Here is a 72,089-nt window from a genome sequence, read left to right as displayed (position 1 = left end):
AAGAAGAAATACAATCTGATGGTAGATTAAAAAGCCAAACACAAATCCACCTGAGCTTATGCTTTAATGGAAATGGTTTGTTCCGGGAACAAATGTGACAGGTTGCTCAAGTAATTTGTTCAACAGAAGTTTCTGGAATGAATTTTAAAGAACACAAAATTGTACAGTGTTTTCTTCAACCCACAGCATTCTGGTATCCTTCATTACTAGAGAAAAGCAAGTCAAAACAGATACAGAATTCATTAAAGACCCTTATCTTTGTCTTCTAGGATTTATAATCTAGGATGGATAACCTAAAGAATCTTTTAAGAACAATTGCCATTCCTTCTCTTTCTTCAACCTGATTTCTATCCTTTTTTGTTTGTTTGTTTGTTTTTCAATGTTGAGTAAAATATTGGACACTGAAATGGAAAAAGCCTCAATATGACAGCAGTCTTACCGGGGTCATCTTTCCTGATTTGTCCCCTTTTTGCCCAAAAATATTGAATAAAAAAAAATCATATGGGCCTCATAGGGTTTGTGTTTCAAATTTAACACTATCTCAAATGGATCTCTGACTTGAGAAATTGACCAAGGAAAATATCAAGAAGTACTGAACATTTATTGTGTAAACTACATAGAAACCAAATGAACAATAGCTAAGATATATCCTGGCTTGCTATGTGGTAAACACCGTGCTACTGGATTTTCATTTAGCATCTTTAATCCTCCCAACAGCCCAATAAGATAAGTACTATTATTATCCCCATCTTACAGATGAGCAAATTGAGCCTTAGAGAACACAGATAACTTACCCAAGTTGTAAGAGTGTGGTACTGGCACTGAGTACGGAGAGGTCAGGGATGATGCTAATCACCGTATGGCACATAAGACATGCCCCACAATAAAGAATTCTTCCTTCCAAATTGTCAATTATGCCAAGGTTAAAAGACCCTCTTCTAGATACCTAATTTTAGTACCCTAGGAAGGATGGGGAATTGTGAGAACAGAAGTCTTCCTAACAGATTTTTAGTCATTAACCAAAAAGAGGAGAATTCAGATTCAAGATACCCAGTGTTTTCTCAGGACTGCTCCCGAGTATTTTGTGGGGCCTATTTCTTGCGTCTGGGTATATATTACTGGATCTTGATTTCTCTCAAGCAGTTGCTCAAAGTATAGGCTTTAGGGGCACCTGGGCGGCTCAGTCAGCATCTGACAGCTCAGGTCATGATCTCACAGTTTGTGGGATTGAGCCCCATATCGGGCCCTGTGGTGACAGTGCAGAGCCTGCTTGGGATTCTCTCTCTCTCTCCCTCTGTCTGTGCCCTTCCCTTGCTCGTGCGCATGCACACTCTATTTCTCTGTCTCTTTCCCAAAATAAATAAGTAAACATTAAAAAAAAGTACAGACTTTAAATATAAAGCCTGTTATCAGTGATTCCTATGACAAGCTTGGCTTTCTTCTAATACATCCTGCCAATGCTACAAAGGTCTCTCTAACCTGAGTGTATCATGTCTCTGGTCTTTCTAGGGGCTACTTTCTGTGCCATCGGATGGTCGGTAGCTATGACATCTACTGAAGATACATTTTACCCATCTTGAACTTGGGCAATTCCATCTTGCTTGCTAAATAAGATCATTAAACACCCTCCACCCTGGACAACACTGTCAAATCCTTCTGTGCCACTTTTAAGTGGACCAGCCTTATATGCCATGGTTAACCCACTACTCCCCCCGTTATACTCTCCCGGTAGAGCTGTTGAAAGACAGAGCAAATCATTATTGTCAGCTTGGAAAATCATCTCAGTATGGCTTAGAACAGACATGGGGATGCGATCAAAGTCAGCATACATGTTTTGGTACTTCTACTGGAATGGAAACTCCTTGAGAGTAAGAACTAAAGTTTTTGAAGGTCATGTGCAGAGTGAAACATAATGAAGTTCAGGGAGTATTTAATATTAATGGTGTTTCCATCAAAAATTATCAGATATTCCTTTCTGATGATTTTTATAACAGTTTGGGGCATTTAGATAAAAGAAATATGCTGACAACTTGGAGGGAGTTCAGAATGAAACAATAAAAATGAGTGAATGGTTAGAGGGAAGAGGGAATCAGTTATGTGCTGGCTAAACAAGAATGAAAGAAGGAAAGGCCTATGATAAATGAACAGTGTATGTATCAAGCAGCAAATTGCCTTGTTGTTGATAGGCTGTTGAGGAAGACAGCTACCACCTCTGGAGCCATATATTTTGGGATTAACTGGGCTTTGCATTACCCTCCCTGATTCCCCTGAATTGAACAGAATTCCCTCGCCCAGTCCTAATTTAATTGTTCCACAAGGAGTCATTTACTGCAGTTGGTAGGAGTCAAGACATTACCCAAGATTTTGTGAGAATACATTTCTTTCCTATTTTCCAAAGACTTGTCATCATTCTAAAACTAATAAAAATAAAATATACCTAATCAGAATACCAGTTCTCCCATTCTTAATAAGAATTCTATGAAATCATGGGGCGCCTGGCTGGCTCAGTCAGTGGAACATGCAACTCAATCTCAGGTTTGTGAGTTCGAGCTCCACATCAGCTGTAGGGGTGTCGAGATCATTAAAAAAAAAAAAAGAGTTCTATGAAATCTTGAAAGTGTTGGGGAGCAGGTGATAGAAATATGAAGAAGGTGGTAAAGAAGAGATAGGGTGCCAGTAACTAACTTGGAGAACAAATACGTAAGGCCTTGAAATAAATTCTGCCCTAGAGCTGAGGATCCTCATCCCTGTGCTGATCTTACCACATGTAAAATACTGTGGAATCTTGATCTTCATTTTATAAGGGAGCCATTGACAACAGAGAGTGAAAAGAGTTTGAAGATAAAAATAAAGGAAACGTGGATGATTAGCAAAACAAGTTTAACAGGGAATACAGCCATCATTAAATGTCTGAAGTATGGCCAGATAAATGGAAGTTAGACTGTTTCTAGTATCACAGAATAAAACCAAATGGGTAGGAGTTTCTTCAAAAAACCAATGGGTAGGCGTTTCAGCAAGATAAATCTCTGATCAACATAAGGGAGAAATGAAAATAATGAAGTGTACCATAATGGAAGGGCTGTGTATAGAGAGAGGCATAGTTACTTTGAAGGATCAAACAAAGACTGAATGATTATGTTAGATTCATAGATGAGATTCATGCATGTGTAGAAGAGATGGAACTGAAATACTGTTAATTCTTTTCTGATGATACACATTACTGTTTTTTAAGTAATTTTTTTCTATTTTTTAAAATTATAGTTGACATATGATATTATATTAGCTTCAGGGATTGGTGGTGTTATTCTTTAATTTGTTGAACACATTTGTGTTTTAATTGAATCCGAGTGAATGATTGAAAGATGTCCAATTGTTGAGGGCCATAAATCATCTTAATCAATTTCTATTCTTAAATATGTATTAAATTTTACCTCCTCTCCCCATTTATACCTTATATCTCCACTATCTCTATCTTAATTCAGACCTCATGAATTCTCCCCTGGATTATTCCAATAGTTTCTGAATTGTTGTTTTCTCCACACTCTCATCTTTTAACTCATCTTCTCCAGTGCTCCCAGTGTAAGGGTTGCCCCTGGAGACCTTCAGTTAAGACATGTTGATGGCTCCTACCTGCCCATGAATAAAGGTCAAACTTCTGAAGACAGCACTGGAGATCCCTGACTCATGGGCCCAGCCTCTCACACCTGCCTCTCTGCTGCTGTCCTTCCCTTGGAGATCTTCCCTCCAGTAGGAATGAGTCTACTGTAATCTCGAAAGGGGAAATGCTGTCCCACATTTTTAAGACTTCACGAATAATGTTTCAATTGCTTTGAATGCCCTTCCCAATCTTTGTCCACTTTGCCCAACCTTATTTTGTAATAATCAAATAGATGGCCTTTATTAATAAGTCTATTGTAAAATCGGTGTTTTTTATCTCTTTAACCATTTATTCTCAGGGCTACCGAGCCAAAATGGAAGAGAAAAAAGAAAGCAGTTTCTTACTTGACCTGTGTTTCACACAACCTATTTCTCAATTGGTTCTACTTGATTTCCTTAATTCTTGCATATAAAGTCTAGTACCTATTTTTACAACTATTTTGAACATTTTATTAAAATGCACTGTTCCCCATGGTAATTATCATATCTTTTCACATTTAAAAAATATGGTAATATAGTATTCTTTCTTGTGGAAAACTATTGCCAACTCATAAATATTAATCTTATTTTCCTTTCGCCATGTCCTATGCTTCCAACCGCCCTGATCAAATGCAGGGTACACTTTCGAACGTCAAGCCGGTGAAAATGACTCTGCCTCTAAAATACTAAAAGCAGACGATTTTGCATATCCTAAATGAGCAGCACACAATTTTACTTATAAGGTGTCCAGTTACATAACATTCATTATCCTTGATATGTAATTTGTAGATTTCAAGTTCATTTTAAATATAAATCTTCGCATAATGCATATTTAAACATGGATTTGGCATCCTTTATGTCAGTCTACATACAGGTGTGCTACCTTTGCTGAACTACAATAAAAGAAATTCCATAAAGATGAATTTAGTTTGATAACCGGAACCCCCAATAGTACATCATGATAATCAAAGCTTTAAATGCAATAATGTTTAGGAATTGAGCTGGCACCAGGGAGACGAAGTCTTCAAGTCAATATTTGAAAATTAGAGCTGTTGTGTTAGATGAAGTGCTCAACTGGAGGGCTGCCAACTGCTGAAAGCCCACATGCAGGAGCTGTGACTGAGAAAATATAGAGTTTCCAAACGAAGCCAGGGAGGGGATATTGAGGAGAGTTCCTCTTGTCCTACCTCTGGGCTCAGTCCTTTTCCTGCTCTCTTTGATCCCTTGATCCTTTAGTCCAGAGTTCCTGTTTCCCTGAGTGAACTTGTTGTGGACTGTTAGCAGCTTGGGTCTTTGGGTCTTTGGACCCAAGGGAGAACAGAAAAATGTGATTATTTTTTAGATGATGGTGGGGACTTCATTTTAGTGTCAACTCCTATTAAGTATTGCATCATTTTAGAAGGTGCAGAGATACACTCAAAACAAAAGCGGGAAAACCATGTCTGTTTCAGAGTTGGGAGAGCCTTAAGTTCATTATATGAACAAAAACGTAAATTCAAATGGAAATATTAGACATGTTCTATAAACTTATGAGCATTAACCAAGTATAAGTTTTCCATTCAGTACGAAAGCTTTGGTTCCTTTTTTTAAGCACCTTTGTATATCAGAAACACTGATCGTATGCCTACAGATCACATGCCTTCACGGGGATGAAGGGGGAGAAGAGATCCTGATATTGTTTCAGTCACAGTTCCGTCAGGAATACAGCACCAGTGCTAGGTAATTCAATAGAGGTGATTTTATATGTGGAATTAGAGATAGAAGTGTTGGAAGAGCAAAGAAGCCAAACAGGGAACTGTGAGACACGTCAGAGATTAGCAACAGCAAAAAGCAGCCACAACCCCAAAGGCTTAAATGATAGAGTGATGCAAAGGTATAAGCAAGTCTCAGAAGCCAGCCATTGTGCTGGGAATTTAAAACAAGACAGAGCCTACCCTGAATGAACCATGGAAGGATATGCTTTTTCACAGGACATGAAGCCGTGTCCCGAGTCTTGAAGTCTCTGTCAGAAATGCTACCCAAAGAGGAGTTGGTAGGGGATGGTGGAGGGGAGGGGAGCAATTTCCTTTCCTCCCACCCTCCAATCTCCCACCAGTGCCTCCCACTGGCCAAACCTGATGGGAAACCAGGGACAAAGGATCCTGGGAAAAGTAGTTTTCAGGGCTCCATTCACTAAAAATCACTGACCCAATTACATACCCAATCAGAATAAATTCTTATAAATGTGTAAGACAGCAATAATTTGAGTTGTAGTTTTCTTTTAGTAAAACTGCTTCCTGGTATAGAAAATCTAATCTAATGGTGAAAGATTGTGACACAGAGTTAAATAATGCAGAGTTGATCTACCTCCCAACGACAATCCTTTACCCAACATGAGATCCTAGACTCCTGTAAATGTAAATTGGTCTACCCAGCAAGTTTTGACAAAAGGCTTACAGTGTGCTGGGAGGAGAGAGGGAGCAGGTCCTTAAATATAAGTTCACAAATGAAATGTCAAATTATGTAAGACTCTATAAAATTGAATGCTCCACTTCACGGTATGTAGTATGGACTTAAAAGAAAAAAAAGAAGAAGAAAAGAAAGCCAGAAAAGGAAATTCCAAAAAAGTTACGAGAGCAACAAAAACCCATAGTCAGGAAAGACCTCACATAGCAATGAGGATTTTTTGGATTAGAAAGGAGAATAAGAATTAGAGAGACTGGCAGGAAAAAATAATTGAGTATTTGCATAGAATTCGAGGAGTAAAAGAAGGACTACATCACCTAGGTCAGCAGTTCTGCTGCCCTAACACACAATCAGTAATGATGGCTATGATTCAGGGGTGGGGGGCAAGTAGGAGTTATTCAGACCCTACTACACTCTGCACTTTCCCCTCTCACACTGAGAATCATGGATCTAAGGCATCTTCTTGCACAACCAATTCAGTCATCCCCAAAATATAATTGTCACACTGCCCTTAAGATTTGAAAAATTGGGGTGCCTGGGTGGCTCAGTCGGTTGAGCATCTGACTCTCGGTTTTGGCTCAGGTCATAATCGCATGGTTTCCTAAGTTGGAGTCCCACATCGGGCTCTGTGCTGCCAGCACAGAGCCTGCTTGGGAATCTCTCTCCTCTCTCTCTGCCCCTCTCCCACGCATGCTGTCTCTATCTCTCTCAAAATAAATAAATAAACTTAAAATTTTACGATTTGAAGGATTGATGGATGGGCAAATGGATAGGTAAAGCAAGTATAGTAAAACAACAATTCTTTCAACTTTGTGCTTGAAAATTTTCGTAATAAAATTTGGGTAAAAAAAAAAAAAACACAGTAGAGGAATATTTGATTTCCTTCCTCGGAAGAATATCAGTTAGGAAATTCTTTCTATGATCTCCTTCTTAATGCATTTTAAACGTGTTCCCTCCTTCCCCTAGTCATACTTCAGCCTTATGGTGAATCCCCTTATAATTATCGAATATATCTGTACATATTTATTCTGTACATATTTATTCTGGTCAAAACACACTCTCTACTTTCTCTTTAATGTCTTGTGAGACACCAAATTGTTCAATTGCTGCTACACACAAAGAGTTTGTCACTAATCATCGGATACTTGCATTTTTAAAATTTCACTACTAATCAACACATTCAATTATAATTAAGATGACATTTTAGCTCCTGCAAAGTGCATTTTTTCTACTTACTATATGATAATGGTAGCCCTCTGTGTTTGCATGTGTCTATTAAATATTTCAATTTATTCCATGAACATGAGCTTCATTTTTTGGGTAGAATGCATTCATTTTACTACAGTAGAAGAATAGGCCTGGTAAGTCTGAAATGAAAATGGCACATTTCATAAATAGGTAATAATATCCAAAGACAGTTTTATTGCCTAAAAACCTCAAGATTTAAAGTTATATAAATAAAATATCCATTTTCTGTCAATGCCCTACTATCTATAGTCATGTGAACTAAATTCAGCAATTCCATGCATTGATTTAAACTACATAGACTCCAATTACGTAAGCAAAATATTCAGTCAGAGTTATTCAGCTGTATAGAAAGGAGAACAAATATTCATCTGAGAGGTCGGATTTGGCAATCAACTATCAAACAGAAGTACACAGTTTTATACTTATAATTCAGAATATTTGAAGACAGGAGACCTGGACATCATTCAGTTCCATTCACATTTATAGAACATTGACAAGTGCTGTGAATCAATTAACGGGAGAGACGGAACTGTACATCTCTGTATCCACAGAGCCCATTGTATGATAGAGCAGACAAATTCACCCAACTGAGAAAATAGTTTTCCTAGACTCTATGCTTTAGGCAACTTCTGACATGGCTCCCCATGATCTCCACTTCCAGGTACTCATATCCTCATGTAATGCCCTCTCCTTGAGTGTGGGCTGGATCTAGTGACTTGTTTGTAACAAATAAAATATGTTTAAAGGGATGGGATGTTACTTCTGAAATTAGGTTACAAAGAAAGAGTGACTTCCATGTTGTCATACTATCTTGCTCTATCCCTTGCTTGCTTTCATGAACCCAGCTGTCATGTGAGTTGCTCTGTCAAGAGCCGCATTTGGCATGCAATTTGATAGGCCCCTCTGGTCAACAGCCAGAGTGAACTGGGCTCTCAGTGCAATGCCATGGAGGAACTGAATTCTACCAATGACCACACTAGTGGCCTTGGAATCAGATCCTCCCCCAGTTGAGCCGTGAGATGAGATCACAGCCCTGAATGCAAAATCTGAATTGCAGGCTTGTGATAGAACTTGAGACAGATGCACCCACTTAAACTGCAACCAGCTTTTTAACCCACACAAACTGTAATCTAATAAATGTTTACAGTTTTAAGCCATTATGTTTTGGGGTAATTTGTTACACAAAAATAAATACCTAATACATGTGGGTTATAAAAGAACACACCTAGTCATGAGACAGGTAGGACTCCTGGTTGTGTAATCAGACCTCAGAGTTACAAATTCCTCCTTCCCTGATGATGAAAAGCAGTATCTTGTTGAGTCTCAAACTGGAGCACAGTGTAGGGATCAGGATATGAGTCAATATTTAAGTCACCCCTAATTTCCTAGTTCATCTAATTTTCCCCTTCAATAGCTGAAATCAACAGACTCTTACCTTCATGCTTGGCCAGTAGAGACTCTCTTCTGCTTTTACAACTCCTTTTCCTTTGGAGCAACCATCCCACCACTCTTTTAGTTTGTGACTTCTACTAGTACATGGTTTCAGTTGCCTCGTGGGTCCCACAGCCTGCCTTCTGTCTATGTATTTGTCAGCTCCTATATCAATTACTAGTTTGCTAGGGCTCCGTATCAAAGTGCCACAGACTGGAAGGAACAGGGAAGATGGCGGCATAGGAGGACACTGGGCTCACCACGTCCTGCTGATCACTTAGATTCCACCCACACCTGCCTGAATAACCCAGAAAACCGCCAGAAGACTAGCAGAACGGATTCTCCGGAGCCAAGCATAGACGAGAGGCCCACGGAAGAGGATAGGAAGGGCGGAGAGGCTGTGCGTGCTACACGGATTGGCAGGAGGGAGCCGGGGTGGAGGGGCGGCCCGCCAGCCAAGCAGAGCCCCCGAGTCTGGCTTGCAAAAGCGGAGGGGCTTGATGGAGTGTGTTCTGACAGCAAGCGGGACTTTACATCTGGAAGGTTATAAGTTAACAGATCTGCTGAGAGAGCAGGAGGGCTGGAGGACAACAGGAGGGAGAGTTGTTGAGCCCCGAACAACAGAGCACAGCTTGGCAGGGAACAAAGGTGCTCACCAGCGCCATCTCCCTCACCCATCCCCCAGCCGAAACCACAAAGAGAACCAGCTTCTGTCAAGGAGCTTGCTTACACCTCCCAAACACCCAACGCTGTGCTTCTGTGGATCCATCCCTCCAGCGGGTCTGACTCCCTCCCGGTGCCACAGGGCCCCTCCCAAAGTGGATCACCAAAGGAAAAGTGAGATAAGCCTACCCCACCCGCCACTGTGCACCTTGCCGATCCACTCGAGCTAATACGCCAGATCCCCAGCACCACAAGCCTGGCAGTGTGCAAGTAGCACAGACGGGCCACGCCACCACACAGTGAATCCCGCCCCTAGGAGAGGGGAAGAGAAGGCACACACCAGTCTGACTGTGGCCCCAGCAGTGGGTTGGGGGAAGACATCAGGTCTGACTGTGGCCCCGCCCACCAATGCAAGTTATTCAAGACAGCACAGGGGAAGTGCCCTGCAGTTCTGCACCACTCCAGGGACTATCCAAAAAGGCCAAAACGGAAGAATTGCCTCAAAAGAATCTCCAGGAAATAACAACAGCTAACGAACTGATCAAAAAGGATTTAAACAATATAACAGAAAGTGACTGTAGAATAATACTCATAAAATTAATTGCTGGGCTTGAAAACAGTATAGAGGACAGCAGAGAATCTATTGCTACAGAGATCAAGGGACTAAGGAACAGCCAGGAGGAGCTAAAAAAATGCTATCAATGACCTGCAAAATAAAATGGAGACGACCACAGCTCAGATTGAAGAGGCAGAGGAGAGAATAGGTGAACTAGAAGATAAAATTATGGAAAAAGAGGAAGCTGAGAAAAAGAGAGATAAAAAAATCCAGGAGTATGAGGGGAAAATTAGAGAACTAAGTGATGCACTAAAGGGAAACAATCTACACATAATTGGTATTCCAGAAGAGGAAGAGAGAGGGAAAGGTGCTGAAGGGGTACTTGAAGAAATAATAGCTGAGAACTTCCCGGATCTGGGAAAGGAAAAAGGCATTGAAATCCAAGAGGCACAGAGAACTCCCTTCAGACGTAACTTGAATCGATCTTCTGCATGACATATCATAGCAAAACTGGCAAAATACAAGGATAAAGAGAAAATTCTGAAAGCAGCGAGGGATAAACATGCTCTAACATATAAAGGGAGACCTATACGACTCGGGACCGATCTCTCTACTGAAACTTGGCAGGCCAGAAAGGAATGGCAGGAAATCTTCCATGTATGAACAGAAAAAATATGCAGCCGAGAATCCTTTATCCAGCAAGTCTGTCATTTAGAATAGAAGGAGAGATAAAGGTCTTCCCAAACAAACAAAAACTGAAAGAATTCGTCACCACTAAACCAGCCCTACAAGAGATCTTACGGGGGATCCTGTGAGACAAAGTACCAGAGATATCGCTACAAGCATGAAACCTGTAGACATCACAATGACTCTAAACCCATATCTTTCTATAATAACACTGAACATAAATGGACTAAATGTGACAACCAAAAGACATAGGGTATCAGAATGGATAAAAAAAACAAGACCCATCTATTTGCTGTCTACAAGAGATTCATTTTAGACCTGAGGACACCTTCAGATTGAGAGTGAGGGGATGGAAAACTATTTATCATGCTACTGGAAGTCAAAAGAAAGCTGGAGTAGCCATACTTATATCAGATAAACTAGACTTTAAATTAAAGGCTGTAACAAGAGATGAAGAAGGGCATTATATAATAATCACAGGGTCTATCCATCAGAAAGAGCTAACAATTATAAATGTCTATGCCCCAAATACAGAAGCCCCCAAATATATAAAACAATTACAAACATAGGCAACTTTATTGATAAGAATATGGTAATTGCAGAGGACTTTAACATTCCACTTACAGAAATGGATAGATCATCTAGACACACGGTCAATAAAGAAACAAGGGCCCTGAATGATACATTGGATCAGATGGACTTGACAGATATATTTAGAACTCTGCATCCCAAAGCAACAGAATATACTTTCTTCTCGAGTGTACATGGAACATTCTCCAAGATAGATCACATACTGGGTCACAAAACAGCCCTTCATAAGTATACAAGAATTGAAATCATACCATGCATACTTTCAGACCACCATGCTATGAAGCTTGAAATCAACCACAGGAAAAAGTCTGGAAAACCTCCAAAAGCATGGAGGTTAAAGAACACCCTACTAAAGAAAGAATGGTTCAACCAGGCAATTAGAGAAGAAAGTAAAAAATATATGGAAACAAACGAAAATGAAAATACAACAATCCAAACGCTTTGGGATGCAGCGAAGGCAGTCCTGAGAGGAAAATACATTGCAATCCAGGCCTATCTCAAGAAACAAGAAAAATCCCAAATACAAAATCTAACAGCACACCTAAAGGAAATAGAAGCAGAACAGCAAAGACAGCCTAAACCCAGGAGAAGAAGAGAAATAATAAAGATCAGAGCAGAAATAAACAATATAGAATCTAAAAAAACTGTAGAGCAGATCAACGAAACCAAGAGTTGGTTTTTTGAAAAAATAAACAAAATTGATAAACCTCTAGCTAGGCTTCTCAAAAAGAAAAGGGAGATGACCCAAATAGATAAAATCATGAATGAAAATGGAATTATTACAACCAATCCCTCAGAAATACAAGCAATGATCAGGGAATACTATGAAAAATTATATGCCAACAAACTGGACAACCTGGAAGAAAGGGAAAAATTCCTAAACACCCACAGTCTTCCAAAACTCAATCAGGAGGAAATAGAAAGCTTGAACAGACCCATAACCAGCAAAGAAATTGAATCGGTTATCAAAAATCTCTCAACAAATAAGAGTCCGGGACCAGATGGCTTACCAGGGGAGTTCTACCAGACATTTAAAGCAGAGATAATCCCTATCCTTCTCAAGCTATTCCAAAAAATAGGAAGGGAAGGAAAACTTCCAGACTCATTCTATGAAGCCAGTATTACTTTGATTCCTAAGTCAGACAGAGACCCAGTAAAAAAAAGAGAACTACAGGCCAATATCCCTGATGAATATGGATGCAAAAATTCTCAATAAGATACTAGCAAATAGAATTAAACAGCATATAAAAAGAATTATTTACCATGATCAAGTGGGATTCATTCCTGGGATGCAGGGTTGGTTCAACATTCGCAAATCAATCAACGTGATACATCACATTAATAAAAGAAAAGATAAGAAGCATATGATCCTGTCAATCGATGCAGAAAAGGCCTTTGACAAAATTCAGCAACCTTTCTTAACAAAAACCCTCGAGAAAGTCGGGATGGAAGCAATACACTTAAAGATCATAAAAGCTAGGGGCACCTGGGTGGCGCAGTCGGTTGAGCGTCCGACTTCAGCCAGGTCACGATCTCGCAGTCCGTGAGTTCGAGCCCCGCGTCGGGCTCTGGGCTGATGGCTCAGAGCCTGGAGCCTGCTTCCGATTCTGTGTCTCCCTCTCTCTCTGACCCTCCCCTGTTCATGCTCTGTCTCTCTCTGTCTCAAAAATAAATAAAAACATTAAAAAAAAATTAAAAAAAAAAAAGATCATAAAAGCTATTTATGAAAAGCCCACAGCTAACATCATCCTCAATGGGAAAAAACTGAGAGCTTTTTTTTTTTTTTAATAATTTTTTTTTTCTTTTTCTTTTCAACATTTTTTTTTATTTATTTTTGGGACAAAGAGAGACAGAGTATGAACGGGGGAGGGGCAGAGAGAGAGGGAGACACAGAATCGGAAACAGGATCCAGGCTCTGAGCCATCAGCCCAGAGCCTGACGCGGGGCTCGAACTCACGGACCGCGAGATCGTGACCTGGCTGAAGTCGGACGCTTAACCGACTGCGCCACCCAGGCGCCCCAAAAAACTGAGAGCTTTTTCCCTGAGATCAGGAACACGACAGGGATGCCCACTCTCACCGCTGTTGTTTAACATAGTGCTGGAAGTTCTAGCATCAGCAATCAGACAGCAAAAGGAAATCAAAGGCATCAAAATTGGCAAAGATGAAGTTAAGCATTCACTTTTTGCAGATGACATGATATTATACATGGAAAATCCAATAGACTCCACCAAAAGTCTGCTAGAACTGATACATGAATTTAGCAAAGTTGCAGGATACAAAATCAATGTACAGAAATCAGTTGCATTCTTATACACTAATAATGAAGCAACAAAAAGACAAATAAAGAAACTGATCCCATTCACAATTGCACCAAGAAGCATAAAATACCTAGGGATAAATCTAACCAAAGATGTAAAAGATCTGTATGCTGAAAACTATAGAAAGCTTATGAAGGTAATTGAAGAAGATATAAAGAAATGGAAAAATATTCCGTGCTCATGGATTGGAAGAATAAATATTGTCAAAATGTCAATACTACCCAAAGCTATCTACACATTCAATGCAATCCCAATCAAAATTGCACCAGCATTCTTCTCGAAACTAGAACAAGCAATCCTAAAATTCATATGGAACCACAAAAGGCCCCAAATAGCCAAAGTAATTTTGAAGAAGACCAAAGCAGGAGGCATCACAATCCCAGACTTTAGCCTCTACTACAAAGCTGTCATCATCAAGACAGCATGTATTGGCACAAAAACAGACACATAGACCAATGGAATAGAATAGAGACTCAAGAATTGAACCCACAAAAGTATGACCAACTAATCTTTGACAAAGCAGGAAAGAATATCCAATGGAAAAAAGACAGTGTCTTTAACAAATGGTGCTGGGAGAACTGGACAGCAACATGCAGAAGATTGAAACTAGACCACTTTCTCACACCATTCACAAGAAAAAACTCAAAATGGATAAAGGACCAGAATGTGAGACAGGAAACCATCAAAACCCTAGAGGAGAAAGCAGGAAAAGACCTCTCTGACCTCAGCCGTAGCAATTTCTTACTTGACACATTCCCAAAGGCAAGGGAATTAAAAGCAAAAATGAACTACTGGGACCTCGTGAAGATAAAAAGTTTCTGCACAGCAAAGGAAACAACCAACAAAACTAAAAGGCAACCAACGGAATGGGAAAAGATATTTGCAAATGACATATCCGACAAATGGCTAGTATCCAAAATCTGTAAAGAGCTCACCAAACTCCACACCCGAAAAACAAATAACCCAGTGAAGAAATGGGCAGAAAACATGAATAGACACTTCTCTAAAGAAGACATCTGGATGGCCAACAGGCACATGAAAAGATGCTCAACGTCGCTCCTCATCAGGGAAATACATTCAAAACCACACTCAGATATCACCTCATGCCAGTCAGAGTGGCCAAAATGAACAAATCAGGAGACTATAGATGCTGGCGAGGAGTGGAGAAATGGGAACCCTCTTGCACTGTTGGTGGGAATGCAAATTGGTGCAGCCGCTCTGGAAAACAGTGTGAAGGTTCCTCAAAAAATTAAAAATAGACCTACCCTATGACCCAGCAATAGCACTGCTAGGAATTTACCCAAGGGATACAGGAGTACTGATGCATAGGGGCACTTGTACCCCGAAGTTTATAGCAGCACTGTCAGCAATAGCCAAATTATGGAAAGAGCCTAAATGTCCATCAACTGATGAATGGATAAAGAAATTGTGGTTTATTTTTTTTTGTTTGTTTGTTTTTAATGTTTGTTTATTTTTGAGACAGAGAGAGACAAAGCATGAACAGGGGAGGGTCAGAGAGAGGGAGACACAGAATCTGAAACAGGCTCCAGGCTCTGAGCTGTCAGCACAGAGCCCGACGCGGGGCTCGAACTCACAGACCGCGAGATCATGACCTGAGCTGAAGTCGGCCGCTTAACCAACTGAGCCACCCAGGCGCCCCGAAATTGTGGTTTATATACACAATGGAGTACTACATGGCAATGAGAAAGAATGAAATATGGCCCTTTGTAGCAACGTGGATGGAACTGCAGAGTGTGATGCTAAGTGAAATAAGCCATACAGAGAAAGACAGATACCATATGTTTCACTCTTATGTGGATCCTGAGAAACTTAACAGAAACCCATGGGGGAGGGGAAGAAAAAAAAAAGAGGTTAGAGTGGGAGAGAGCCAAAGCATAAGAGACTCTTAAAACTGAGAACAAACTGAGGGTTGATGGGGAGTGGGAGGGAGAGGGAGGGTGGGTGATGGGTATTGAGGAGGGCACCTTTTGGGATGAGCACTGGGTGTTGTATGGAAACCAATTTGACAATAAATTTCATATATTGAAAAAAAAAGAAAAAGAAAATTGAGCTTGAATTTCCTGGAAAAAAAATAAATAAAGTGCCACAGACTGGCTTAAACAACAGAAATTTATTACCTCACAGTTCTGGAGCTCGAAAGTCTGAGATCAAGGTGTGAACAGGATTCATTCTTTCTTTCTTTTTTTTTTTTTTTAAATAATTTATTGTCAGGTTAACTAACATACAGCGTATACAGTGTAGTCTTAGCTTTGGGAGTAGATTCCCATGATTCATCACTTACATACAACACCCAGTGCTCATCCCACCCAACAAGTGCCCTCCTCAATTCCCATCACCCATTTTACCCTCCCCCCCATCAATACTCAGTTTGTTCTCTGTATTTAAGAGACTCTTATGGTTTGCTTCCCTCTCTGTAACTTATTTTTCATTCCCTTCACCTATGGTCTTCTGTTGTTTCTCAAATTCCACACATGAGTGAAGATATATATCTGTCTTTTACTGACTGACTTATTTCTCTTAGCATAATACCCTCCAGTTCCATCCACATTTTTGCAAATGGCAAGATTTCATTCTTTATCATTGCTGAGTAGTATTCCATTGCATATATATATATATATATATATATATATATATATATATATATATACCACATCTTTATCCATTTATCCATCGATGGACATTTGGGCTCGTTCCATAATTTGGCTATTGTTGATAGCACTGCTATAAACATGGAATCAGAACTCCTGTATCCTTTGGATAAATTCCTAGCAGTGCTTTTGCTGGGTCGCAGGGTAGTGCTATTTCTAATTTTTTGAGGAACCTCCACGCTGTTTTCCAGAGTGGCTGCACCAGTTTGCATTCCCAGCAATGGTACAAGAGGGCTCCCCTTTCTCTTTCCCTGATGATGAGCAATGTTGAACATCTTTACATGTGTCTGTTAGTCATCTGGATGTCTTCTTTGGAAAAGGGTCTCTTCGTGTCTTCTGTCCATTTCTTCACTGGATTATTTGTTTTTTAGGTGTTGAGTTTGGTAAGCTCTTTATAGATTTTGATACTAAGGGTTGGTTATTTCTGAAGGCTGTGAGGGAGAATCTGTTCTATGCCTCTGTGCCAGCTTCTGGTGGTTTGCTGCCAATCTTTGGTGTTTCTTGCCTTGTAGAAGCAACACCTCAATGTCTGCCTTCATCTTAACATGCTACCTGTATCCAAATTCCCCCTTCTTATAAGGCCACCAGTCATTGGATTAAAGGCCCTGTTCCAGTATGACCTCATCTTAACTATCACATTTGCAATGACTCTATTTCCAGATAAGGTCACATTCTTAAGGCACTGGGGTTTAGAGATTCAACATATGAATGTGTGTGGGGGTGGGGGGAGGTTGGAAAGACACAATTCAACCCATAACAACACCTGCTGCCCCCTCTCTCTGTATAACCCCAGATCCCTGATAAAGAAAATCCTACCTACCTCTTGGTCACTACTGACCCATTTGGGTAAGGTTTTTACAAAGGACTTCCTTTCAGAACTTAGGCTGACCTATAAATTGGCTGGTCTTGGGTGAAAAATCATGTAGCCCAGAACATACTCATCTATGTACCTGGATGATGAACCGCCTAGGGCTGCTTCCCCAGCAGGGAGCTGTGAAAGAAGATCACTGTGAAAGGAGCTACCAGACAGGCAGGAATTCCTATGCTTGCACACCCATTAAACTTCTATGACATCATTATTTCCCACTGTCACTCCCACCTTGCTGGTGCTCAACTTTAAGCAATTCTTTCTCCACTTGCTGCTTTAACCTTACTTCCTTAGATCTTTGTTTTCAGTCCTATTCTTTCCTTTTTTGTTGTTTTCCTCTGAACACTTTGCTTTCAGTGACTTCATCCAAATCCATGGCTTCAACTGCCACTTTGGATTTCTGAATCCATTCCCACAGTTTAAACTGCTCTGTGGAGCACATTTATTCAACTGCTCTCCTGGCTTCTCTACATAGCCATCACACAGGTACCTTAGACTCAGCAGACCCGAACCTGAATTTGCTGGTTCACCTCCTACAGACATGCCCCTCTTTCAGCTTACACCATCTGTATCCTCCTAGCCCCTCCAATGAAAACACTGGCAGTGCCTCCCTCTTACCAGTCACCCTGACACTTTCACTCAGTTACTGAAGCCTAAGGCTTCCCCCTAAATACCTCCCCTACCTTTTCCTTTGCAGCCATTCCCATCGTTGGCACCTTAATTCAAGGCTGCTCGCTTCTCTCCTAGACGATATGAACTCTCTGTGCATCTCTCAGAATGTTATTTCTGAAAGTACAAAACTTATCTCATTATTTCCCTGCAAAAAAATCATTTAATAATACCTGACAGATTCGGGTTAAATTTGAAGCGTAAAAAATACCTAATTTCCAGGACTCTGCCTACTCTTCTAGCCCTTCATCTCCTGACTGCATGCTGAGGAATATTGCCTGCAAGACTTTAATAAGTAGACCAAATTAGAGGGATTCTGTGATCAAACGTGATCTCGTCTTGTCCATCTTCAAAAAACCCACTGTGGAATTTAATTTAGATTTACATTTACATTTATATGAGTATTTATCCACATCCCCACTCATACCTGTAGATCACATCATCATAGTCCTTACTATATTGTTCTATAATAATCAATTTGCTTGATTATTTCCTTCATTAGAAGATAAATTCTTTGAGGGCAGGATCTACTCCCATTTATGACCTCAGAGCCTAGTGATGTGTTCAATAATTTTTTTGTTAAATGAATGTCTGAGCATGTTAGATTCTGTAGTGAACAAGTTGCCATCCTTACCATTAATGAATCTTATTGAAGGAAACACACATTTCATAAATAATTATAATATCAAGTTAGATACCTGCTACTGATAAAGTGCAAGGGGCCCGGATGAGGGAGCCGAAGAGTTGAAGGCTGTTCAATATCCAAATGTGGTCAAAATGATGGTTTCCAAGTCCATCGCTTTGGAAGAATCATTCTTCTGTATGCCCAAGCACATGAGCCTTTGCTTTCAGTCAAAAGAAGCAGCTTTTATAATCTTTCCAAGTCTAATGATTTGGTGCAAAACCCCTCCAGTCTAAAAAAGAGCTTGTGGCAGAAGTAGTTAACAAGTGAGGCTGTTTTGGGAACTCCCTATCACTGAATAGGCCCAAACAGCAGGTGAATAAGCTACCTTGGGAGAATGTTTTAGAAGGTGTCTTCATAGCGGATGGAGAGATAACTAATCTTACGTAAGGTCAATTCCAAACATGAACCATTGTTTTCACATGTTGTATTTCTAATAGTTAACAATGAAGCTCACCTTTGTCAGATCTCAGTGACAGAATAAAACTTTGATATAATAATCATTTTATTCTTTAAAGCCTGAATTTCTCAGGCTTCATGTCATATGGTCCAGGATACATAGTTTTCTCTTATTTCAACTTATTTAAATTTCTTAAATTGTATTGACTTTTTACCACCACCTTTAACCTATTTATTGTTTAAAAGTTGTGTTAGTCTGTTTTCAATATGTGCGTGTATGTGCATTTACACAAGCAACAGGGAGAGAGAGAGAGAGAGAGAGAGGAGCGTTCCTAATCTCCATGGGGTTGAATGTCAAGAGAGATTTATTTTTATTCCTTCCAAATACTTGGTCAAAACGGTTATATTTGGAGCAGATTACGAGGGTTAACAAGGGACTTGAATTTTGAAATGCCATTCATCTTGAAGTAGCAAGTGCCCAGGCTCCTATAAATGGAATGTCATGTTATTTTTAGATGAGGCTTTTGCCAAGAGGATACAGAACACAGTGAACAACGTTCAGTCTGATTAGTGACCTTATTTAAACATGTGAATGGCTGCGGTTCCTTAACATTACTCGTAATAAGTCTGTGGCAAGCCTACTCCCTCAGTGAGGGTGCATTATTTAGTTCATAAATTGAAAGGAGAAAAAAAAAGGCTTTCAAATAATGCAGTCTCGTTTACTAATAACAGAATATGGAAGTTTGAGATGAGAGTATCGTTCTTGTTAAGTAGGGCACCAAGGTAAAATTTTCAACCCAAGATATCTTAAAGGGTTCTCATTGACATTTAGGTTGCAACAGTTCCTAAATCCAGATCTGCTCATCCAGAAGTCGAAATCCAAAGACCAGCAATTTAAGCAGATTACCCCCAATGCCAATATGCTTCAGAGAAAAAAAGAGAAACAGAATACAAGGTAGAAACAAAACAAGTGTTTGCTACATTATTAGACCACCATGGTCAAGAAAATCATGTTATGAAAAGGAAGTCATCAGGTAGCTGGTTGGGATGCTTATGCATGTAGTATGCATGAGGAGGAATCTGTAAGCAGGGAGTCTTGTGTGGCTATAATTCCCTGTCACTGCAAAAGAGGGTTCTGGAAAGTTTGTCTGCTGGACTATAAAAGATGCACGTGAAACTTAAAAAAAAAAAATTTCCATTGGATTTCCATATCTAGATTCTCTTTTAAAAAAAAAAAAAAACCTTTTTGTTGAGGAACCATATCATAAACAATATTATCTTATCAATGTGCTTTAAAAGGTAAATACTTTTTCAAGTATAGTCCATTTCTTCCTTGGCCTTTTAGTCTCCTCATTTTTATTCCTAAGTGACTAAACTCTCTAATGCTTGGACTTCAATACAACTCCCAAATTTAGACAGAGGACTAACTCATACAAATCACAGCCCTGAGGCATGCATGGAGGGTTTTTTCTTGGAGTCCCATAATATCCCTCAGAGAGAGGAAAAATAACCTGTTAATTCTCATATACAAATCTTATAGCAAGTTGGGTCTTACTGAATGCAAATGGCATGCAAACTGACCCCTAGGGAGGACCACCATCTATATAGGTCTGCCAGCTCCATCAGAGGAAACAAAGGATTTAGAGCACCTGAGAATTTCTCCAATGTCTGCTACCTCTCCTAACAACCTATTGCAGGATTTCAAAAAGGATGCCCATTGACTGCCAACATCATTATTACCTGGGGTGTTACTAAAAATACAGATTTCTTGACCCACCCCAATCGTGCTGAGACAGAATCTCTAGGTGGAAGGGATAAAAAACTGCATAGTTAATAAGTTCCTTGGATAGTCCTTATGCTAGAAACTTCTGGAAAGCACCACCATGGTGGCCAATCTTCAACCAGATTCGTCTTCCAAAATAAGTCCTGGAACACAAATGAATAAGTTGTGTAGGAAAGCAAGTGCCCTAAAACTATTTCCTTAAAACCTGACTAGTATTCTGCTTAAGACAGACTATTCTCATGGCCTCAGCACAGATCTCCTGGTCCTCGGTGCCATCTTTTCACATGGGAAAGTCTTAGACTGATTTTGACAGTTGTAGCTCCACATGATCATTGTTCTCAGACCCAACTAGCTACTTAGAAGCTAAATTTCCCTTTGTGGCTACCTCCTGTCTCACAAAGCACTGTACCTTGCTGCATGTTTTACCAGCATAGCACATAGTCAGGGTGTAGGCCTTTTTCAATGAGTACACGATCTGCGGGTTAGGAGGGGACAAGCTCTACTAGAACCAGCAAATAGCAAATTCCTTGCAAGGCAGGTTACCCCCAAGAGGAATTTTCATATCATGTTTCAAATATTGTCATTAAAAATAAGCTCCTTCCCTTGGGAATCATTTCAAAGGGAAAGTAAATTTGAAATCCTTTGAGGTTCCCCTATATCTAATGAACATATCATACAAAAACAAATTGCATTCCGTAAGCTGGCAATCACAAGGCAAGAGTGGCTAGAGCTCAATTTAACGAACTCAGACACGTCTGTTTTTAAAAATGAAACCAGTCCCTATCACAGAGATCTCAGAAATAATCATGACAAGTCGCTTTACAGGGTATTTCCTGGACCGTGTAGCTTGGGAATTTTGGTACTCTCCCTTGTTTTCATTCAAGTGCTTCAAGCACAGAGAAATGAGATTGCAGCCCATTAATCCCAGGAGAACAGTGGCATGGTGCGTGTGATGCCACAGTTGCCGTCAAGGCCTTTGAATGAGGAAAATAACGGGACGGGGCAGCGTGACATAATGTGCAGCCCATCAGAATTGGTGTCTTTCCTGTACTCCTTCTCGTGGTCATGCTGGAGGCCTCTGTGACATGTACAGCAACTGCTGTGGGGTAATTATGTGTAGTTATATAAAACGGACTAATGCTAGCCAAGCAAATTGCATAGAAGGACTGGTTGTGTTCCTTGTTAAATGTTTTGTCAAGCTGACCATGCCCTTTATTTATCTCTAACACAACATGCTTATTCTGCCCCATCTACTGTATTCACCCTGCAAATTTATGAGGCTCTATTAATCTTCTGCCCTGCTGACTATCTCTGTTGCAAAGTGTCAGCAGACTTTTGTACCTTGCTAATGTACAAAGGGCTTCCTATGAGTAATATCAGCATTTTGCCTTTTAATTGCACATATAATTTTTAGGTCTTACAGCTAATAAGGGAATTGAGACCACAGTTCATCACTGTCTCGAATGGTACTCCAGGGGTGTGGGGACTGTAGAAGCTGAGAGAAGAATATAGCTGTTCTGGTTCCAAGCAATAGTTTCTCTCGTTATAATGGTACCATCCCCACTATAGTGTCAAGGGTTTGTCACTTTTCCCATTATACACCCTACTTTTCTTGGGCTTTATAACTCCACAGTAAAAATGTACTCTTCTTTGAGAACTTTTCACATTGGATCTCAGCTCATGAGTATTTTTATCATCCCTCATATCAACTCTAAAAGAAATTACCTATGTGATTTTTAAAATCAAAGAAACCAACATTATCTATTGGCCAAATTCCTGAACGTCCAAGGCTTTCAAATGGGTGCACTTTTGCTAGTCCTTCAATTGACCTTTTTTTCTATTGGATTTTTTTTTTTAATGCAGACTCAGGTTTAAGTACTTTCAAGGAAAAAAATGTTAAAATAAATGGGGGATTAGTGTTTGCAATGTGGGCATTTTGGTTTTGCGTTAATAGCCTTTCACAAACATTTTTACTATGCCTGAAAAATGTGCATTATTGATGAGTGTACTTCTTACTGTGCAAAAGCCATTAGGAAAGAAATGAAAGGTCTGTGGCAAGAAGTGAATGCATAGAGAGGGCCTGGGTGGATAGTGTTTTCATTTAGCAGTTAGGGAGTGCCCATAATCGCCCTGCCCACACTGGACTATTTCATTTGCATTTTCTTACAGGCACCTCCATAGGTCTGCATGCCTCTTTAGGCATCTGGAAAACAGATACTTGTGAAACCGTGATTATATGGCATTAAAAGAAAATTGCTGAATTTATCACACAGCTAATTCAATTAGTACAGGAAATCAGACACTAATTTGAGGAAGAGGCCATTTTGGGGAGGTGGGAGGCCTGGGTTCTTGTCTTGACTGTTTATGATTCTGCACATTTTCATGGGCCTTAGCTGCTTTAACTGTGACTTGGAGAATTTGGACTGTGGGTTAATGTCCTTTCTATGGGTATCATTCCGGGCAGATAGGACCAAAAGACAGAATCAGAATGGATGAACATCAACCTGATTCCATCAGGCAGGGAAGATTCCAGCAAAACTGAATGCTGTGTTTGTCATCTTGAGCCTCTTGTTTCCTTCTTCCCCTTGTGGCATCTGTATTTCCTCCATATTTGAGCATCAACCCGTGGAGTTAACCCCCCTCACTGGTAGGTGGAGGCCCCATCTCTTAAGTGCTGTGACTGACGGCCCTCAGTGTGATCTTACTTTACTCATTCCCGGTTGTTCAGAAAGTTTAGGTCATTCTTTGGCTGAATCCTTGAGTAATGTCGAAAGCGGAAGAAAGCCCTCTGATGATACGAGGTGTACCAAAGAAGGTACCAAGTTAAGACGAGATAGCAGAGGCTCTCCATGATTTTTGGGGAAAAAAACTAAAGCTCTTTGCTAGAATGAAATTCAGCAGAAAAAAACAACTTAAGTGACTACTATGTACCATCTACTTTCTCCTTTAATTCTCTCATTAACCTAGATTATAGATATTACCCTCAGGCTACAGATAAGAAAGTTGGGATTTTTAAAATTTAAGTAAATTTTCCTAAACATGGGATTCAAATCTATACCTTCTGAATCTTTTTATCTATTTTTTTTTTAATTTTCTTTTAGACAGAGAGAGAGCATTCATGAGCAGAGGAGAGGGACTGAAGGAGAAAGAGAGAGAATCTTAAACAGATTCCACACTCAGCACAGAGCCCAATGCGGGGGTTTAATCCCACGACCCTGGGATCATGACCTGAGCTGAAATCAAGAGTCACTCAGCCGACTGAGCCACCCAGGCGCCCCTGAGAATCTTTTAACAGTCATCTTTTCTTGTATCATAGAGCCAAAAAGCCCAAAAGAAAATATTGGCATGTAGCTTGGGATTCATCCTTAAAGTCATGGATTAAAATATACTGTTCCTGTAGTCACTCACCATCATTACTTTTGCCTTGTTCTTTATTAATTGTCATTCACTTAAAAACCGTTAATGATTATGTTAACTAACTTGGATATCAATTTAAATAAATAAATAAACGTAAAAAAAAACCAAAAAACCATTAATGAAATACCAACCTTATGCCCAATGTCCTTATGTGATGTCTCCATATCATTTACATACAAAGCTGCTGCTGTGATCAGCCCCCCCCCAGATGCGCAGTGGGGCCGGTGAGGCTGATGGGTGAGCAGCCCTGCTTCTCCCACGACAGGCAGGACCACTGATGAGCAACAGGGCTCCTCTGTGTTTTTATCTTGCTATGTCATATGCTATTTGGCTTAAGCATTTTTTTTTGTTTTGTTTTATAGTTTTTTTAAGTTTTTAAAATTTAATTTCAGTATAGTTAACATACAGGGTTATATTAGCTTCAGGTTTACAATATAGTGATTCAACATTTCCTTACATTATACAGTGCCTATCATGATTAGTGTACTCTTAATCCCCCTCAACTATTTTACCCATCCCTCCCTTACCTCTCCTCTGGTAAACATCATTATGTTCTCTATAGTTAAGAACGGGCTTATATTTTTTAAAACCATAATCTACGGTTATTTTACTTAACTGAGTAAAAAATAAATAATAACCATTGTTAGGCCTATTATAGCGTGATAACTAAAAGAGCCTTGTTTTTTAGGCAAACAGAAGATCACACAGATTATTTTCTTCTATTTTTTTGATTTAATTTTTAAAATTTTTTTTAATGATTATTTATTTTTTGAGAGAGAGAGGGAACATGAGTGGGGGAGGGGCAGAGAGAGAGGGAGACACAGAATCTGAAGCAGGCTCCAGGCTCTGAGCTGTCAGCACAGAGACCGACGCAGGGCTCCAACTCATGAGCTGAGCCTTGAGATCATGACCTGAGCTGAAGTTGGACGCTCAACCAACTGAGTCACCCAGACACCCCTGGCACAGATTATTTTCTTAAGTGAAAATTCATTGATGCCAAGAATGAGAATTTTATAGCAAAAAAAAGAGAAAGAAAGAAAGAAAGAAAGAAGAAGAAATGTTAGAAATTATAATAAAAATTAAGAGTATATCTTCAGAATCTTTTTTAATAGTTTAAAATCTGTGCTCACCTTAGAATAACTCCTTTCTGCAGTTCAACACTAGTATTACCATCTGGTAATGTTGATTAAGAGCACATATAACATAGTTCTATAAACAGTTTATCAACACTAGAAATAAGATTGCATTCTCAGAGCACATTAGCTACTGGAATCCTCCTTGCTTTATACAGACAGAATTCTCTTGGGACTATAGCCATCAATGAGTCAGATCCATAGGAGGGTTATAGATTCAGAATCATGGACAAAGAGGACACCTTCCAGGGAACGCACCTTTGAAAAGGGAGACAGAAATTTGCACTGACTTTTTTTCCTCCATATTTAGTAGCAAATAAATAATAATGAAGTTGTGAGTATTTCGTATTTTTTTTCATATGTCTGTGGGATCAATGTCCACCTTCAAATAGTTTCATAAAGGCCCTACTGTGACTTTCTAACTGGTGAGTGCTCTGACCTATTATAAAGACTATTCCCAATCTTCAATTTATACTAAGATTATGTGATTATGTTCATGTCTCAAAGATAGTAAGGACTCTGGGCTCAGAACACCACATCTGAATCCTGGACCAATCACCTATTGGTTGTATAATTTAGGCTAAGTTACTTAACCTGCGCCTGCCTCAATTTACCCATCTATAAAATTGGGGTCAAATTGAGCTGCTCAGATGTTTGATGTGAGGGTTAAATTAGATCATATAAGGAAAACATATAAAACCATCCCAAGATCGACTGCTAAATGGTGGTTTTAAAACAATTTCAAAGTCTGATTTGTCAGTTTTGTTACCCCTTCCAGGAATGTCTCTTAAGCCTACCGAATAAAGAAATAATTCCTCAGATTTTATTTTTATTTGGAAATCCTTTGTTTTGGAAAATAATAGGCTATCCCAAAATAAAACTTCTAATGTGCTTTTCAAATTTATCTTTACATTACATCATGGTGTTAATTTCAATAGCTGCACAATAGGCCTATGGAAGAAACCAAAGGATAATTTAAAATCATAACTGAGAGATGTGTGTCCTGTAGGAGCTAATGAAAAATGACTTGGCTACTAGGGTAAACAGACTCTAAGATGACCTCTAGTGATCACTGCCTTCTGGTACTCAAGCCCTTGTATAATCCCTTCCCTTTGAGTATGGGCTGGATTGATTGACTAGCATCTACAAGTGATGGAACCTTCCTCCTGAGATTAGGTGATAAAGACTGTGGCTTCTGTCTTGCTCAATTTCTGTCGCTGTCTCAGATCACTCAGTAGGGGAGCTGCCATGTCATGAGACAGCCTCATGGAATGTTCACTTGGTGGGAGACAAAAGCCTGCCTAAAACCACGTGAGCGAGCTTAGAAGTAGACCCACCCAACCAGTCAAACCTTCAAATGGGACAGCAGCTCCAGCTATCAGCTGGACTGAACCTCACGAGAGACTAGAACCGGAGGCACCCAGCTAATAGCACCTGGATTTCTGGCCCATAGACCTATGAGATAATGAATTGTTCTTTAACTGCTAAGTTTTGGGATAATTTGTTACATAGCAATGGATAATTAATTGCAACACTGTTGAATCAAAAGAGGCAGATTTCCAGTTTCAGCAGAAGACAAGCTGGGGTTTTCTGTGATTTGTGAGCCAAAACCACCACACATTTCTATAAAGAGACACATAGACTATATAGAAGTTTATAGAAAATTTTGCTATCCCCTGGGATAGACCAGCTCACTTTCCAGAGGACAAGCAACCCTCTCAAAGTCACCTGAAAGAATTTCAGGCTATAGATCACAGTTGTTCAACACGCCAGTTGGTTGACTCTTAAACGAGTTGTCTTCTCTAGTCAAAATGCCAAATGTTGTGTGTATTCCTCTGCACAAGAGTAAAATAATGATTGTCAACCATCTTAAGAACATGACTATGCATACATTGAACTTTATTTTCAACTGTATATTTAAATTTATGTTCTTAAAAGTCTATGATTTTTGGATAGACTGTACGTGTCATAGAACCTCAGTAATTGACACATATGAATTATGTGTTCTAGATGCCAGGAATCCCCCCAGCACTTAGGGCACCAGGATGGTCAGACAATCACCCTGTCTGTGGCTGCGGTAGAAACAAAGGAAGATCTAGACAAGTGCCACTCAGAGTGTGATCTATAGACCATCGCTGGTCTAGGAACTGTTTCTAACCTGTCTGTGATAGGATAAGAACTAAAACTGAGAGAAAGCATTTGGAAACTCGCATAGCAATTGAAAAACAATTGTCTGTTGTCTATAAAGGTTTTAAAAAGTAAGACTTGCCTTTTTAAATTTGGATATCTTTAGGTTTTTTTATTTCATTTTTCTTCATTTGTATCACGTTTTACTGAAGTATCAATCCACAAGAGACTGGAAGGTTTTTTTTAATATTCTTCGTCATGGGGAGATGGAGAATGGTTTAGGAGGTCATTAAAAAGCTTCCAACATCCTGGGATTAAGTCAAAGTTTTTATGACAAGATTTATTTCTATCAATACTAGAAATATTTCAGTCCACTGTAACAATGAGTCAAAGCCCACAAACTGAAAGAAATGTATATATATATATATATATATATATATATATATATATATATATGCTGACCGAAGATTCGTCATGGGTACTCAGGATGATGATACCAGTCCAAAATAAAGTTGGGATATCTGCTTCTCCCTTTTAGATGGCCTCTCCTGTCACTATTTAGTTGGATATTTAAGCACAATACGCTAAAGACAGGTACTTGTGTCTTCTACTTCGTTAAATGGAAAAGCTCTAAGAATGAAAGGGATTACAATAAGTGGATGGAGATGTTGAAAATTCGCAGCACAGTGCACAGGGATGACAAGCCCTTGACACCGTCACTGGGTCCTACCTCCACGACAGTCATTTCTACCACTCAGCACATTCTTCCTGCCAAGCCAAATGCAGCTGCAGGAAGCTCCCCCTCACAGCATTCTAGGAAGCTGCTACTAATCAATCAGAGTTGGCACATGAGCTGAACACTCGTTGCCATCTCTAGTATAATGAGAAAGCCATGGGTATCATGAGAATTAGCTCCAAACCTGGTTCTGACAACAAGCCATCTGAATCTGGTCCACTCTCATCATCTCGCTAGATCTGTGTGTCATCCGTTACACAGGGGGCTGGACTAAATCAGGGATTCTCACATTAGAGTTCAGGGTAGCCTTTAAAAAATGCTCATGGCTGTGCCTCAACTATTGAGTCCCTTTTTTAGGCTGGCTAATGGCACCTTAGGCATTGGTAATTTTTAAAGCTGCCCTGGTGAGTCTAATGTGCAGCCAGACTTGAAAACCATGGGATTCGAGAATCTCTAGAGGTCCTTCTCAACTTGAATATTCCAAGACTCTATGATTATAGGAAGCAATAATACAGTCAGTCACACAGACTTAGAGTCTGCCAATTAAATTGGATGGGCTAGGGCTTGAAGAGCCAACTTGATCCCCTGGGTGGTTTATAACTAGAGAGAATAAAAGGCATAGGGATTTTGAATTATGAGGTAATAATTCTATCTTAGGTGCATATGATCACAACCACTGAAGCTTTACTCTTGTGGCTTTTATGACTCCTCAGGATACCTTGTAAGGATTATTATAGCTCCATAAATCACTCTTGCCTACTATTACGGGTGTGTCATAATTTATAATAATAATAACAATAACTATTGTTAATAATAATATGCATTATAATTATCCAAGTGCTTTTAGTTGAGAATATCAATGCATTTTATAGACTTCAACTCATTAATCTTAATATTTCCATGAAAAGGGTATAAACTCATAATCATCCCATTTTATAGGTGAAGAAACTAAGTCAACTAGTCACCTCAATATATATATATATATATATATATATATATATATATACATATATATATATACACGCACACACACACAGACACAGACACGTATATATGCATGTATATGTATATATATAAATGTATATGTATATACACACAAATATATATATATATTAAATGAGTATAGTATAAATATTAAATATAAATATTTTTTATTTGTTTCTTTGCACATGCTTAAGAGTCAATCCAGAATCTATAAGTTTTATTCTTATGAGGCTAAGCATCTAGGATTTTAAAAATCCTCTCTCAAAATTTCCATAAGGGGTAACCCTATTTTATTTATTCATCCATATCTACTATTTCCCATATAGCAAAGATACAGTGATGTGCAACCCTCTAATATGGGGTTGAAAGAGAGGTGCATTAATAAATGCTCACAATGAAAGGTAAGTGCTTTAATGGAGATATGTCTGTGGTACCACAGTGGAATAGGGAAGAAGTGAGCCGATTCCAACATTGGGAAGGTTGGGTGCAGGTTTTCCAGAGAAATGACCTGAGAGCTGGATTTTGAAAAGTACTTTGAGTGCAGTGGCAATGAGAAGGCAGAGAAGTGTGCTCCAAGCAGAGTCATTTGGTTGAAAGACAAAGGCATGTTGGTGAGGTCTGCTCTGTGTACATGGAAATGGGAGAAGGTAAAGCTGGAAAGAAGGTTGGAAGGAAACCCCGAGGTTCCTTAGACATCGTAAGGATTGTGGTCTTTTTTCCTACAGGTGATTTGCATTCATGGCCTGTATTTATATGTATATCCTCCTTTTAATATGAAACTGCATTGCAAGCAAATGCTACAGTTTTAACATCCTCTTCTTCAGAGTTATTTTAATACCTTGAGAAAAAAATGGGAAAAAGTATGCCATGGATTTCTACATTTTTTGTAAGCATGTATTTCCAAGTATTTCACTGATCATTTGCAAGTTTTCTGGACTGAGAGATGAGGGGAGCCTATTTGTATCTACAGAATTTTAGAGCTGAAAAAGAACTTGGAAGTCAACCTCAGAAACTTTAGAACCACCCTCACCAGACAAAAGCTCTGGTCTCGTGCCCTGTTCACTGGTGTTGTGTAGCGTGTACACAGTGTTCTATGTGACAATAGCCTGCCAAAGTGCTCTAGTAAAAAGGGAAGGTTCATGGTCAAGTAAGTCTAAAAAGCCCTACATTCTAGAGCTCTATCTGAAAGAGCCACGAAATGCATCATGTTTATAAAGACTGTGAGTAATCCCATGAGAAGCAGTCCTGTAAACTGTTTCTTTAAGAAGTTTAATTACCAATCAACCTTTTTCTTTCCCATATTTGTCACCTAGTTACTGATTTTAACCTGCCCTTCAGACTCTTGAACTTTCTGGCTTCTTTACTGGTTTTTCTCTCCTTTTTTCCTGCTTGAGATATCTTCTTAGTTTCTAATAAGTAAGAGGAGGAAGAAGGCTGTTATTCATATTACTCTATTTTTTGGCAATGTACTCAGATTATATTCATAGCACACTCAAGGGTTGCCTATCTCTGTTATGAATACCAACACAGAATCCTCCCTTCAGGTGTTTTCTTGATGTCTGTCTTCCTTGGATATCTTTTCCTGGCCACTCCTTTCCTCTGGATTCAAGTACTCCTGAAGATTTGCCCCTTTTACCTGTCAGCTATCCATGGTAGCAATGAGCAAAATGTCAACCACTCTGTCTTAAATACTCCCACACAGCAGCTAAAAGAATCCTTCATTTTCTGGTGCCTGGGTGGCTCTTTTGGTTGGGCGTCTGACTCTTGATTTAAGCTCAGGTGGTGTTCCCAGGGTCATGGGCTCAGGCCCCACATCAGGCTGTACACTGAGTGTGGAGCCTACTTAAGATTCTCTCTTTCTCTCTCTCTCTCCTTCTGCCCCTCTCCCCTGCTTATACTCGCTTGCCCTCTCACTGTCTTTTGAATAAAAATAAACAAATATGTAAATACATTAATCTTAAAAAAGAGTCCTTCATTCTCAATTCAAATGTTTTAAAAATATGCTGAATGAGCCTTTCTGCATGATGTCAATTTAAGATATAAAAAATATTAAGCTGCATTTTTCTTTTAAATCAAAATGAAAATAGCTTTATTGAGTCCCATGGAAACATTTCTAAATATTGCCATAATTAAGAATGCTACTTTATTAAACAGAAAAATGTTAATGAACAAATGGCACTGCTTCAAAAACCACAAAAATGTTACCATATGGCCCTATTTGAGATATAACTCATGGTATCTCCTCATTCAGATCTTACATTTGTAAAGTTCTTTATAACTCAGAAAGTGGCCTCAAAGACATTGTCTTTTTTTTATTTCTATGTTTTTTGTTTTAGAACAGAAGGAACGTGCAAGTGTGGGAGAGGGCCTGAGGAGGAGAGCGAGAATCCCAGGCAGTCTCCAAACTCAGTGCGGAGCCTGACGTGAGGCTTGATCCCACAACCCTGGGATCATGACTTGAGCCAAAATTAGGAGTCAGATACTCAACCGAATCACCCAGGTACCCCAACATTTTCTAATTTAAAACTCGAAAGTACTCTGAGAACACATATCATCATTGTACCCACTTTACAATTTGGGTAATCACAGCTCAAACATGTATGGCAAAATTTCTTAAGGTCACATTGCTGAGCTCAGACTAGAATGAGCTGAATGCATTTACCACCACATTTACTGGAAACCTTAGTCAAAGCAGACCTTTTTCTAGGCCTTAGGATACACAGATGAGAAAGATATGATTCCAGATAGCTCCCAACCCACACCTGACACTCTGTGACTGTAGTATTGCTTCCATAGTCAAGCTGGGAGGGCCAGGTGTGCAACCAGAACAGCTCCACTGGCCCCAGATTTCTCACAAAGACTGGCTGATCTGTGCTGATCCCAGAGCACCTACGTGGCTGTTGGCGCCCTGAGGTCCCAGCTTGCTTTTGGCCTAGGTCTGAGCTGGCGGGAGGTAATTTCCACCATTCCCAACTTCTACCCTGGTTGCCACAGGCTTGGGAACAAGAAATTATAAAGGACTTTCACACTTTCCCAGGGTCTAAGATGCCTTCCTAAATCTAACAGTGCTTCTCAAACAGGGGCATCCATGAGAATCACTTGGAGGGTTTACTAAATCTCAGTTTGCTGGGCTACTCTCCCCAGAGTTTCTGATTCAGTGCATCTGGGGTGGGGCAAGATAATTGTCATTTCTTACCAGTTGCCAGGTGATGGTGATGCTGTTGGTCCAGAGACTGCACTTTGAGAACCGGCAAATTCTCTTCCCTCCATTGATTTGCTTTTGCAAGAGTTGAAATGTTACTTTAGAAATTAGCTCTTGACTCCCACCACAAGTTAGATATTACCTCTGTTCATACATCTCAAGTTGCTCAATTACATAGTGACAGAAAAGCACCTTGACTACGAATGTTCCACAGCTGATTGTTAATGCCAGGTCTGTCATTATATAGCTTTAAAACTTTGACCAAAAATCTTATGAAAGAAATGGGAAAAGACACAAAGAAATGGAAAAACATTCCATGCTCATGGATTGGGAGAACAAATATTGTTAAAATGTCGATACCTACTCAAAGCGATCTATACATTTAATGCAATCCCTATCAAAATAAACTGAGCAAACCGGTATGTCAATTTTCTTGTCTACAAAAGAAGGTGATATGTCCAGCCCAGTAGTCTACACAAAGATTAAATTTTAGCCATATTTAAAAGAACCTGATAGTTTTTGCTTTAAAACTTAATGATATAAAAATCAAAGTGAGGTCTTTCCCTATTGTGGAACTGACTAGTTACAGGTATAAAGCTACTTGTCTAAAAATATACAGCAAAAAAGGGCAGAATCTGATATGAAATTCAAGCCTATTCATTCCCCTTACAGATTTCCCCCAGGTACACTACTCCACAACAATAACAATAGTAGATAAATACTCAAATGGGCTTTGGGAAGCCTAATATAGAAACTGACAAGAAATAAAGTGATCCATTCACTCCTCTAGGTATCTATTTCAATGCTTCCATTAGTAATAGAATTTCTCTTCTGGATGCATAATTGATAACAAAATAAAAATAAAAATAGATCTTTAATCTAAGTATCTAAGTACAATACATATTACAGTGCAGCAATCATTCCTGTAAAACTCAGGGGTGTGATTTCACTATGCCAAGTTTTAAAATTCCCTTAAAGCTCATCAATGAGGCTTTCGGCTAAGTTCAGTCTGAGAGATGTTTATGTTTGCATTTGGGGGGTTAGCTCCCTCTTCTGTGAGGGACTCCTCCATGTCCAGAAATAATCTTATCAAGGTAAATATTTCATTCCCCTTTAAAATAAATGATTTCAAACTCCAATATAAAGAATGATAGCAAACAAGACTTATGCTGATGGTAAGAAAAAGGCACATGAAGAAGTCACACAATAGTTTAAATGGGAAACTGAGGATATGATTTCATAGTGACTTGGTTTGCCTTTTTTTTTTTTCAACGTTTATTTATTTTTGGGACAGAGAGAGACAGAGCATGAACGGGGGAGGGGCAGAGAGAGAGGGAGACACAGAATCGGAAACAGGCTCCAGGCTCCGAGCCATCAGCCCAGAGCCCGACGCGGGGCTCGAACTCACGGACCGCGAGATCGTGACCTGGCTGAAGTCGACGCTTAACCGACTGCGCCAGCCAGGCGCCCCATGGTTTGCCTTCTTCTAACAATGGGAGCTTCAACGGTGTAGAGTTAGAGATGGTTTACATGAGGTGAAAGCCTACATGGATAATGATGATTTTTTTTTACAAGCTAGCAAAGGAAAGGCAGTTCTGTTTAATTCAGTTCACGAGCATTAAGTGCCCACGATGCTAGGCAATATTTTATATTTCAGTCAGTAGGAATGCAGAGATGAGGAGGGCACACAGCCTCTGTCTTCAAGTGATTGAAAAAGTCATATTGCAATGATTCACAATGAAATGGTTTCAGTTACATGCTTGCACTTACATTGCCAAAATTCGGCTTGGATCACATTAAATGAATTCAGATATAATGTAGGTGGGTTGGACTCCAGTCAACAAACACTGAGTATTGGGTAAAGGATGTACAAGGAGCACGTGGTGAACAAGACGTTGTACGTGCCCTGAAAATTGTGATCCTGCTTCTCATAAAAATGGCAGAAAGAAAAAGAATGATGTACCGTGTGACAAACATTCTGTCAAGGGAAGAGTTGTGTATAACTCCTAAGAAGTACATTTCATCAATAAGAAGTATCTATGTTTTTCCACCATCTGAGTTTGGGGCTTGAGTTCATTGAAATCCTGTGGCCTTAAGCATGGGGGAGCTAGGAGTTATATTCTATATCATAATACCTTCAGACATAACTCTCCAATTTTTTTCTTGCGTACGTTTTATGTGAACACAATTGTTACCCAATAACTCTAATCGCCCTCTGTTCGTTGACTTTGTCTCATAAATATTAGGGAGAGAAAAATAGCACTGCAGTAAAACCGTGTCATGTGAGAAAGATAAAAGGAAAAAACTAGTCTAAAATTCTAGGCTCAGCATATTTTAACCAAGATTATTGTCTGTAATTTGTTCGCCACTTGGGGACATTAATGTTGGCTCAAGTGAGAAGTAAATGTTGACAGAACAGCTTTGAAGTTAGGAAAAGAAATGAGATCGCTCAGATCATTTGAGACCAGAAGATGATCTGGAATCAAAATATCTGACCACTATCTCCTCTATATCTATACTCTACCGTATTCTGACCAAGCACCTGCCATAGCATTTGATTTTTGATAGTTCTTCAAGATTCTTGAATTCAGGGACATTGTTTTATCATTCTAGATCTAGAGATCAGCATAGAGTCTAGCACCTACATTACTCTTAACAGATATTTGTTGAACACAGAACCCTTAAGAACATCCACAAGTATGAGGAGGGGAGAGAGGAAAATCCAATGAAACACATTGTATGGTTTCTTTATACCATGTTCTAGACATCTATGTCTCTTACTATTCTATACAATAGTTTAACTGCCAATAAATACTGAAGGAATAAAAAAACTAGAGGAAGGAAGAAAAAAGTCACTATTAAGTTATTTATTTAAAAAAAATTTTTTAATGTTTATTTCTTTTTGAGAGAGAGAGAGAGAGAAAGAGAGAGCAGGGAAAGGGCAGAGAGAGAGGGAGACACAGAATCTGAAGCAAGCTCCAGGCTCTGAACTGTCAGCACAGAGCCCAACACGGGGCTCAAACCCATCAACCATGAAATCATAACCTGAGCCGAAGTTGGATGTTTAACTGACTGAGCCACCCAGGCATCCCTCTGTTAAGTCTTTTAAAAGACCGGAAGGAAATGCGCCAATATTTTAAATCTGTTATACAGTAGGATTATGGGTGATGTTTTCCATATGTTTAAATATTTTTCTATAATTTCTGAGTTTATTAATTTAGTATGTCTTAGTTTTACAATAACTTTGTGAGTTGTAAAATGAACTATAGTTGACCATTGAACAATGCAGGGGTTAGGGTCACTGACCCTCGTGCCACCGAAAATCTGTACGTAATTTTCATCTCCCCCAAAACATAATTACTAATAACCTATTGTTGACTGGAGGCCTATAATCAATTAACACATACTTTGTATGCTATATGTATTATATATAGTATTCTTACAATAAAGTAAGCTATGGAAAAGAAAATGTTAAAAATCATAAAGCAAAGGAATGTGCTTACAGTACTGTATTGTATTTATCGGAAAAAGTGTGGCATAAGTGGACCCGCACGGTTCAAACCCATGTTGTTCAAGTGTCAACTGTATATGCCCCTTTTTCTTTGGGTTGCTAAAGAGATTAAAGGCAAATTTATTGAAATTATGGCAATTACATAGGTAATTTGATTGAGTTGTTATGAGAAGTCAGGTCAGTAATCTAAAGGAATTGGAAATGTGTGAATAAATGCTAAGACTCTATGCAAAAAATAGTGCCAATTCACTGTGCTTATATTTACAATTATTATAATATCAGTGAAACTAGTAATAAACAATAATTTTATATTTCTTTCCTAGAGTAGAGATTAACCTTTTCCCCTGTTGCAAAGGATTTTATAAAAGGAAATTCTAATTTAAAATAAAAAATGAATAACATTTGCAAGTAAAACCATAAAAACTCCTGGGGCTTATATTTCTTTAATGTTGGAAATATTTGTTAAAAGTTATATTTCCTGTTTTTTTATATTTAATGAATATGACTTTGCCTCCAGAGTCTCTGCTTTTTTTATATACTCTCCAGAAGCACTTCACAGAGTATCATAAGCAAACCTATTTTTAAATGCTTAGAACATATTAGTAATAATTAGTGTTTCATGTACACTCTTCGTATGTAATATTCAACCTCTAGAATTAATTTTGAAATACATCCGCTTAAACCTCTAATCAGGCTTTTAATTCACTAACTTCATAAGTTAAAAACCTGATAAAATCACACACAAAAAAATTTTTTTTAAGGAAGTGGTTTTATTTAAAGGGTCCACTGTCTAAATCTGTGGTTCCACAAATTTAGGGATTTTTGTCAGCACATTCATGTGTACTAGGTAAAAGGCTATAATATTAGGCACTGTGGGGGACACAAAGTTTAGTATGAAATAGATATTGCTTGCCAGAAGTTTAAAGACTAACTGAGAAGAACAGGACCTGAAAACACACACACTTAAAATATGACGGAAAGGGAGTACCTGAGTGGCTCAGTCGGTTAAGTGTCTGACTTTGGCTCAGGTCATGATCTCACAGTTCGTGGGTTCGAGTCCTGGATCAGGTTCTCCGCTGTCAGCACAGAGCCCACTTCAGATCCTCTGTCCCCCTCTCTCTCTGCCCCTGCCCCACTTGCATGCGTGTGTGCGCACACGTGCTCTCTCTTGCTCTCTCAAAAATAAATAAACATATAAATAAATAAAATATGACAGAGAGTGGCAAAAACAAGAAAAACACAGATAAAGTGCCCTGGAAATAAGAGAAGGGAATAAGAGAGTAAGTGTCACGTGAGCTAGACTTGAATGAGTAAGATACACATGTGCAGAAACGGGTGTGACAGGCATTACAGCTTTGAGCACTTATGTGTCATATTAAATTGTAACTATTGGTTTATGTGCCTATCTCTATTTCACTAGACAGTGAACTCTGAAAGCTCCAACCATGTCTTATCCCCTTTACATTCCCTTAGCTCCCAAGACAGTGACCAGAAGATAGCACTAACAGATAGTTGTTGAATGTTGAATGACTAGATTGAAAAAAAGTACAACAATGGTAAGTCATGGAAGCTTTGAGGAGGGGGTGGAGCAGCTGATCAAGCAGTGACAAGCCCAAGGTGCTGGGCAAGAGTGTTAAGAGGAGGAGCGGTGAGAGGCCAGCCGAGAAATGTGAGTGGGGCACAGCTATCAGAAGGCCTGGAATGTCAGAATTGGACTTTATCTTATATGTAAATGGGGAACTGGTGGATAAATTTCAATAGGGAAGTACATCATCAGAGCTGTGGGAAAAATTTGGTGCAGAAGGACATTATCAACAGTTGTATTAGTGAGTTTGGGCTGTCATAACAAAGTATCAAAGACTGGTAACTTAAAAAACATAGATTTATTTCTCACGGTTCTAGAGGCGGAAAGCCCAAGATCAAAGCACTGGCAGATCTGGTGTCTGGTGAAGCCCAATACCTGATTTATGTAGATGGCTGTCTTCTTGCTCTGTCCTTGCATTGTAGAAAAGGCAAGAGAGCTTCCTGGGGTCTCTTTTATAAGGACACTGATCCCATTTACAAGAGTTCCACCCTCATGATCTAAGCACTTCCCAACAGCCCCACCTCCCACTATCATCACACTGTATGTTAGGATTTCAACGTAGGAATTTTGAGGGGACACGTTCAGTCCACAACACGTGCTCGGAGGTAATACTGGTCTTCAATAAAGAAAAGATAGGGATGGAAATCAAGAGTGGTAGATGGAGGAGATCAGTCACATGTGGAACCAACAGGACATGGCAACGGAGTGAATTTAGGGCTCACAGAAGGAAGAGGGATGAATGGTAACTGAGGTTTTCTACCTCAGCAGCTGAGGAACAGCGTTCCCATTATTAAGTGGAAAAAACATACATGTGCAAGAGGACAGAGGATCTATTTTAACTGTGCTGGGTACAGAAGGCCAACTTTTCCCAACCAGCAAATGGCTCAGCCAGCACTCAAGTTCAGATCTTCTACCTCCAGCTGAGTGCTATTTCCAAGACATAATCATATTCTTATTCTGAAATACGTTAATGATTGACTCTATTTTAAAAATCCACTATTGAAATAAATTTTAGCTGTGCTTTGTAATAAGTAATACATTGGTATGGACTGAACTGCCCGCCCATTCATATTTTGAAGCACTAATCCCCAGTGTGAATATATGTGGGGATGGGACTTCTTCTAAGTGATTAAGGTTAAACAAGATCATAAGTGTCGATTCCTAATCCGTGGGCTTGGTGGCCTTATAAGAAGAGGAAAAGATCCCTCAGCCCTTCTCTCTCTCCATGTGCATGAACTGAAGAAAAGCCATGTGAGGGGCGCCTGGGTGGCTCAGTCGGTTAAGCGGATGACTTTGGCTCAGGTCATGAACTCGCAGTTTGTGAGTTCGAGTCCCACGTCGGGCCCTGTGCTGATAGCTCAGAGCCTGGAGCCTGCTTCAGAGTCTGTGTCTCCCTCTCTCCCTGCCCCTTCCCAGCTCGCACTCTGTCTCTGTCTCTCTCAAAAATAAATAAACATTAAACAAACATATAGAGAGATCTGAAGAAAAGCCATGTGAGGACACAGAGGAAAGGCAGCCATCGGCAAGCCAGGAAGAGTCCCCACCGCAACCTGACCATGGTGGCACTGTGACTTCAGACTTTCAGGCTCCAGAACTTCAAGAAAACAAATTTCTTGTTTTCAAGCCACCCAGTCTATGGTATTTTGTTATGGCAGCCTGAGATGGAGAAGACATACATGCTTTAAGTAGGGTAGTAACTTTAACAAACTTCAAGCTGAATTACCACTCCAACCCAAACTCTACTTTTTCTCTTAAATAGCAAGTGTGTTTTTTCATGGGAATTTTTACTTTTAATCTGAATAAACTAAATGCTTTCAACTCTCCACTGGTTCATCGCCTGTATGACCCTTGGGGTAGAGCCTCTATTTTGTCCATCATGGTGACTGGCACACAGAAGGAACTCAAACATTTTTTTCTGAGTGAACACTGATGAGTCATTGCCCTGCCCGAGTGGTAGGACACCACTGAATCTTAACCTGAGCAGAGGTTCACCTTCCTCAGAGATCCTCATGACATCAGCATAGGGAACATGTAATGTGTGACTGTTTTCAAACATACTGTATTCATCCTTAGGTTCTTTTCTCATTAAAAACACCTCTTGTAGAGGAGCTTGGGTGGCTCAGTCAGTTAAGTGTCTGACTCTTGGTTTCGGCTCAGGTCATGATCTCATGGTTAATGAGTTTGAGCCCCGCATTGGGCTCTGTGAGGACAGTGCAGAGCCTGCTTGGGATTCTCTCTCCCTCTCTCTCTCTGCCCGTCCCCTGCTCATGCTCTCTCTTTCTCTCTCTCAAAATAAATAAATAAACTTAAAAAAAAACCTCACCGGGGCGCCTGGGTGGCGCAGTCGGTTAAGCGTCCGACTTCAGCCAGGTCACGATCTCGCGGTCCGTGAGTTCGAGCCCCGCGTCGGGCTCTGGGCTGATGGCTCAGAGCCTGGAGCCTGTTTCCGATTCTGTGTCTCCCTCTCTCTCTGCCCCTCCCCCGTTCATGCTCTGTCTCTCTCTGTCCCAAAAATAAATAAATGTTGAAAAAAAAAAAAATTAAAAAAAAAAAAAAACCTCACCGCTTGTAGTTAACCAATACCACCAAATAAGCAATACAGAAATGGTTTTGTGTAGCTCACTAACAAATATGGAATAGTAGCTTCACTGTACAGAACTACTTTGGTCTATACAGACAAAAAAAAAATTAAGTACGTGTAAATCACCCAAATGAGAAATTTTAAGAATTGAGCAGATCAAATAAAAATATTTTAATTTTATTTCTATGCATCAAAGGAGAAGCGAGGTATGGTAAAAGGATCTTATGTGACATTGAGGAACAAAGCTAACACTTGTTTAGAGTTTAATGGCACAATTTTATTCTGTTCGGCTTGGGTTTATAGGAAGATAGGATTGACTCTATAATCAGGCCGCGTTACAACCATCACCTACTGTACATCACATAGGTACTTCACCCCCAGCTGCACAACCCAGTGGTTAATCTCCATTCCGGTCATTTGACTTCTGTGCGTCTCACCTCCCTCCTCACACCCGCCCTAATGATCAAAACATGGCAATTTTAGCTTTTGTCGTTTCAGTCAGAGACAGCATTGTCAGGAAACTACAAAAAAAAAAAAAAAAAATCTTATGGAAGGCCATGTGGAAAGCGTGCGCGTGCAGAAACCTACTAAGAGGAGGTGCAGAAACCTACTAACACGGCCCAGGTTTTGAAGCTAATTTTTGCAGGGAAAGCTCAGGGAGAAGGCACAATTCACAATGATCTCTCAGAATATTAAACCCGATTATCGCCATAAAACCCGTCTGCTCTGCTGTTTGTGAATGTTTGTCTAGGATCAGGCCCTGTGAGTGGTATTCAGGAGGCAGACCGGTGGCACAGCCCTGTGTTGGGAACTAACAGGCCATTACTGACTCATTGTCTATTCATTTTAGATTGTTTCTATGGAGGATTTATAGAAACAATACCAAGGTGGCACCAAGGTGGCTATCAATGCTGTTTACAGACAATTTAGAGGAATAAACCTGCAGTTATGCCCGGGCTGGCTTCCCTTGTGGTCCTGGGGCGTAGTGCTCTAATCCTATTGTGACGTGATTGTTTCACCATAAACTGCTCCTCAGAGGCCTGTAATTGGCGTACAGGTTCAAATTAGATTGCTGTGTGTTTAGGAAAGCAGGGGTCATTTCACATCAGCACCTCTCATTAAGAAGCAGGCGATGAAGTTCTCCATTACTGGAAATCTAATGTATATATTATCTTTTATTATAAAGAAAATACCCAGGTATGTACTCACAGACACATGCACACAGATATTACCCATCCTGTCTTTCACCACCACGAGGAGGAGGGCAATGTGAAAATGCAAAACACATCACTGAGAAGAGCAATTAAATATTTACCAGCAATGTATCATGGAACACTGGCTTTAGGAGCTAAAAAGGGGAGACAGGAGGGTAATGAATGGATGAAAAAGTCCAATGATTTGTTCTGCTGTTTTCTAATAATACCATGGCATGACAGTGGAAGCCAAGAAGGCCTCCTGTTGTCCCTATTTTCAACGTTACTGATGGGTGAACTCAGGTGAGGTCGCAGGAGCAAACACCCTCTTCCAACACTCCCTAGCTTCTTTTCAAAACCACCAGGTAAGTCTTCAAATCACTGACAGCCAAATTTATTAAAGGATAAGCTACTCATGGTGCAAGGTTACTCTCTGGCTAGTTAAAAGCTGGGACAGACAGCCCTCCGGTTGAAGGAATAATACAAACTTCACAATCTGATGCCATCAGTAAAGAAATATTTTTCAAGTCTTTGCTTCAGCCTTTTAAGGAATAATAGAGGAAAAACAAACAATAGTTTACAAGAGACTGAATGTAGAAGAAAAGTATGTGAGCCAAGAAGAACATAATGTTAGAAAATGAAGAAACGGAATAGCAAAGAAAATGAACTAAGATGGAATATGAGGCACAGTGAGAGAATCCATAATCAAAAAATGCAATGTGGATATGTTAAAAGGTGACAGAGAAGCAAGAAGAAAGAGGTGGTAAGAGGGAAAAGTGGGGAGAGGGCCCAGAGAAAGAAGAGATACTTTCCATTTCAAAAAAGGAAACTGATTTGCTTTCAGACAGGTCGGAATTGTAGAAGAATGTGGCTTAAACTTGAGCCTGATGCTAAGAAAGAAGTCAGTTAGTACACACACACACATACACACACACACACAAACACACACACACACACACGTGCACACTAGCACACACACAAACTCAAGAATTTCTCTGACATCCAAAACAGCTCCTGACCATCAGCCATGGAAATGAAGCTCAGAGAGACCAGTACAAGATCTCTGGGTTGAACTGCATCCTGAAAAAAGAAATGTTGGAATCCTAACCCTCCAATAGTAACCTTAGAATGTGACTTTATTTGGAGGTAGGTCCTCACAGAGTTCATCAAATTGAAATGAGGTCATTAACGTGGACCCTACTATCAAATGAGTATTGTCCTTACAAAAAGGATAATTTGGACACAGAGACAGATGTACATACAGGAAGGAAGATGTAAAAACACACAGGGAGGAGATGGCCATCCACATGCCAAGAGGAAAAGCCTAGAACCGATTTTTCCCTCAAATTCCTCAGAAGAAACCAACCTGGCTGACACGTCAATTGTGGACTCCCAGGCTCCAGAACTGGGAGACAACGAATTTCTGTTACTGTTCAAGCCACCCTGTTTGTTATCGCAGCCCTAGAAAACAAATATAGTCCCATAGCTAGAGGGTCTGCCTCTCAGTCCCTAGCCACTTCAGCACCCTCTCCCAACCTTCCAGGTCCCCCGGGAGGTGCCCGCAAGAACTTCCTTAAGGTGAACCTCAGGGCTGCAGATTCTCCACCTTCCGCACAGCAGCTGGTGAGCTCTCTGCTACCTTCTTGTTTGTCTACATCAAGCAGTACCATTACCCACTGGCAAATGCTTCTGGCTTGCCGTCTTCAGGGATCTATAATATTCAAAGCTTACTGTGATGCACGAGCTTCCCAGAGGTTCAGAAGCAAACCTCACAGTAGCATCCAGTGACATGATGCAAGGCCTTGCCCACAAGGGCTAGAGTCACCAACTGAAGAGCTATCTTCATGTATGTGCAGTTTCGGTAGTTTCAATAGGCCTTCTGGTGACATTGTGTTCTTTTCGAACACACCAGCAGAATAGGCAAAGCAGCTCTGCCATTGTCCCACGGGAAGTGGTATGCACCAGCTGATGGCTGGGCCAATCTAGGGTCTTCATACGCTATCGCTATACACTCTGAGTCCCTGAGAAGCATCCTCCCCTACCCCATCCTACCACCAGCCATCCCCAGGTGAATATATTTCTACCATGACTTCAGAGAAGGACCTAAAAGACACGCTTCTTTGCCTGACAACGATCTAAGTGGCAATTGCCGATGAGGTGACTGTATCTTCGGTGTCCCGACGACATTGATTGTAAGCCATGTCCTCCCTGTCTTTTGCCCTGAGAAGCATTGTAGTTTGGCAGAAAAAGGCATAAATAAGATGTGTGACCTTGAGACTATCAACCTCATCATCCAGGACTAACAGGAGGGCATACTAAAAAATCTCTAGATCTCTTCTCTGGTAATTATACTACTGGTACTTTGGGAGTTTTCTCTTTCCTAAATCCTCTGTGTTTTACTGGTTTGGAGCCATTCCCAAAGTGATCCTCTACTGGTCCTGTCTAGCTTCATCAACGGTTTTCTCCAAGGTGAATGCTTTATAGTAAGTGCTCACATAGCCCCCTGTGAGTCTCTTTTACAAGTAAAGAGAACGAACACTCTATACCCCATATGAAACCCTAGCACATCAGTGGATTAAGAGGATTGCTTTCACCACCAGAAAGCTCTGTTACGTAATGTAACTGTTAGGCTTGGCAGAGCTTCATGTGATGATAAATGATAGGTCACACAAAGTTCATGCCCAATAACAGAAGTTGCACATCAGTATTACCGGGAGCTCACATATATGAAAGGATGCAGGAGCCATCAATAACTGTGTTTGTTCCTGATAATTATTATTAGCTTAGTAATAGTTATTGCCATCCTCTCCCTTTCTGCTGATTTAGGAAAGAACAACTAATAACAATGAGGGGTCAAATGTACAAACCAAATGATACTCCTTGCCCAGACACATAATGCAGTTTCTAATGAGCTAATAAATGCTGTCTGTGTGTGTGTGTGTGTGTATGTGTGTGTGTGTGAGTGTGTACTTCTGCAGGTGTGTGCTTAATCCAAGGAAATTAAACTTGCTAGGTGGCCAGGGAGTCGCCAGCTACAACAGTTTCTTTTCTTCTCTACTAAATCACAGACCTACCATAAGGTTTCTTTGAAACCCTGCAAAATAGCAGGAACTAGTTAAAGAATTCCCCTTCCGGCTGCACTTTGAATCTTCTTGAAACCTAATTCAAAGTATTGTCATTCTTTTGTAGACACAAGTCTATAAACTCATTCTCCAGACAGAAGTTTTGAAAGAAGACATGGGGACTTCTGAGACATGAAGGGCTCCTTAGTAATTAAGATAAAAATAAGGATTCCCATATCGGCTCTCTATTACAGATCTGTGAAACAGCTCGATACTGTGCTTCACTGGGCGGAAGCCCATTCGGGCCATCCAGTCGAAAACCGCCGTATTATTATTCTTTGATGTCTACAGCTTACTAGCACAAAGCTGGTCTCTGAGCACTTACTCTCTATAAAGACACTCCAAATGTTTGGCCTTTGGGCTGTAAATATTGTGTCACCATTGATTTTTAACATATAAAGTGTATTTTCCTGAATGTCAAGTATTTTCAAAGTGCAGGGCCTCCCAGGAGCACAAAGTAGAAGGAATTAAAGATGGTTTAAAAGCTAGAACTACAAGCAAGTGGGGAAGAAAGGCAAGGGAAGGAAGAAATGAGGAGAATGAATGTGAACAATATTCCAAGGACTATGTTCCCTTTCACGGGTTAGTTTTAAATGTGACATGAAAATTTATCTCATTGTCACTAAATATATGTTCGCATCAATGTTGTCAGTTCCATTCCTTTACAATAGAGCTGCTCTGAGACACTTGCATACAGCACTACCCTGAAACCTTTGTAAGAACTTGATCTCTTTCATGTCGATATCTCTTTAATTACTCTTCATAGTAAATAGATGCAAAACTAATTGTACGGGAATAAAGTCTATCAAATCTTCTACTTTGCAAACTGGAAAACTATATTTCAAAGCAACTGCTATCAAATATCCTGACGGAACTCTTATTCAAATTAGAAAACAAAACTATTAGAAAATCATTTTGGGCGCTGTTTGCACATTAAAAAGTCTGCCAAACATCACCTTCATTTCTTGGCAAAGTTGAGCACAGTCAGATTTAAAGCAAATAAAGTGTCATTTTCCTGTTTCTGTATAAGTTAGGAGAAATGCCCTGAGCTGTGTCCCAGACCCACAGTGGATCACCTTGCTCTTTCTTTATCAGCCTCCTGTGCCAAGTCATAATCGGACCATCAAATTCAGCTTCTGACCTCCTAGATGCAAACGGAGACGTCCCTTGGGACTTGGACGAGCTGGGGGAGCTATTCTCTTTCTCTCAGTCAATCAGACAGATGCAACCAAAGTTAGGAAAAATCTCCTTATACAAAGCATTCCTAATTTGCATTGGTCTGTGTGTGAAGCTAAAAGAAATGAAGGTTTTGTCCCCATGCTAAAAAAGAAGTGATAAATGTCACCAGGCAAACCTTCAAATCCCTCATTGCTTTACAAAACTTGATGTATCAATATATAATGCAAATAATTATCCAATTGCAATCTAGTTTAAAATGCAGACTTGTATCTTAAATGTCTAAAGAAATAAAATTGCAAAACTAGAGCATTGCTGGAAGAAACCAGAAGAAAGTCTAAGGGAATAGATTTTTAATAAGCAAACATGTCAACTTGCTGATATAAAAGGTGGGGAGTAAGTACTAAGCTGCTCCTGCCAGCTTCATGCATGTTGTTCTTCTCTTCTATTATCAAGCTGCAGTGGTGTGCTTGGGAGTTCCAGGGTGACCACTTTTTATTCTGATCATCCACTTATTCCATTGCCCCCTCAGTTCCCCATCTTCTATATCCTATAACTGCTCCTGAACATCCCTGACCAATTGGGAAAATGCATTGATATCTATCCTTCAACAATTATCTAGCAATAAATAGTCACATTACTGAATCATGAGCTATCTATACTTAATACTACATCCATGCATGTTTTCTAAGGATGTGTTTAAGACTGCTAATAAAAATCAGGTTGACTACTTTTAATTCCATACAAAATGCAGAGGAATTCATTGTGACTCTGTTCAGTGTAAGTCAGCCAGTACTAATTGGGCTCTCTTCATATCCTCAGCTAAATGCTGAGGCAGGTCACCAAAGGAAAAGCAAGAGGAAATGAGCCTTTGCCAAGGAATAAGGAAATCTCAGTCCCATCTCTGCTACAAAGTCACTGCATAACCTTTGGCCCACCATCTCTCTGGCCCTCAGTTTTTAAAATTAAAACAACTAGCTTGTGCAGACGTTATGATCTCTCCAGTATTTCAAGTAATTCTTGTGTCTTCTGAGCCTTTAAGACCGTGTGGTTTTTATTATACTCTAAGTGTGCAGGTGTATGAGGCAGGGACAGAAGGAAATAAAGAATAAAACTGAGAAACAAAATGATAAATAACATATATTTGTTCATTGTTGGGCCACAAAAGGGAAATCTGAAGTCAAACAATGAACAAATCTATGGTGTTTATAGTTATGGGACTGTAAGTACAGTATTTTTAAGAAAATGGAAATATTCACTTTTATACCCATTTTCTTCAGAAACCTGGCTATTTGCACACACAAGGAGTCTGAAACACTGATGACAATAGATTCTATCCAAAACTGTGTTAAAATATTGATAATGCAAGGGCCATTCTTTTAGAAATTTTAGAACAGTTTAGGTTTTTATTCTTAGATGCAATAAGAAAATCTTCTCTCCCTAAATGGGGATAAAACGAAGTCCTAAACCAAAATTCTATCTGATGTGTTTGTAAGGAATGACAGACAATCCCCAGATTGAACAATCTGAGTAATTCCCAAAGAGTTTTCTTTGGAGTTAATCCAAGGGCTTTCTTTCAACTACTGTTGAAAAGCATTAAAGATTATAGATATGATATGGCAATTTCACTATGAAAATAATCACAGGCTGGGGCTGACAATGAAATAGAAATGAAGTGATACTGTATTGGTGTAATTTTACTTCATCGTTAATTATTCCTCCAGTACAATAAACACTAAGAATCTACACATACTCCAGACTGAGCATCTTAAAATTCAGTTCCCTTTCAGGAATTTGCAGTCATTTAGATCCACAGTTTGATAGCACATTGCCTTTCTCACCCACTTTGTTGACCACATTTGATAATCTGATAACAATATATTTGTACACAGTTTAGGAATAACATATATCTCTCATTTGATTACATTGGATAAAATAAACCAACATCATTTACCTATACTTTCCTAATTTCATGGTTAATATTAAAAGCTGATATTCATTCGGGGCACCCTGGGTGGTTAAGTTGGTTGAGCATCCAACTTTGGCTCAGGTCATGATCTCGAGGTCAGTGAGTTCGAGCCCCGGGTCTGGCTCTGTGCTGGCAGCTCAGAGCCTGGAGCCTGCTTCGGATTGTGTCTCCCTCTCTCTCTGCCCCTCCCCTGCTTGCACTCTGTCTCTCTCTCCAAAAATAAATAAACTTTAAAAAATAGCTAATATTCATTCATTTGTTCATTGATCCCTAACCGTGTGCTAGGCAATTGTTAGAATTGTTAGAGGAACCATGGCTACAACCAAAACAGAAAACATTCCTTGCCTTCTGGCGACTTACATTCCAGTGTCAGGAAAGCAAATCATAAACACAATAAACACAAAAACTGACAAGTTCTATTTTTTTAACGTGTCAGTACCTGTATTGGACTATTTTTCTTTATATAATGGGTTCAGTCTTGGTTATGAATAATACATCTTCCTTCCACAATGCGTTCAGATGCTGATCTAATTAGACTCATTTCTGAGGTCTTCCTATAGTTCACGCATCAAACACAGGCGCTTCAGGCAGCTGTGCTTGGGTCTATAGGCATGAGATGTTAAAAAAATGAGCGCAGTAATACTAACACCGCCCTCCCCCCCTTACAGATGTATGATGACAGGGATTGCCCAAGGCATTCTAATTACAAAGTATTTAGTAGTCAGGATTTAGCACACACCTGCCAGAAACTTGAGAGGAGGGATGTTGCACCAGGATTTTTATCCTACCCAGTAACCCAGCTGGAAGCCAAGTTCTGAAGATGCTGGCGGTGGCATAAAAACCACGTGCCTTCGGGGTTCAGTCGGGAATCCCTGGAATTCTCCCCCTGGAGGGGCAGGTACAGTCTCCTACATCAGGGTCCCTCACTCCACAAGAATCCCCCACATGCCTTGAAGCCGAGAGTAGGCTTCTGCCACGGACATCTTAGAATTAGAAACACGATTTACAAAGCCAGACGACTACGCTCCTCACCTGAAGAAATACCCGAAGAGTTTCCAAACGGGGGATGCAGGTGGTTTCCAGAAGAGATAAAATTTGATGGAGAGTTATGCACCACTCTCAAATTACTGCAACTACATAGCTTTGAACATCAAATAACGGGTGTATTTTAAGTGGCTCCTCAAATGTAGAATTAAACGCATTAAATCATAAGAATTCATGTAAAAATGCAAGTTTCACAATGACCTGGAGAAATTCATTTTCCAAATGAAAAATTAATCAATATTTTTCTAAGAAGATAAAGTTTAAGTCAACACATCTGCTCTGGTTACTTCCAGTTTTGCAGATCAAGTTCTCTGTTGCTAACACTTTAGATCTGTACCAGGACACTTTTTAAAAATACTGTCTCAGATAAAAATCTCAGAAAAGAAAGCCACAAAAATGAATCTGCTTCCAGACTGTCAGAGCAAACAGGAAAAAAAAAAAAAGTCAAATTCATTTGCTTATTGCATACGCCTGCTGTGTTAATCTGATAATAATAGGAGATATAAATAATTAACTGCCACCTCATATGCCACTTTGTAGGTGGAAATCTGGAGTCTCATTTTGCCCATGATCAAGTTAATGAAGCAGAACCATACAAAACCTAAAATTCATTTTGTTTCCCTCCAATGTAGGGAATGCAAATCCCCAAACGGCTCCTTCTAAAATCTCATTCTTTGAATTTTTACCTACTTGTCTGTATAGACCTTGTTTGTCATTTTACCTACAAAATATTACTTTGGAAACATTTCAGATTTAAAAATGAGGGACCAAAGAAGACCTGAAATATTATTGAGCCTATGCCCCCCTGCCTTGTAGTAATGTCTCTCCTCAAACAACACCCTAGACAACTTTATATTTATCCCAATTTAAAGACATTCACTGAAGGAGATTCTAAACTTCCCTCTCTGGGAAACTCAATTCGGCATTTAACAATTTTGTGATCTGGAAAATACACATTACATCGCACTCCAACCATATTACTGTAATATTTGATCTGTTTTCTCTGGTCTGTCCTTCCTGTGGACAGAGAATGGCAACTATCACCTTCTCTGTAAATTCTACTATCAGACCATAGCCTGACAGCTCTTCCTTTTTTTTTTTTTCCATTGCATATGTTCCAGTTATATTAACCTCACAGTCCTATTTTCTTGTCTGAAAATCCTTACCTGCCATAAACCATTCTGGATTCGTAGCAGTAATATTTCTATCTCTTCAAGCTTATTTCACCCAGAAATCCTGTTTCTAATTCATAGATATTAAGAATTAGAGTGTGTACAATTTAGTTCAGAAGCAGAAATCCCCCTGAAGATGGGTCCCCTAAGGTTATTTCTGGATTTTTCTGCATGTGACTTGTAGAATGGTCTCTGGCAGCATGGACAGTGCCCTAGTCAAGATGGTCTCATTAAAGGCAAGGTGAAATCTCACCTTTAGTCAAAGAACGTACTGGGTTTCAGATTTTAGTGTAAGAATCACTAGGAAGCTTACAAACAGTGTAGATTCACCTCACTGTAGCATCCCTCACCGCCCCCATTTCTGTTATGGTAGATCGGAGCCAGAACCCAGAATCTGCATTTTTAACAAGCTTCTCTCCATAGCACCAACCATCCTGCCTCACTGATTCTGAAGCACATCTTCTGGGAATCACACTTGAGAAGGTGTTTCCTATAGCTGCCATTATCCTTTTCTTCTGGGTTGGCTAGAAGCGGGATGTGATGTGAATTCAGAAAGTACAGACAAGGAAAGTTCTGTGGATAAACTGCAGGAAGTGAAAAGCTTAGTGGAGCCCTCTCAGTGCAGCTACTTCATTTTATTTACACTTATTTGTGCATTCACTCATTCAATCTTCCACATGTTCATCCCCAGCTAACAGTTTCTCGGGTTTCAGGCTCAAAAAGCCAGAGCCTCCGGATGGAGATGGGTTCTGATGCATGCCATGTAAGGTCCCTTGATAACTAATGAGTAGCGTAAATAGTAAATACTGCTGTATAGGAACTCAAGTATGTTATAAATTACTGTGGGCTGGGCAGTCGAAACAGTCTTCAAAAAACCATTTAGTCATTCAACAAGTATTTATTGAATGCCTACCATGTGAATGAATTAATAAAAAATTGTTGCGTACTTTGTTTCAAAGGGCAATTCACTGGCAATAAAACATATACTAAGTCATTCTACTCATTTACTTGTGAAACATTCATTGAGCATGTACTACATACTCAACAGCCAATTAAGTGTGAAAAATACAAAGATAAATTCATTCAGCCACAAATATTTCTAAGATGCCTCCCGTGTGCCAACCACTTTTCTAGGCACTAAAGATACAACAACAAACGGCCTTAATTAGCAAAGATCCCTGCTCTTATGAGGCTCACACTCTGAAGTGTACGTTCGGGGTGCACAGCAAGAATGAAGGGTTTACAAAAGTAAGCAAAGTATGTAGAATTATGTTACTGATAAGAGCCATGGAGGAAAATAAAACAGGAAAAGGGATGAACAGGAAAAGGGATGAAGAATGGCAGGGATGGGGAAGGGTTGCAATTATAGGTGGCCAGGGAAGGTTTCACTGAGATGATCCTTTGATAAAAACCTGAAGAGTGGAGAGGGAGTCAGTCATGTGGGCACCATGGGGGAAAGCATTCCAGGCTGAGGGAAGAGCAGGTGCAAAGACTCAGAGCAGAAACATGGCCTAGAGTGTTTGAGGACTAGTGAGGAGGAGGGAGCAAGAGGGAGAGTAAGAAAGATACAATAACTGATAAATGGCAGGGGCCTTGGAGGACGTTTTACTCCGAGTGACACTGGGAGTCACTGATACGTTTCAAGCATGGAAGGGTATGGTCACACTTCCATTTGGGAATTCTTCCTATGGGAATTTTAGCTGCAGTGCTGTGAAGAGCCTGGGGTAAAGGTCTAGGAGAGGAAACATTAAAAGCAGCGAGGGGTGTTAGAACAATTTGAATGAGAGATGCAGGCAGGCTGCACCAGGAGCATTGCAGTGCAAGTAAGAAGTGGTCTGATTCTGATATGATTTTGTGGCCAGAAGCAAACATTTGCTGATGGATTGGACATGAGGTGTGAAGGAAAAGAAAGGTATTAAGGATGACTCCAAGTGTTTAAGCCCAAAAGTCCAAGGTTGCCAGCAACTCAGATTATTAATAAATGATAGGAGAAGCAAGTCTGGGGAGATCAGGAGATCCATTTCTGGACGTTATGTGTGCGCTATCTATCGGACATCAAGAGATGATGTCAAGGAGGCCACTGGGTGTTTGGTAGCACATGGGAAAGGCCAGTGCTTATGTTAAACATTTGGTTGTCATCAGTATATAAATAGCATGAATCTGGGTGAGGTCACTGAAAGTGACCGTGGACACACTGTGGGGGCATTTTCCTGCTTGGAGATTGGGAGAAGCGAGAAACCAGCTGCAAAGGAGACTTTCGTGATAACTGAGGCTTCAAAAACAGTGAGGGTTCTGCTTTTATTCTCCTCCATTTTATTCTGCATTCTGCATTTTGAGTGATTTTTCCTAAATAAAATCCATTTTATTCTGCATTCTGCATTTTGAGTGATTTTTCCTAAATAAAATCAGACTTCATTTTATTCTGCATTCTGCATTTTGAGTGATTTTTCCTAAATAAAATCCATTTTATTCTGCATTCTGCATTTTGAGTGATTTTTCCTAAATACAATCAGACTTCACACATCCCTTCCTGAAAACTTCTCAATAACTAATGCTCTCAGGATAGGATGCTCTTAAACCAGCCGATGAGGCCCTGCATGGCCTGGCAGACAGCCCCCCTCTGCAGGCTCATTTGGAACCTCTCATCCACTCTTCTCCAAACACAATATTTCCCTTCAATTCTTCAAAGAGTATTCCTCCTTCCTGCCACTGGGCCTTTGCATGGGATGTTCTATGTCTTAATACAGTCTTTCCCTTCGTTTCTCCATGGTATCTCCCTCATAAGCCTTCTGGAATTCAGTCAAATTCCCTCCAATCCTTCCTCTGCTCCCCCAGTACATAGCTTTCTGTCACAGCACTTACACAGAGTTAATAAGAACTTCGCCTGTACCATCATCTGATTTTCCTCTGTTTCCACCAGATCATAAACACTATAGAGATCTTGATCATTGTTTTACATATTCCCAGCCCCTGGCAAAATGCATAACATGAAGTAGATGTTCAATAAGTCTTTAAAGGTAGAATTAATGAATGAAAATAATCTGAAGTTTCTAAAGATAAAGACCAATAACATATTCACACCCCCTTGGGTTGCTCAAAGAAATTTACACATATTGCCAGAAGTACCCTCACAACTGGTACAGAAAACAATAGTTCACCCCCTTCTGAATGGCATATTCCAAATTTAACTTCTATTACATTTTGCTTATTTCTGAGAAATGTCCCTTTTCAACAAGCAAATCATGTAAACACAGCTTCAGATATGAACAGTGTGTCTGAGGAGTCTCAAGGCAAGGAAAGGGAAAGGGAATGTTAGCAAGCGCCCAGAGGGACAGTTTATGCCATGACTTCACCCAGTGAGTGGCCACCAGTTTACTATGCTACACAAATGATGGAATATGGATATTGGATTAGCAATAAGAAAAGGTCCGCCTGCAGAGGAAGTCACAGAACCCAAGGGGTAAAGGAACACACACTGCTAGTGGCTGGAATCACTGCCTGCAAAGCCAGGTTCATGCAAACAGGCTCTCAACCTTTTTAATCTTCAGACTAAAGCAATTTGTCTAGCCTGGTGCACAGCTATAGATCTCACTTTTTTCCCGAATCAACATGATCTATGTTAGAATTTGATTGAAAAAAAAAAAAAAAAAGCTAATCAGAGCTTTTTGATTGAAGGAGTTTCCTTTTAGATTCCAGGATCATATCAGCCACAAACTGAAGTACAGATATTCTGTTTAAATCAAGTGCATGATTTAAAAGACATATCCTTATTAAGTGTTGAGTTTTGGAAGAATGTGGCTTCCTCACAGGTATAAGTAATATATAATTACATGACATCATGTTGCATTGTAACTCGGATTTAAAAAAAAAACAACACTTAAATAGAGATTGCCTACTATCTCTCCATGCATCTTTGTGAAAGAAATATAATTAACTCAATTTTATGGCTGAGAAAAATGAAAATGTAAGGCAATTAAAATAATTTTAAAACTAATCTGTAAACCCAAATACCACAAAGTCTAACTGCTCAGCTTTCTTCAACAGACAGAGGACTTGGTAAGGCAGGCAGCTTTCAAAGCCATGGTGGAAGAGAATCGTACATACAATAAATTAAGATGCTATATAAAATGTAGTACACAATTGCCTTCAATGATGATCTTCATAAGATGATGGAGACGTTAGCATCCTTTCAGAAATTCCAACTCCAACTGGCTTTTAAAAGCTAGAAATGTGTTCTCTCATATAACAGGAAGCCCTTGGTAGGGCAATCTCAAGGCATTACATGCTCAAGTTTGCTTCTCCACTTTTTGTCATTTCTCTCAGCCCTACCCCCTTGGTATATAGGCACTTTGTCTTCAGATTGGTTTCCTTCTTGGTCACAGGAGGGTGGCCAGCAACAACTGGGATTCAGGCTTTCCCGAGTGCATTCAGCTTAAAAAAAAAAAAAAGGAGGTGACTTCCCCCTCAACGTAGAATAAAAAAAACCTCTCCTTTCATCTGATTGGTCCAACTTGGTCACATGTCCACCACAGCCCACCAACAAGAGTTACCAGGGAGATGTCAAGTGCCTGTTGGCTTCTCTGGGCACTCCTCAAGTGACACGTGGCTGCAGGAGGAGTGAGGCCACAACAGAAAATTCTCCTCAAAAGGAAGAAGAGAGAAGCAACCTCTGGGCAGGCAATCAACAGTAACCAAGATGGCGAGAAATAATGTAGCTTTTGGTTCTAAAGCAAAAACGGATCCAGAGAAAACATTTCAATAACACAAATTTTGTTGTGTTTAGAATACTCACCAATTACCTAATTTGAAATATTTAAGCACTGAAAACAATCCTTTATTGATCATTTCTCTTAGTTGGGTTATTGCTTAGTTCCATTTTCAACAGGCCTTCTCCTTCCTAGATTTTAAAGCCCTTCTTGTGTCTCCTGCTTCATCTGAGATCTCCCATGGCACCCTGTCCATTACTTTACATCCAGCAGGCACCAAACCATTGGACTGACTGCTAAATTCCAGCCAGTTGGCTGCCTTCCTTCTTGGCCTTTTGGATAAGAGCAAGCATAGCTTCCCTGTAGTTGATGTGACATCTTCTGTCCAGGGAGTCCACCCTATCCTGGCAGAAAGACAAACCCTACAGGCTAATTACTAAGCATGTGGCTTTCAATTTATAATGCCTATGATTAGCATGAAGCAACTTTTATCTATCATAGATATTACATAGTCTGAAAAACTATCTCAAAAAAATCTAAAAATACATGCATTTAGAGTACAGAGAAAGCAAGCATATCTTCAAAGGTTGAAACACCACAAACACACACACACACACACACAAAGTCACATAATTAAGATATCCTTGGGTAAGGTGAGTACATTTCGAAGGATTCTGGCATGATCTAAGACAATTCTGGTCTGAAGTATTGTGAAAGGCAATGAGGCCAATTGGTAAATAAGGTAAATCAGTAAATAACCCTGCCCACCTCTAACTATGTCCTTTTATAATAACTGTAGGTTTAGAACACTAAATAAGGGCAATAGAAGTTTATAATCACACTTTTTTTTTTCCTGATGGATATTGTTACAGGAGAGTGACAGTTGTTCAATTGTCTGCTATTGACCTAATGTGCTCAGATTGATTCGGAGAAAAAAAGCCCCATGTACATTTTTGCTGACTCAAAGGAAATTTCCATTAAAATTAAGAATTTGTATATGCTTCAGTGAATGACGAAGTTTGCTCCACCTCATTTGTCTATTTTGTTATTAATCTTTACGAAGCTGATTAAGTAACCTGGTTCAATGGTGTAATTTGATTCTTAAAAAATAGAAAGGAATAAGGTAGAAATTGTAATCCCATCTGCATTATTACATATCTTTTGCAACATAGTAATGCAAAGAATATTGTTGCAGAAAACACTTTCAATAATTCCCTAAGCATCCTTAGGTGATGTTTTCACATGTCTAGGTCATTTCCTAATTACCACTCCACAATTTTTAAAAGATAATATTTAGTAGCTGGGCCCTAAAAGTATTTTAAAAGTTTAAGTTTTTTCATGATACTTTATGTAATTACCCCGAGGCCATCCACATTTCCCTGGGTTAAATAATGGCCTACATGGTCTATATTAATGCTTCCATAGGAGCAGAGTGACTGCAAATAATTGAAATGCAAAAATAAACCCCAGCTTAGTGGATATTTACACATCTCCCACACTGTAGGTTAGCTAGAATTTAAATAAAAATTTGAAAGGAAAAGAAAAAAAGGAAACAAACAAATAAATACAAATAAAACTCCCCCAAACAAGATCTTTGATCAGACGTGAAACAATATTAATAACACTAATAACATTAATAATAAATTTAATGCTTTTACGTGCTTTATATCAATCATTTCTTTTTTTTTTTCTCATATCAACCATATGAATAAGTATTGTTATCTCCTCTTCATAGATCAGCAAATGGGCTCGGACAGGTTATGCTGCTCACTTGTGATTTCCCCTCATCTTTCGCATAAACGTGGTGTGGCATCTTAATGAATAGCACAGGCAAAGAGCAGTTGTGCGATGGGCAAGGGCTTCTGAAGAATTAGAGGCAAGCGCAATACTCTGCAGTTCAAGAGTGGAGAAACTGAGACAGGAATGAGGAAAGCAGTTTGCCAGTATATGGGTTTTAGGTCCTATTACCTAATGTGAGCTAAAGAACTTGAGCTTCAGTGAGACTATGCAGCGGGTCCCTCCCTCCCCCCTAAGGAGCATCTTTCTCCAGTGTGGCATATCATAGATGCTACTTAATTTAGGGAGAACAGTATTTCTTCCTGGTCTTGAAGAGAATGAAGACTTAAAACCTGGGCTAAAAGTTATCACATGGATTAAAAATAAAAATGCAAAATCATAATTATGAGGATGATAATAAAAAATCATAAAAATGTTAGGAAAATACTTAAATAGTCTTTAGGGAATGGGATGTTTTTTTTTAAAACACAGCCTTAAAGAGAGGCTCATAAAGAAACAGCTCAATAACTTTGGTGTCCTAAGACTCCAAAAGGGGAAGAGAGGTCAAAGAAAAGCACTATTAACAAAGTTAAGGGGAAATACGTAGGCAGGGAAAAATATTAAGCAACAAATATGATTGACAAATCATTAACATCCTTACTATAGAAAGAGTTCTTGCAAACCATTAGGAGAAAAAAAAATGCCCAATTCCTTCCCAGACACACACATCACACAAAGAGTTAAGGACATAAACAGGCAAATAAAATCATTGTAAATGGCCAAGAAATATAATTTTTAATGCTCACCTTCACTAATAATAACCAAATAAATGCAAACTCTAATTAGAATATCCTATTGTCGCTAACAATTGTGTAATAAAGAAATAATAAAAGCATTTTTATAATTCATTCTTCCCTTTTCACTCGGAGATAGAACTAAGCTCTGTTTTTATAAGCTTCAGCAAGCACAATGTTGAATTAGAAATTTTACACTAAAGCAATTTGAAATAAAATACCTACATTAACATAAGCGGGGTGTCCACATCTAAAATTATCCCCTAACACCTCTCCAAAGTGATATCTGTTTAGTTGTTTCAACTTCTTAAAAAATCTCATTGGTCTGCTTTATAATGTCTTTTAACAGATACTTCTCCGAAAATACATGGTGCCTTGGGAACTACAAAAAGTGAACACTGGGAGGAGCCTTTATATTTCATGTAATGTGTGGTGTTATCCACATATCACACACACACAAGCCACAAAATGAAGATCTCCTTGGGCAAGGTGAGTACATTTTGAAGGATTCCAGCATGATCTAAGATCATTCTGGTCTGTATATTGGTTTCTTCCCTTATATCTGAATGTTTACATATGTATTTAAGTCATTTTTATGTTAAGACTGAACCCTCTACCAAACCAAGTATAAGCACTTAATGTTCTCTTTGATCCACGAAAACCATAGGAGGAAAAGTACGTGCACTTCCAAATAGGAAGGACCTGACTTTAAATACTGGCTGTGCCCTGCACAAGCTTTGTGACGTTGGGCAAAGTATCTAAAGCTCGATATCTTTATGTGCAAATTGGAATTATAGTACTTTCTTACATAGGTTTATAAAGCCTGCAACGTGTCTGGTACACGCTAGGCACCCACTAAACAGTAGCAGTTGTAAATGAACCAGGTGAGAAATAATGATTTTATACATATGACTGTCATGGATATATGACATGTCAAATATATATATTTGTCATGGTATCAAAAGATACCATTATGTCCTAATTCCCAAAACCTGTGAATTTATTTGAAAGTAGAGTCTTTGGAGATGTACTCAAATTAAGCTGAGGATGTAGGGGAACAGGGTAAGCCCCAAATTCAATGACTGATGTCCTCCTAAGAAGAGCACAGACCACAAAGAAAGACACGGACACACCGAGAGAAAGTCATGTGAAGGTAGAAGCAGAGATTGGAGTGATGCAGCTATAAACCAAGGAATACCAAAGATTTCCAGAAGCCACGAGAAGCTAGATAGAGGCAAGGAAGGATTCTTCCCTAGAGCATTCACAGGGAGCACAGTGCTGCAGACATCTTGATTTTGGATTTCTGGACTCCAGAATTGTAAAAGAATAAATTTCTGTCATCTTAAATCACTTTGTTATGGCAGCCCCAAGAAACCAATACAATGATTTAGCCCAAATGCTTACTCAGGCTTTTGCATATCTGTTAAGGCTCTACATAATAATAATAACAGTCAACAGATTAGGTCCATTAGGATTTTTTTTAAGCTTTTTTTTTTTTTAAGTTTATTTATTTTGAGAGAGAGAGAGAGAGAGAGAGAGTAAGCATGCATGCAGGAGCACACAGGAGCAGGGGAGGGGCAGGCTTCACACTGTTAGCACAGATCCCCATGGGGGCTCCATCTTGGGATTCCACAGATGGTGAGATCATTACCTAAGCTGCCTAAATCAAGAGTCAAACACTTAACCGCTGGAGCCACCCAGGCGCCCCATTAGAATTCCTTTTTGAAGGGTATTCAGCACAGCACCATGGATAGGTAGGCATACTAAGATGAGGTTAATGGCAATAACATAAAGACAAAAATGAACAAAACAATAGCAAAGCAAAAAAACCTTTTGCCCGTGGCATCAAAATAATTCAAGCAAATTTCGAAGATTGGGTGTTGAGCGATGCATTAACTTTCTTCTACATCTTTGTGCATGGAAGTGTACACACCATTCTCACTTCTTGAAAGTCATAGCAAGGATGATCAATCAGTCCTATCAAAAGCCATATTCTTTTTAAAAAAATTTTTTTTAACGTTTATTTATTTTTGAGACAGAGAGAGACAGAGCATGAACGGGGGAGGGGCAGAGAGAGAGGGAGACACAGAATCGGAAGCAGGCTCCAGGCTCTGAGCCATCAGCCCAGAGCCCGACGCGGGGCTCGAACTCACGGACCGTGAGATCGTGACCTGAGCTGAAGTCAGACGCTCAGCCGACTGAGCCACCCAAGCGCCCCTCAAAAGCCATATTCTAAAAATTGATTCTACCTTTAAAATAAAACCGATAAAAGAAAGAATTAGAACTAAAGGAAATCAACCCCATAATGATGAGTGATGCTGACTGACTGATAGACATTAACAAAAGGAAAGGGAAAAAGAAATCTACAATACAGATTCCGCTTTAATTAGTCTCAAAGGTTTTTGGTTGGTTTTGTTTGTAGAGCAAAACGGAATATTGCATTCTTTATGTGGTTAAGTTTATGAAACTCCACCTTACCTGACATTTGGTTTTTTGTTTGTTTTGTCCCCTGCTAAAGCCAAAATGGGAGAACCTCAAATATTTTAGAATAGATTTTGGCAATTGTTTTGCTGCTTTTAAAAAATCCTATAAGGATAAATCTCCCCACAGAAGTTAATCTTTGAATCCCAGACCAATTAAGTGTTTTGCTGAGTTTAAGCCACAATAGTTTTGGACTTCAGGAAAATGTTAATACTAGCACTAAAATTTATTCTGTTAATTGCTCTAATAATCAATAAGTAATTTTCATTCTAAACTAGGTTCTCTATGTGACTTAAATAAACCAACCAAAGATCATTTACATCTCAATAACAATTCCTAATAATGTCACATCATTAAATTCCACCCTGGTTCTCAATAATGTCAGTTAGTGACCAATAAATGGACTTATTACCTTGGTCAGGTCCTCAGGGGCATAAAGTGAACCAATGGGTGAAGGATTTTCCTGTTGTACCATGATACCAAGTGAACCTTCTTCTCCTGGGACTTTTCCCATGATCGAGTTGCAGACTGGCATTTTTCTTTTCATTTTCTCTCTCTCCCTCTCTCCTCCTCCTCCTTTTCTCTCCTCTCTCTCACATCTTCTTTCTCTCTCTCTCTCTCTCCCTCTCTTCCTTTCCTTCCTTCCATGTTTGCTTTCAAATAGAATAGTTTTGATCCTACCATTGGCAAAAGATTCATAAAAGGAAGAATCTTCTGCCTTCTGCTGCTCATTGCATATGACCAATAGAGAGAGCAAATCACTTTCTGAAAACCTCTGTACATTGGGTCCTTTACATCGAAAAAGTAAGAGGGAGTAGATATTTGGGAATTATCTACGCATCTAGTTTAATATAGATATTCTACTTGGACATTATTTCTAAGAGAAATATTTTGGGCCTGTGTTTCCAGTTTAGTTATTAATATATTGGCCAAATTAAATAGTCACTAGTTTCTTCAACCTGTGCTGTATAGTTGGCAATGATGTAAAATTCACCGTGTACCAGTAAAGAGGGTCCGTATGGCTCAAAATGTGTATAACTGAAATAGTGAAATTCATAACTACTTTGAAATACATTTTTAACAATGCTTTTGTGATACCAATACACTTGCTGAAGATATTGAAATTTTTATGTTAATTAAACAACCCCTAACCACTCCGTACATTTCAGATATGTACACTTTGTAATTACCTCCATTATTGAAATAGCCGGCTTGATTTATCCTTGCCACAGTAACATTGTAGCTTCTGTTATTTTTGTCTTTGGAAAAACATAGGTCCCAGCGAGGGAATATAAAACTATTACTGTAAATTAAATATTAAAGCTAACTTATTTTTGCATAAGAATGCTGTCAAATAATGGTAATAACTGTTGCTAATAGAAACTATTTTTTGGCCTTTTTTTTTTTTTTTTGGAAGCACAAATTAAAATCCAATTTTCAGTTCTTTTGGTAAATTGCATGTAGTTAGTGTGTATAGTTTTACTGATGGTAGTAGCTTAAGGGGGAGCTATTATAGTCTTAGTTTAGCGATTAAGAAATACAACATTTGTTGAAGGGCTAGGCCTTTTAGTCTAGAATGGATTAGCACTTGATCCTTCCTTAAGCATTTTTATACAGGAGTGCATTATCCTTGGAGCCACCCTGGGCTCCATGCCTCATTAGCTTGGGTGTTAGATAAATCAAAGGCAGCCTCGGAGACAAAGATAAGCAAACTGCAGGCCAGCAAGATGATGATGTATGGATCCAGGAGGCTAATAGGAAAGTATTGACAGGAAAATGGTGTGCTTATCCTGCAATCACTGCATATTGCAATGAGAGCTCCCAAAAGCAGATGGGATACACTTCAGGGAATGTGCAGCTACAAGACTGTTAGGCAGAAATGGAGCCTGTGTTTTAAATTCTAACAAGAACTTAGTTTCTTTTCAGCAGCAATTCAAATGCATTAGAACATGTAAGGGCATGGGCCACAGCAAAAAGAGTTAAGCCCACTTCAGAAGAGCAAGTACTGGAATTATATCCATTCCAGAAGAGTTTTTTTCTCGCCGATATAATCTTTATGTAGCAAGGAATAAACACTTGCTTGTGCTTTCTGTGATTATATCTGCTCTATCAGTCTTTAGTACACCATGAAATTTGCTTCCTGATACTCCTGCAAGAATCAAAATGAACACCACCTGAGAAATTTTGACATGGATAAAGAAATATATATATATATATATATATATATATATATATATATGTATATGTGTGTGTGTATACATACATGTATATATACACATAACGTGTTCTGTAGCTAAATGACATTTTCAGATTCTTATCTACAATCAATATCTTAAACTAAATTAGACTTTTAAGGTTATGTACAATCTTATACAACAGAATCTTCTAGTTGTGAGGATTTTTTCACTCTTTTGGGAACCATGCATTTTGTATATTTTTAAAGCCAATTCAGCCATTTTACATTTTGTAAAATTTAAAAATGTAGTGTAAAAAAATAACAATATGCTGATCCTATCCATTAGAATCACACATTCAGAAAAACATTCATTAATACTCATTTGACCTGAGCCTATTGGGGTACCGCTGCAGGTTGAAGGTTAACTAACAGAATTGATTTTCTAAATCATGATGTACTTGTTCAATCTCTTTCTTCCCTGGCTCAAAATAGGACTCCTTGATTTACTTTAAATGATGGGATAGTCAACTGTTCTTCTGAAATAAGAGCAGCCATGGGTTCTCTGGTTCAACTCTTTTATTTGCAGGACTATGGGAACCAAACCTATTTATCCAAATGATGATCTGGCAGGTAGGAGAATTCTACAACGCTACAAAGGCCTGGGTGGTTTTTGCATGGCATACGTTCTAACTAATGCACCATGATTCTGAGGGAACTGGGTGTGCTTTAGACTCAGGACACTCTATTATAACAATAGGTGAGGATCTGATTGCAGTCAGGAAGTGAGCCCGAACCACACAGATAGGCTGAGAGAAGAAATCACAGGAGGATAGCCCTGCAAATTGGGGACCATAACTTAAGGTAATTGATGTGTTAATTTTGCAGTTACTGGGATGTTGCACGTCATTATCTAAAACCCTAAGACTTCCCCATATTAAAGGCACTAAGGTACTTTATCTCATATACTATACAAGTGAGTTTAGCAAAACTTACTATTGGAACAGGCTGTGTATCCTAATTCATGATAGACCTTTCATTTCAGTTTCTGAGTCCCTTGTTCAAAGGCAACTAGAGACAGGTGAAGACTTTGTAGTTTAATTGCATTTTCAGGGAAGGAGCAAAAAGCCAATGAAACGCCATTGTCAAGTGTGGATTTTACAGATGAGAAAAAGGAGGTCCCCTCTACTCCCCAAGATGAAACCACTTGCCAAAGGCCAAACAATTAGTAACCATGCAGAACTAGATTCTAGGTAGGCTGACAACTAGTTCAATGGCTCTAACTTGCTTCTTCTCTAATCAGCATGGAATAGGGGGAGTGCAGAGGTAGGATATTACCATATCACAGTGACTAAAAATGAAAAAAGAAGAGGGTTATTTTCAAAAAGGAACTGAATCACAAGAGACAAACAGGGCACTAGGTACCACTAACACAATTTCATCGTTGCAAAGAAAAAGGAATGCAGAGGACCACCCCTACTCTTGCAAGAGACTGGCAAGTTAGAAAGTTTGCCTCACTGTGTCACCTAAGCCAAAGACCCTTAGGAGCTCTTGGTTTGAAGGGGGGAAACTTTGTCTCCCCTATTTTTCCCCAACCTGAACTAGTGACCCACTTACTCTGCCTTTTGGTACTTAATTCCACATTTTCCATCCTTTTCTTCTAGGAATTCCTGAGTTAACACCTTTCTTAAAATAAGCATCAGAATTATTTTGCTAAATGTGAAGGAGATTATAAAAATCTTCCAGATAAAAAGATTATAAATAAATCAGGTTATCATATAATTCAGTGCAATACAATCACTATAAAAATATAAAAGAAAATGCCAATTGGTTTACTTCCCTTTAAATCATCATTCCTAAAAACTGCACTATGTTAGACTCAGAGAAAGGTCACGTGTTTTCAATTTCCGCTCTTAAAGTTTTTCTATCTTTGGCTAGAGGCATGTTTTTCTCTATTCTCTCTCTCTCTCTCTCTCTCTCTCTCTCTCTGTCTGTCTCTCCACCACCACCCCAACTTTAAGAGAAGAAATGGTCAAGTGGAACATCAGAATTCACTTCAGGGGAGCCTGGGTGGCTCACTCCCTTAATCATCCAACTTGGGCTCAGGTCATGATTTCATGGTTCCTGAGTTCAAGACCCACATCTGGCTCTGTGCTGACAGCTCAGAGCCTGGAGCCTGCTTTGGATTCTATGTTTCCCTCTCTGCCCCTTTCCTGCTCGTGCGCTCTCTCTCTCTCTCTCTCTCTCTCTCTCTCTCAAAAATGAACAAACATTAAAAAAGTTAAAAAAAAAATTCACTGCAGATAGCTAGTCAGGTTCTCAATTCAATGGTAACTTTAAAAATAATACACAGGGGCACCTGGGTGGCTCAGTCATTGAGGGTCCGAGTCTTGATTTCAGCTCCAGTGGCGATCCCAGGCTTGTGGGATCAAGCCCCATGTCCGGCTCCACGCTGGGTGTGGAACCCGTTTGAGATTTTCTCTCTCTCTCTCTCTCTCTCTCTCTCTCTCTCTCTCTCTCTCTCTCTGTCTCCCCCTACCTCTCCCCTGCTTGTTCATGCTCTCTCTCCCTCTCAAAATAAATAAACGAACATTTTTTTTAAAAAACGCATCGCACACGAGGATTTTAAATTCATACCAAACGGTGTCATCTGTTACATCCTAGAAATTACCCAGACATGATTTTTAAAATTACAACCAGAAACGAATATAGAACTCCTATCAAGCCTGCAGTGCCGTTGCTCAGAAAGGAGCCCCTTCGCCACTCCTTAGGAGGCTGCTAGCAAATCAGACATGCAAAGAAACAAATTCGGGTTCGCGAAGGCACGCTGTTAGGCCCGCGAGCAGACTCCCCTAAGCGCGCTGCCTAATCACGCCTAACGCCTTCAGTTTGCCGCGGTGGTAACTGCCATTTATTTCCTTCTCCAGACCAGCCCTGCAAAGTCCCCATTGGCCGAGGGGCGCCCTTCATCATGTTCTGCCTTTGTTCTGGGGTCCCGGCTGCTTTCTCGGCGCTGCCCATTAGCCCGGGGAGCATTGTGATTAATGCACGCGCTCCCTGCCCCGGCCGCCAGGCCGGCCTGTGGCGGCTCCCCCGGCAGGGCCCGCGCGGTCGCCGCTGTCACTGCGCCTTTAACTGCCTTCCCTTCATCCGCCCGCCCCGCCGCCCGCAGCTGGGCCTCCCGGTGGCCTGGCCGACCGCCTCCTGCACCCTGGGACTCGGGCTGGGTGCGTTCATTACTCATCGGTGACAATAACCCATCGAGTAAGATGTAGAACTCAATTCCAGCAGAAAGACCTATAATATCGGAGTCAGGAGGTTATCGCTGGGGGACCTGCACCTTGCTCCTCGCCTCTCTTATCGAGAGCTTTACAGCCTCTGCTGGGGCCAGCATCTTGTAAAGCTGAGGGCGGCAGATTTGGCCTCAGATTAGCATACATCTTCCTAAGTGGTACTACATTTAATTAAAAAGTAGGCCTTCGTTAATTTTTTCCCCTTACTGTAGTGTAAGGAAAAGAGGAGATGGACGTCGTGAAATGTGGGTTGACTGCGGAGAGGGAAGGCAAGGCGGGTCTCCTCCACACTTGTGCCCCAGCTCTTCCTAACGTTTCCCTTCCTGCAGAGGCAATTACTCACGGGGGCCTGGGAGTCCTTCCCCCATCCCAGGATGCTTGTCCCAAACCGGACCGATACCAGGCGACAGCTGGTGCCGACCCCCGCGACAGAGATTTTGCACCTGTGCTGTCAAACCCCCTGTCACTTCGCTCTGGCCATGTATATTTTCCTCGGAGCTCCTCGCTACAGTTGTGATGCGCGCATCACTGAGTGGACCATGGGCCACTTCCGGGGAAACTCCGATTTGATGACAATTGGAAACTTAAAGAGCCCAAGTGCAAAAGAGTGGGATCATGACACGGAGGGACGTCCCTGGAATGTGTCTTTTTATCTATTTAATCATCTTCTAGAACCATTTGTCTCACAACCTTCAAAGGAAACTATAAGACTCACTTCGGATTCATTACATTAAACAGATATTCATCCAATGGTAATAATTAACCAGAAATAAGAAAAGATTCATTGCACTTGGTAAGAAAATTCAGGTCATGACCACACTATCATTGAAAACCAATCATGCAATTGAAAACTAGAAACTGTTTAAAAGTCTTTTTTTTTAGTGATTTCAGAAGCCTTTTCGTTCACAGGTAATATTGCAGAACCAAATTTAGCATACTGGGGAAATATGAAAAAAATGACTAAGGGTAATTTAATTAGGAATGGCTTAAGAAAGAGTAAAACTAAGCAAAACAATATAAACAGAGGGTATGTCTATGTTAGTATAATGATAGTTTTGTATATCTTTCCTAAATACGATCCCCAGGGGCGCCTGGGTGGCGCAGTCGGTTAAGCGTCCGACTTCAGCCAGGTCACGATCTCTCGGTCCGTGAGTTCGAGCCCCGAGTCGGGCTCTGGGCTGATGGCTCAGAGCCTGGAGCCTGTTTCCGATTCTGTGTCTCCCTCTCTCTCTGCACCTCCCCCATTCATGCTCTGTCTCTCTCTGTCCCAAAAATAAATAAACGTTGAAAAAAAAATTAAAAAAAAAAATTTAAATACGATCCCCAAATCAACTTCCTGAAATTTTACAAGAGTTTAACCTAAATTTTCAGGAAGTTACTCTCTTCTAATCAACGTAGTCTTCCAGACAACACAGATTTGCTGTTTTCTGATTCCACCCTTTATATCATTTCACGATTTTCAACTTCTCCTACTGTCACTTCCACCCATTCAAGCCTGTGCCACTTTCATTAGAAATACCTTAAAATATGTAACAGAAGTCACCATGACTCCCATGACTCTCCCTCTTAGAAAGAGAATTTCAGAAAGCATACAGATATTTGCTATTTACAGTCGTTATCTTTTTTAAAAATGTAGTTGCTATTTGGGAAAGTCTGAATTTAAAAATCTCGGGGAAGTCTTCTCAGAACCTATAAAATCACCATACATTGCGATAGCCTAAGAGGAGTATTACTTATTTCTCAAATATATTCAACTGTGGAGTCCTTTTCAGGTAGCATCTGTGAGGGGTAGCTTCTCATAGAAAACACTTCGAGAGCCCTGTACCTTCACTTTTCCTGGATGGCATATTAGGGGACGTGTTAATATTGCAACTTCTCATTGAGGGTCATGAGGTGGGAGGCAGGATGACATAGTGAAGGCAAATGCAATAAACTATGCACAACTTTTAGTGTACTTTTGGGCCCCTAGAAGATGGTATTGGTTATCATCACTATAGAAAGTCACCTTCTCCCAGTGCCTGGGTGGTTCAGTCCGTTAAGCATGTGACTCTTGATTTCAGCTCAGGTCATGATCTCACAGTTCGTGAGTTCAAGCCCTGCATCAGGCTCTGTGCTGACAGCACGAAGCCTGCTTGGGAATTCTCTGTCTTATCTCTCTCTCTTTCTCTCTCTCTCAAAAATAAATAAATAAACATTTTTAAAAAGTCACCTTCTCTCTGATGCCTTCTGCGACTGCCCCAGGCAGAATGCTTACCTCCCCCTGGCTTCCCCAGCGCTCAGTGTATGTCTCTATCAGAGCAGTTATTAATTGCTTTATGAAGATCACTTTACGTAAGTGTCTGTCTGCTTGCTTCTTAGGAGAGGGCCATCTCCACTTCCCAGAGCCGTATTGGGCACGCGGTTGGCATTAATGGAAGTCTGCTAAGGGAATGAATTAGCCAGTGACTAAAATTTTATTCATCTTTGCATACAAAAATAGAGACTATTCCTAAATATACAACACAGTCAAGACCTGCCCTCTATCACCTCCAGGAAACCAAGGGCAATTCAATCATATAACAAAATGGTATCAATAACTATATCGACTGTGTATTAAGGCTATTTTGTGCTGGGCATCGTGCTAGATACTTTTACATACATTATCTTCCTAATTATCATAACAGCTCTCTGAGGTATATATTGTTATCTCCGCTGGATAAATGAGAAAACTGAGCCGGAGCGGTAACAGAGGATGCCTGGAGTTGAGCAAGGAGTTTGAGTCCAGGCTGGCCCGAATCCAAATTCGTAAGGTGGCTACTCTTTTGTGATTCTTTCCTCTGTCCCTAGATGGGTCTTCACTTGCAGAAAGGAATGAAAGAAGAAAGGAAGAAGGAGGGAGGGAGGGAGGAAAGGAGGAAGAGAAGAAAGAAGGCACCATTCCCCTGACCTTATTTAACCATCCGGTAGGAGACAATGGAGTACGGTGGAAAGTCGTCAGGTTTTAATATCAGTTGCTTTGTTTTTGTAAGACAAATTAGTATCTCTACGCGTCAGTTGTCTGATTATACACAGACATTATAACATTTAATTGTTTTGTCAGCCAAATGTAAAAAATCAAGTGTGATACTTGGTAGACTCTCAAAAGATGATATGATTATGACATATTTTCCTCCTTCCTTTCAGAGCCACACCTTCTGAACGGGAGGCTGAGCCTGATGCCTTCGGGTCTCTTCTCCCCACTCACTCTCTGGTCCCTTTTGATCTCTTCTGAGACCATCTATCTTAATTGGCTTTATCAGATTCCACCACTGAACTTCTAGTTGTCAAGGCCGGTACTCTTTTGTCAATTCTTATTTTCATGTCTTCTGTAATATTTACAACTGATTTAACATAATGTTTTAAAATTTTTTTTAATGTTTATTTTATTTTTGAGAGAGAGAGAGACAGAACATGAGCAGGGTAGGGGCAGAGAGAGAGGGGGACACAGAATCAGAAGCAGGCTCCAGGCCCTAAGCTGTCAGCACCGAGCTGGTCGTGGGGCTCAAACTCACGAATTCGAGATCATGGCCTGAGCCGAAGTCAGATGCTTAACAGACTGAACCACCCAGATGACCGAATTTAACATAATGTTTACTAAGGATTTTCCCACTTAAGAAGTAATCCTATTCACTATAATTTTAAAATTATAAGAAAAATATACAGAAGAAATTAAAATCACTGATATGTTCACTAATTAAAAATAAAGCTATTAATATTTGGTTTACTTCAATTATTTTAATTGTGTCTATAATATATGTATTTAAATTTGGGATAACACTATGTAGAAAGTTTGAATCTATGCATATTAACACCATTACATAACAATTAACCCATGTATTTAATTTTATTTTTAGCCCAACTTTTCATAGCTTGTACCACAATTTGACTCTTCTCATTCTATGTAGAATATCAGTATTATGATAAACATTCTTACATATGAACATTTCACTGAATGGAATATAGTACTGAAAATAAAAATATATTAAGTGGAGGTGGTGGGTACATGGGAAATCTCTGTACCAATTACTCAATTTTACTGTGAACCTAAAACTGCTCTAAATAAATAAAACCTCTAGAAATATATATATGAACATTTTTAAATTGTTAATATGTTATTAAGTTGCTTTCCAGAAAACATAAACCTCTGTTGTCCAATGTGATAACAAGTAGCCACATCTGGCTACTTGAATTTAAATTTGTTATAAAAGAATTTACAAATTCAGCTTCTCAATGACACTAGCCAGGTATCAAGTGCTTTCATCCCAGAAAGTTCTGTTGGATAGTGATGAGGCAAGAATGATCTAGAAGGAAGATGGAATCATGGCACTATTTGCATTTCTGCTTGGTCATGAAAAAAGGTGTAGATAAAAAACTGGCAACCTTCTCAAGCTAAGCAGATTGGACAGCTGTGTAACAGAAAGAGGGAAGATACAAAAAGTTCAGATCTCATGTTTCATTCAATTGTTTTACTGATTGTGAAGCCATTTATCTCACTTTTATAAAAAGAGTAACTTCTCAGGATAGAAGAAAACCTCTCTTCTCCTAAGAGTACTTATGTTGGTAAAAGTTTGTTGTTGTTGTTTTTTTTTCAAAGAGTCAGTACATTTTCATGTTGCTAAGGTCTCACTTAGGACCCTGAACTAGTGACCATTATTAAGCCCTACCGTGGAAGAAAAGAAACTTTGGGGGATTTTGTGTGAGAGGAACCAGGCGTGGTTTCAGCTCCAGAAGAGATTAAGAGAAGGGAGAAAGGGCCAAGCAAGAGGACATTGCACTCGTTTTGAAGTTGGAAATGCCTTTGGAAATGCCTAAGTAAGGCCCCATCTTAGGGTGAGGTCTCGGAGTGAACGTATTTCAGAAAAGTACCAGGAAGTAGACCAAGAGAAGGACCACTAACGGAAGTGCCATTTCAGTGTACAAGGTGCTATGCTGGACCAGGGAGCCGACCCCAGCCCTACTGAACGAGGACCACTTGCAAAGACTGGCCTCATTGCAAGATGCCACCTGCCAATCATCCCAATGAGAGAAAGATTCCTATAGCACGGGGGAGAGTCATGAGCCTGGCTGTAGCTTGAGTTCTGCCTCATTTACCTACCCCTTGAGGACACCTGTCTGCCCTTTCCTAGGACACTCATAAGATCTAGGGAGGATGGAGGACATCTGGATGACCGGGGAAAATAAGCTCCCATGTGTACGTTGCGAGACCAAACAGGACAGCCTACAGCTTGAGAGAGTAGAACTATCCTATTACATGAGGAGCTGGCCATGGCCTTCATGACATTGTCAGCGAAGCATTGGCTGTAAGGAAGAGAAACGCGTCAGGATATAGTCAGTCAGTCAGCTCTTGACGAGTCCTTATGCAGGCTAGTGACTTTACTCACATCTAGTTCACCTTTTGACTCTTCAGAGAAGGATTTTCCCATATCAGTCAGAGCAGGAAGGTGAATAATCAGAACACATAGGGGCGGTGTATTAAGAGAGAAAATCAGAATGAGCATCTCTATGGAAGTGCTTTAAGTTAATTCTTCATCAAAAATGAATCAGTGTGAGGTGTGGGCAATGTTAATAAGATAATTCACATTCCCCAATAAGAGTAAATATCAAAAAGAGGTCAAAACTCTAAAAGTCCCTACAACGTATAGCAGCATCGAGTCCCATCTCAATTTTACCAGGTTTGTAAATTGAATAAATTTTGCTGAAATCTGCAAAATCATGAAGTTGATTCTTGAAGTCTGATAAAAAAAAACATTATTAACAGATATATAATTATTCCATTGGAGTTGTTAGGCTGCTAAGATGTAACCACTGGAGACCATTTAGCCCATCCTATAGAGAAAATATATCTGAGAGATGTAGAGAGACCAACCTAAGAATAGGATTTGAACCTCTGGATCCAGTTGTTCTGAGGCATTCCAGATTCCCCAATCAGGGGACTTAATAAATCCCCTTTGGGGGCGCCTGGGTGGCTCAGTCGGTTAAACGTCCAACTCTTGGTTTCAGCACAAGTCACGATCTCATAGTTTGTGGGTTCAAGCCCCACGTTGGGTTCTGCAGTGGGCAGTAGAGCCTGCTTAGGATTCTCTCTCTCTCTCTCTCTCTCTCTCTCTCTCTCTATCCCCCACTGTCTCTGTCTCTTTCAAGATAATAAAATTTTAAAAAATAAAAAAATAAATCCCCTTTAGGGCATTTAAATCATAAATTTAAATTCTATTAAGTGAAGTTAAATTTATAATAAAATATAAAGAATACATCAAAGGCGGGGCGCCTGGGTGGCTCAGTCGGTTAAGCATCTGACTTCAGCTCAGGTCATCATCTCACAGTTCGTGAGTTCAAGCCCCACGTTGGCTCTGCGCTGACAGCTCAGAGCCTGGAGCCTGCTTCAGATTCTGTGTCTTCCTCTCTCTCTCTCTGCACCTCATGCTCTGTCTCTCTCACTCTCAAAAATGAATAAATGTTAAAAAAAAATTTAAAAATGTCTTATAAAAAAGAATACATTGCTCCTCATCAGGGAAATACAAATCAAAACCACACTCAGATATCACCTCATGCCAGTCAGAGTGGCCAAAATGAGCAAATCAGGAGACTATAGATGCTGGCGAGGATGTGGAGAAACGGGAACCCTCTTGCACTGTTGGTGGGAATGCAAATTGGTGCAGCCGCTCTGGAAAGCAGTGTGGAGGTTCCTCAGAAAATTAAAAATAGACCTACCCTATGACCCAGCAATAGCACTGCTGGGAATTTACCCAAGGGATACAGGAGTACTGATGCATAGGGGCACTTGTACCCCAATGTTTATAGCAGCACTCTCAACAATAGCCAAATTATGGAAAGAGCCTAAATGTCCATCAACTGATGAATGGATAAAGAAATTGTGGTTTATATACACAATGGAGTACTACGTGGCAATGAGAAAGAATGAAATCTGGCCCTTTGTAGCAACGTGGATGGAACTGGAGAGTGTGATGCTAAGTGAAATAAGCCATACAGAGAAAGACAGATACCATATGTTTTCACTTTTATGTGGATCCTGAGAAACTCAACAGAAACCCATGGGGGAGAGGAAGGAAAAAAAAAAAAGAGGTTAGAGTGGGAGAGAGCCAAAGCATAAGAGACTCTTAAAAACTGAGAACAAACTGAGGGTTGATGGGGGGTGGGAGGGAGGGTGGGTGGGTGATGGGTATTGAGGAGGGCACCTTTTGGGATGAGCACTGGATGTTGTATGGAAACCAATTTGACAATAAATTTCATA

The sequence above is a fragment of the Leopardus geoffroyi genome, chromosome A1 (assembly GCF_018350155.1).
Source record: "Leopardus geoffroyi isolate Oge1 chromosome A1, O.geoffroyi_Oge1_pat1.0, whole genome shotgun sequence".
Taxonomy (NCBI): Eukaryota; Metazoa; Chordata; class Mammalia; order Carnivora; family Felidae; genus Leopardus; species Leopardus geoffroyi.
The sequence above is the reverse complement of the archived record's forward strand: the minus strand, read 5'-3'. Positions refer to the sequence as shown.